This window comes from Brassica napus, chromosome A5, assembly GCF_020379485.1.
Source record: "Brassica napus cultivar Da-Ae chromosome A5, Da-Ae, whole genome shotgun sequence".
NCBI lineage: Eukaryota > Viridiplantae > Streptophyta > Magnoliopsida > Brassicales > Brassicaceae > Brassica > Brassica napus.
In genome coordinates, this window is record NC_063438.1 from 17,364,324 (window position 1) to 17,436,412 (window position 72,089).

A 72,089-nucleotide genomic window follows, 5' to 3' on the forward strand; every position below is an offset into this window, starting at 1 on the left:
TCGACTTCATTTATCTGTTCTTCTTGCAATGGTGGTTCTTCTCCACTGATGATTCGTCCTCGAGGTGTAACTTTGATCACTGCTAACCAATTTATACCCGAATCTCTCATCCGAGGGTATGGAAGGAAGCTAACTTGGTCTGCTTGTGAAGCTAAGATGAAAGGCTCGAATTTGTTGTACCGACGTCCACCGTTGACATCAACTACACCAAATTTGTTAGACCGAACACCTCTGTTGACGACGGGGTCGAACCATTCACATTTGAAGATGACGCATTTCAGCTTCAGTATCCCTGGAAATTCGACTTCAATAATCTCCGTCAAGATCCCGTAGAAATCTGTTTCCCCTTTCACACATATTCCATAGTTACTGGTCGCCCGCTGTCTACCATACTCATATGTGTGAAAAGTGTAGCCTCGTGTGAAATACATCTGTGATGTGGTGACCTTTACAAGTGGAGATTGAATTACTTCGTGTAACCACTTAGGATAATCTGCATCGTCGTCATAATCAACCTGCAAAAATAAAGAGAACATTAAAATACAAATCATGTATGAAAAAATAGTTTGAGTTATAATACCTGATTCCGCAACCACTTAATGAAGTGCTGATCTTTCCTTTTGTCTACGTCACTTGTGGATATACCAGGAAATGTTTCTTCGACTTGAGAAACAAATAGGCTGTAAAATTAATCACATTTCATAGGAATGAATCTCTTGCAATTATATAATTAATTATATGTGTTTTGAAGTGTCCATATATGTTACCTTTCAAAATAACGCATCAATGGATCCTCGCAATTGAGTAGAATATAGGTGTGTGCACTATGAGCGTCTTGTTCACTCGACCACCAAACCTCTTTAGACTTCCCACCGAGTCGTCCAATCTGGCTAAAGATGTCTGGAACACCAGCAACTGCATATGTTGGCGCAACTCCACCATCATCATATCTTCTTGGAGCTCTTCTACGGGTACGTACTTTTGACGCAAAGTAGTACGATGTGAAGTGAGAAACTTCTTCCGTCAAACTTCCAGCAATTATAGAACCTTCAACTTTGGCGAGGTTCTTTGCTTTTCCCTTCAAATATTTCATGGCTCGCTCATACTGATACATCCATCCGTAATGTACAGGTCCACGAAGCAATGCTTCATATGGGAGGTGGACAGCTAGATGCTCCATGACGTCAAAAAATCCAGGAGGAAATATCTTCTCCAAGTTGCACAATAAGATGGGAATGTTCTCCTGAAGCTGTTCTACAACTTCTTCTTTAAGAGTGCGTGTGCTCAGATCCCTGAAAAATGCTCCAATGCCTTTTATATTCCAAAAACAATTAAACACATTGTTAGTCGTATATTATTTTGCAAACTAGACCGTTATAAAATTATTGTGATATAAAACACTACGAACCTGCAAGTGCTTCATGTACGTTTGTTGGAAGTAGCTCCGCAAATGCAAAGGGCAGTAGTCGTTGCATAAAGACATGACAATCATGACTCTTCATCCCAGAGAACTTTTGACCCTTTTCAACACATCTAGAGAGATTTGAAACATACCCATCGGGGAACTTCACTTCTGATGCCACCCAGTTGAACAACACCGACTTTTTTTCTGAAGACAGTCTGAATATCGGAACGGGAACTTGTCCATTGCTTTTAATATGTAACTCGCTTCTTGAGCAAATATCCGGCAAGTCCAACCTCGATTTTATGTTGTCTTTTGTCTTCCCTGGGACATTCAATATTGTATTCATGATGTTCTCAAAGAAATTCTTCTCTATATGCATCACATCGAGGTTGTGGCGCAGAAGAAGATCCTTCCAATATGGCAACTCCCAAAATATACTCTTCTTGTGCCAGTTGTGATGAACACCGTAAGAATCAGGCATATTACGAGGGACATGCCAATTACCACCCCAACGAACTGTTTCGTTAGCTCCGTAGTAGTCGATTTGTGCTTCAATTTGTTCTCCAGTTAGATATGGTGGAGGAGTGTCTCTCACAACCCTTTTGTGCCTAAACAAATTCTTGTTTCTTCGGTAAGGATGGCCAATGGGAAGAAATCGACGATGACAATCAAACCAACTTGTCTTCCTACCATTCTTCAGTTGAAACGCATCTGTCGTTCCATTACAATATGGACAAGCTAATCTCCCATGTGTAGTCCATCCAGACAACATCCCATATGCAGGAAAGTCACTTATGGTCCACAAAAGCATAGCTCGCATCGTAAAATTCGTCTTCGTTGAACAGTCATACGTCCTCACCCCTGTTGACCACAAATCCTTCAACTCTTTTATCAGTGGTTGTAGGAAAACATCCAGGGACCTTTTTGGATGGTTCGGACCAGGTATCAATATCGTCAAGAATAGCAACTCCCGTTGCATGCACATCTCCGGTGGCAGGTTGTATGGCGTAAGAAAGACTGGCCACAATGAATATTGTCTCCCTGACATTCCGAACGGACTAAATCCATCTGTGCATAATCCGAGATACACATTCCGGCTATTGCTAGCAAAATCCGGATGTACTTTGTTGAAATGTTTCCAGGCTCTTGCATCTGATGGATGAGTCATCTCACCATCCGTCTGAGTATGCTCGGCATGCCATCTCATCTTTGCAGCAGTCTGCTCTGATTGATACAATCTTTTCAATCTGTCTGTAATTGGTAGGTACCACATCCTTTGGTACGGTACCCTATTACGTCCCCGTCCTTGCGGCTTGAATCGTGGCTTCTTGCAGAATCGACATACTTCTAGCTTCTCATCATCTCCCCAATAGATCATGCAGTTGTCGATGCAGACATCTATCATCTCCGAAGGCAACCCAAGACTATAAACTAATTTCTGAATCTCATAATAAGAATCAGCAGACACATTGTCTTCCGGCAAATACTCTTTAAACAAGTCCGCCCATTCGTTCATGCAACTTTCAGGTAGATTGTGATCAGTTTTAATATTCATCATTCTAGCAGCCAACGACAATTTAGAGAGACCTTCTCTACAACCACTGTAAAGTGGTTGATTCGCCGCGTTTAACATTCCGTAAAACTTTTTTGCATCTATATTAGGTTCTTCATCTTCATCATGAGCTACGAATGCATCAGCTACCATATCATGAACCCTATCATAATCTACCATCTCCTCCTGATGGTAACTATGTTCATTATGCAAATGATGATTAACCGGTTCTTCCTGAAAATTGCTATTACTACTACTAGCTTCATTCTGATCATAATTATAACCTTCCCCATGTTGAAACCAGATATAGTAATTTGGCGTGAAACCTCTATTTATTAAATGCTTCCAAACATTTTCACGGTTTGCCAATTTCGAATTGTTGCATTTCCGACAAGGACAGAACATCTTACCACTTTCTTGGGCGAGCGGTGTTGAATCTGCTTGGTGCATAAATGTCTCCAGCCCCGCAAGGTATTCTTTCGTCACTCTCCCGTTAGCATCTCTATGCATATACATCCAATTCCGCAACTCGTAAATAGTCCCAGAGCCAGCCATTTTTTTTTCTTTCACGTTTTTTGTTGTTGGTGTGTTTAAAATGATGTTCCAACATCCATATTTATAGAAAATTTCGAATCTGGTAGTTGTAATTTTACTATGAAATTACGACGAAAATTAATTGTATGGCCAAAAAAAAAACGTGAGCCACCTACCAAGTTGGTGGATTCAAAATTTCCTCGTTAAGTACACGTAAAATATTTCGTCGTAAAGCACTCGCGAAATTTACGTGGCTTTTACGAGGAAAAACTATTTCCTCGTAAAAGCCACGTCAATTTACATCGTCTTTACGACGAATATGTTTTGTCGTTACCTTACGACGAAATAACGATGCTTTTCTTTCTCCACGTACTTTCCTCGCAAAATCAACGTTTTTTTACGAGGATTATTTTTCCTCGTTAAACTTCCTCGTTAAAGTTACGTTTTATTGTAGTGGTTAGATTACGTAGGTATAATTGGTTTTTTCTAACAGTAGTTAACTAATTGATTACATCATCATACAATATCTATTTTATTACATATGATGAATATTGCATTACATGCGGACATGATGAACAGTAGCTCTACCTAAAGAACTTTAAAACTTCTGAAAAGCTTGCAACTTATAATCTTCAAAAAAATTGCACTCCCTACCCATACCTAGTGTAAAAACTTTTAACTTTGACCATTAAAAACGGTGCTTCCATAGGGTATAATTTCTTCTAAAATTACTATTATTTATATATACCAACGTAAAGACATTTCTTTTAAAATTTGTTTCACAACCCAATAGTAGTTTTCAAAATAATAGTATGTAGTATAAATTCCATATGTCAACTGAATAGATCAAATATTAAATCATGTTAACATATCTAACTAAATATATAAATATACTGTATAATAGTATGAAATATAATATGTTTATCAATTCAAAATGCTTTATATATTATTTTATAAATATAGTATATAAAATATATTATGTGTTATGCATAAAATACATTTTTATATCATTTGACGAAATATATTATAAATATATTTATTGTTTTTCTCTACGAGTTTCATATGATAGTCAAACACTATATAAAATATATGCTACAAAATATTGGACATTTTGCAAATATAACTCAAAACTCAAAGTAAAACACAAAACTAATCCATGATTTTTTTTGAAACTTTCATTTGCCCTATTCACTCCGAAAGTTTAGATTATTTACGAAAATATCATTATTATTATAATTATTATTCAAAAATAAGTTTTTTACTCTCTCTCATCCTCATCTTCTTCAAGTATTTAAAATATTGCCATTGCCATCAATACACCAACTACTATGAACAACCAATTTGAAGCTTTTAATGTACCTAAAAAATCGATTTTGACTCATATCTCATTTCTTATGAACTAAAAACAACATCTCTTTCACTTTATCTCTATATTCATCCAAAAAACCCAAGATTTTGATTCGAAATTTTTTAAGGTTTATAGAATCATTCAAGCTCATGATTTGTGGTCATTAACAAGTAGGTTGCTTCTGTGGTGAAGTATTGTGTGGTTGGAGAAGCTAAACACGTTATCTCACTGGTTAAAGCTATAAAATCAATCTTTTTCTAGATCTGTCCGTTAGAAGACTTTCGTGTAAGTATTCTCCGACGAGAAGACTTACACAGAAGTCTTTGGTCAATCCATAGGTTAGTTTCGCAATTGACTTTATGTGTGTCTTTTAGAGACGACTTCTTTGGAAGTCCTCCGGTTTTCTTTGTTTAAAAAAAAAATAGAGAAGACAACCTGGTATCGTATAGGATAAACAGGTTAGTTTTGCATTTGAGCGGATTGTGTCAGAAATTTGACTTTTCCAAGACGATTTATTAGACGACTTCCAAATAAGTAGTTTCAAGCTACTTTTGCAATTAAAAAATAAAACTTTAATATATAATTTCCTCCGGACGACTTCCATGTAAGTCTTATGGTAGACGACTTACACATAAGTTTTCTAGGATTTTATTCCGAGATTCAAGTCAAATCTTGGTTATTACAGAAGAAGACTTATGTGTAAGTCGTCTGCCGGAAGACTTACATGGAAGTCGTCCGGATAAATAAAATATTGAAGTTTTATTTTTCAATTGCAAAAGTAACTTGAAACGACTTAAGTGGAAGTCGTCTAAAAATATATATTTTATTTTATTTTTCTGTTGGACAACTTTCGTGTAAGTCGTCTAAGAAAAATCAAATTTCTGACAAAATCCGGTCAAATGCAAAAATAACATACTTATCCTAGACGATTTCCATGTAAGTCATCTAGGAAAAGTAAAATTCCTGACACATAAAGTCAATTGCAAAACTAATCTATGCATTGACCAGAATAAGTCTTCCGAACGACTTCCGTGTAAGTCTTCCGGACGACTTCCGTGTAAGTCTTCCGGACGACTTCCGTGTAAGTCTTCCGGACGACTTCCGTGGAAGTCTTCCGGACGGACTTCCGTGGAAGTCCTCAACGTTTAATAAAATTTCATTTTCTTTAAAACTATAAATACTTTTTAACATTTTCTTGTTAACTCATGTATACTAGTCAATATTGGGGCTCTTGAATGGAATTCATAAATTAATTGGTGATAATTATGAGGTTAACAACATGCATGCTTATTAATGTTTCTAGCTAATGAGAGAATACATTAGTTTTTGTAAAACTTGTATTTTCAACTCTAAGATATATTTTTTTTAACTTTCAAAAGTGTTAAGTAACTTCAAAAATATCAAGTTATATGGTTTAATGTGTCTTTTTAGATCATAAGATATACTTTTTAACTTTAATGAAATTTGAAATTTTTATTTTCATTTAAAATTTGAGTTTTCCGCTTAAATTTTAATTTCCCCGCTTAAATTTCCCCCTTATATTTAAATTTCTCGCTTGAAATTTAAGTCTTCCAGAAGACTTCTATTGAATCTGTTATAGGTTTGAAATAATGTAATGTTTGATCTTTTGTGATTTTGACTTATTTTTTCTTGAGAAATTTTCTCCATTAGTAAAATTTGACTAATCTTTTGTATTATTGTGGTTTGCTTTTGAAATTGTATCAATAACTTCAATAATGTCAAGTACTTTTGGCAAGATAATATTGTAGAGATGAACATATTTACCAATATTATTAATATCTTTTCAATGTACAAAATAATTCACAACTAAAAGAGTACAAATACAAATTACAAAACAGACCATAAACAAAACAATTATTGCTCATTCCTCCACAAAGACAAGCTTAGACTCCACTTGACATGAGAGAAGACTTTGTCAGAAGACTTCCAGGAAGTCGTCTAGTGCATTAAATGTTAGAAGACATCTGAGAAGAAAAACTTCATATCCAAAGCATTCAAATGGTTTGTCTCAGATATAAAAAAACCTTCATATCCAAAGCATTCAAATGGTTTTAAAACAAAGAAAAACTTCAAAAATAAGGGAAGAGCTTAAAACAACCAAAAGAATTTTCAAAAAGTAAGAGATTTAAGCAACAAGAAGTTACCAAATAACAAAATATGATTTATAGATCTATCTTTAAAGGAGTGGAAGATGAGAACCATGTACTGAAAAACCTACAAAACAAGATGAATTAGTGAGAATGACATGAGACAAAAAAAATGATAAATTGATATAAAGTTTTGGTGTTTACAAAAAAATGATAAATTATGAAAAAGATAAGAGCTTTAAGCAACTAGAGCTACCAAAGGAAAAAAAAAGACATATAAACTTAACAAAACACTCAGATCTGAAATGAAAGAGGATACATAGGAGAAGACTACGCCATAAGTCTTCTCCAGCGACTTTAGTCTTCTAGCGCATTAAATATTAGAAGACTTCTGAGAAGAGAATACTTCCTTGGAAGTCTTCCACGTCTGTCTCAGAATTGAAAAACCTGCATATCCAAAAGCATTCAAATGACTTCAAACCATAGAAAAACTTTAAAAATAAGGTACGAGCTTAGAACAACCAAAAGAGTTTTCAAAAAGTAAGAGCTTTAAGAAACAATAAGTTACCAAATAAGAAAATATGATTTATAGATCTACCTTTAAGAGAGTAGAAGATGAGAACCATATAATAAAAACCTGCAAAAACAAAATAAATTAGTGAGAAGACATGAAATAACTATTAATTGATATAAAGTTTCGTGTTTAAAGATTAAATAGATTAGAGAGAGGTTGACGAGTTTTAGAATGAGAAACATTACATTTTTTGCAGTTATTTGAGAGGAATAGAGCAAATGTGTAAATTTTCTTTATAAAGGGAGACAAAAATTTCAATAAGGTTATATTTTTTCGATTCAGAAGACTTTCAAGTAAGTCTTCTAATAGAAGACTTCCTATAAGACTTATTTGAAAGTGTTTAATATACAAAACTAAACATATATATGTCAAAAAAAAAAAATTTAAAAATGTTAAGCTTCCAAAATCTAACCCTAAGAATACATATAATAATACAACATATGTTGTCAAACCTTAAACCAAAGAATATTATGATTCACTACTTTCACTTATCTATGTTGAAAATAATTCAATTTTATTATATTTTAATTTATATCACTTGCAACTTTTTATAATTACATGATTTCAATTTTTTTCCTAACAAAATATTTTTTTTTACAAAATTTATAAATTATTTTCACAACAAGAAAACACAATTTTAATGACGAAAAATAACAAGGAAAAAAAGTCCTTGTAAAATTAATTCTTCTTTACGAGTATCTTAAGAGGAAAAAATAAATCTACATAATTTCGTCGTAAAGTAACGACAATAAAGTTTCATCGTAAAAACGACGCAATTTAACATGGTTTTTACGAGGAAACAAGGTTTCGTCGTAAAGTAGACGTAAATATAACGAGCACTTTACGACGAAATATTTTACGTTTATTTAGAGTCGATATCTTGAGTGCACCAACTTTTTAGTTGAACACGTTTTTGTTTCGGCTAGCTAACTATATTTTCTTCCATACCCTCGGTTGAGAGAATTAGAAATAAATTGGTTAGCCGTTATCAAAGTTACACCTAGTGGACGAACAATCGGTGGAGAAGAACAACCTTTTCAAGAAGAACACATCAATGAAGTCAAGGAACCTGAACAACAAACTGATGACATCCTTCTCATTGATCCGCATAATCATGAGTACGAAAATCTTCCCGACGATACCACTGACGAAGTTGTTGAAGACGAGTTTAATGGAAATGATGATGTTTCTAGTGATGACGAGAATGTCAATGATGTATCCGAATGATGATGTAATTTTTTTTAAATGATTTACTGTCAGACTTAATGCATGTGTTTGGTTTGTTTAATCATGAAAATTAAATTATATAATTTGATTTTGTGTAAGGCAATTGGGGGTTTGGGATTTGGGAAGAAGAGATTGAGATTATAAGTTAAGGAACTTGGGGTTTGGGGTTTCGGGTTATAAGGATTTACATATCTTTCTCGTAAAATCCTCATAAAAAAAACATGGGCCTTGTTATTTCCTCATAAAATAACGAGGTCTTTTCGACGAAATTTAAAAACACTTCGTCGTAAACTACTCATAAAAAGAAAACGTGGGCCTTGTTATTTCTTCGTAAGTTTACGTGGACTTTACAACGAAAATTAAAAATGCATGTGTTTAGTTTGTTTAATCATGAAAATTAAATTATATAATTTGATTTTGCGTAAAGAAATTGGGGGTTTTGGGTTTTAGGGATTTACATATATTCCTCGTAAAGTCCTCGTAAAAGAAAAAACACGGACCTTGCTACTTCCTCGTAAAAAGAAAAAAAATAGGCCTTGTTATTTTTTCGTAAATTAGCGAGGTGTTTACGATAAAATTTAAAAACACTTCGTCGTAAACTACTCGTAAAAAAACACGGGCCTTGTTATATCCTCGTAAATTTACGACGAAAATTAAAAATGAAAAGGCGGACCTTGTTACTTCCTCGTAATTTCACGAGGATTTTATGACAAAATATAAAACTCTATATATACTCGAACCATCTAACTTCTCATTTCGTAGTCACTTCCTCTCCTCCGCATAGCAAGGTACTCCTGTCTACTTCCTCTCTAGTTTAGCTTAGGTGGTTAGTTTAGTGTAATTAGGTTGGTTAGGTGGTTAGTGTAGGGAATTTGTAGATATGTTTATGGAATTTGTTGATAATATATGATGATGAGTTTTAAATGTTAATTATCGATTTATATGTTTTCTTTTTAGATGGTTAATAATGAAATTTTTTTTTCCAGATGGTTAGACAGAACAAGCTTACAGGAGATGCGGAGACAAAATCCCGTTCCAGAGCCACCCCGCACACAAGAATGAGGAAGAAGTAGAGAGAGGAGGAGTCAAGACCTCTTCAAGGAGATGTAGAACAACAACCCTTAGTTTTTTTTCTCTTTTTATCTATACTATTAAAGCAAAATCTCTTATAGGATTCTACCCTTAGTTTTTCCCTATAATTACAGTACCATGCCACTGGCTTTTTCTTAAAAAAAAATACAAAAAGGAAAATACTACAAAAAAATATATCAAGCATATTTCCAAAACAATCGACACATGCAATTCGGGTTTCATATAGAAGATTCAAAGCACCAGAAACATTTAACTTTTCCATAACCTACATATATAAAAAAAACGAGTATGTTACTGAGTTTGACCATAAACTCAAAAGTGATTCAAAGCACCCGAAACATTTCCCTTTCGTTTTCAGAGAGTACAAATGTGTGTCATTCATATTTTTATATCATATAACAAAACTGTAAATACTAATGCATATACTCATTTCAAAATATTATTTAGAACTACTCTCACGTCATAAATCCCTTTCTTATTAAAAGGGAATTACTCTTAAAAACCTCAAAAAGTTAGGAGAGAATTACTCTTAACAACCTCAAAAGGTTAATGAGAAATTGAGAACTATTAAATCACAATGATCAACATTTTTCACAAGTTGCTAAGCTCTATAGTTAGTATAACCGTTGGTTTGTCTAATAAGTTTGCTACAATAAATATTTGTCATATAAAGGGCCGCTCAAACATCTTATAGGTCCTAGGGCAAAAAAGAAACAAAGACCCTTTAACATATAAATTACAAAAATACAATTCATAATATTACTGCTACAAATCAAAATATTCACATTTTTAATCAACAAACAAACACTAAAGAGTAGTTTTTGTTTTTAAACGTAAACATAACCAAAAACATAGCCAAAAAAAAGAAAGAATATGTGATCTTTCTAGAAGATCAAGTGTATAGAAAAAAAAAACAGAAAACATGACAGCAAACGTAAATTCATAATGAAATTCTTAGAAAATAATTTATTTAATCCAATTTTCAGTTGAAGTTAGAATCTTTGAAGAATAAACTATTTTACTAAACTATGGCATTTAAAATTAAATTATGCCTCGCATAGAAAAAGTTTGTAGAAAGAATTATTTTATGTAAAAAAGAAAGAAGTAGTCGACTTAATAAATAAATTTATTCCAAAAATACTTAACGGCTAACTACAATTAATGCTAATTTCATTATATTTATTACTAAATTATTAATTTAGGTGAAAATTTATACTATAAGTTAGCATAATGAGATTTGGTTTCCGTAAAATCAGATTGTTATTGAACAATATTTCTAAATTATGTTTGTTTAGAAATATCAGATTAACTATTTTTTGAAAAAACAAATTGTAGGCCAGGAGCCGGGGCACTGCTCGCCCTACTACTTCAGCCGGCCCTGGTCATACATGTAGAAGCAAACCTTTCAAATATGACATCTCTGCTTATATTAAATCCCCTACAATTACTGAATAGTTATTCTCATTGTTCTCCACCACATACTTATCAAGCCTTTGACCTAGGAGAGAATCCATCTTGACTAACTCGAAAATTTCAATTTGAACCAAGAACCAGTGATTAACATTTTTCTAGATATGAAAAATTATATTTCACTCATGTTATATAAAATTCACAATGCAGAAGTAGTCTCATCCCGTGCAAGACACATCCCGTGCAAGATACAGATCTTAATCTAGTTATATAAAGTGTTTGAAATACTTACCGAAACGTGTGATATCAGCTGTGTGTAGTTATATAAAGTGTTTAATTTAGGCACTACAAATGTGTCTATGTTTTCTTATTACATGTTTTCTTATTATATACCAAAACTATATATTTAAATGCATGTAGTCATTTAACAATATCATTTTTAAGTCTTGCAAATGTGTACTATAATTTGAGCAACATATACTAAAATGTCTCAACTTACGTGCTATTCTATATGTTTAAAAAAATTATATTTAAATGATAATTTCAAATTTTAACAGAATTACAGTTTGACGGTTTGCAAATTACAAGAGAATCTCATATTTTAATTTGACCTTAATTTTAGTAAGGATTTGTTCGTTGTATAACTGCTTTGATAGATTTTGCAAATTATCCTATAAAACCAAATATACTCTAAATGTTAATTATGTTTGACAATAGATTATTAATCAATCTAATCTAACCTATACTAAAAGGCAAATTTAGAAGGATTCTAACATGTCTACGTTGACATATATGTTTGGCCAATCAAAACATTTAATTAATACATGTTGGATCTACTAAACTAAACTATTGATTTCATATGGGCTTCGATGTGCTTCCGCTGGGCTTCGTCGGTTAACACTGGGCTTTGCTATCCTATCGCTACAATCTATCGGTACAATTTTTTTTTTTAAGAAGAACCCTAGACGGTGAACACGAGGATCTACGCCTCAAACTCTTCGTCTTCACAGTGTGTTCTCCATCGTTTCAGTTCTCTCGATCCACATCTCCACAATCAATACTCCACTACATCTGGATCCATCAATTTCTTCTTTATGATTTCGTCTCCGTTTACTCTTTTCCTTCTACTTTATATACTGATTTTCTCTCCTGAGTGCAAATCAAACCCTAGAACTTCTCTAACCTCAATCCATGGCAATGAAACCGAATGGAAAATCCCCTATCACCTCCGATTATGATGAAAAAGTCATGTTCTTCCGAGATGTCTCACCGGGTCCCAACGAAACCCAGCTGCGTTTCGGCTTGATTCATTTCTGGGAGGCTTGGAACCCTCTAAAGAAGACGCTTATTGGCCTTGAGATGCTTCTAATCGACGAACAGGTACTTGATTTCACCAAACATAGTTATTTAGATTCGTTGTTATTTAGATTGCTATTTAGATCCCACTTATATTTAGTACAATAGGAAGAAAACTAATCGTTGAAATGTCAAATCTTCAAATTTTATTATCTCTCTACAAAATTAAAAACAACAATTTGATTGTTAGTGTATTTTCTCGCAGGGAACTGTTATCCAAGGATTCATTTCGCCAGGACGTATTGAGAGATATTTGCCTAAAATGAAGCCTGGATCGGTTTACAAACTCAACAATTTCTATGGATCAAGCAACAAATCGGTGTATCGGGTTTCTGATCATGCCGTGACGGTGTCGTTCTCATGGAACTCTGAACTGTCTGTTCTTGAAGACAGTCCCACCCCTTTTGATGAAGACAGATTCCGATTTCATTCCATTGAGGATTTTCAAGCTAACTGCGATCGCAAAGGAGACCTCTACGGTAATCTCTGTTATCCCCCACACAATCTTTTTGTTACAGTGCTTGCTGATTAGATGTGGTATTTAGTCTTTCTTGCTGCTCAGATATATAAATCTCGAATTTTGCTTAAAATGTGTTTTAGGTTTGTCATAATCATTCTCTGAAATATAGTTCGTCTTTGTCAGTCTCTGAAATCACTCTTTCAGAACAGAACATGACAAAAGAAATTCACTAATTCTGTTTGTAACATTAGGAAGGATTTTTTACTACACTCGGGTCTTGGAATTTTTTTGAGGGTTCTATCGTAGCATAGTATGATTAGGATCTGTTAGCTGCTTCATTACTATGTGTGTTTCGGTTTTGTGTGGTCATGAAATAGTAGATTACTTATTTCGTACTCTTCTTACTTACACACTTGATGAACAAAGGGATAGATGTTGTTGGCCACATGAAGCTGGTTAATGGACAGAGTCTCATTGGGACCCCAGTCCTTGACGAAGTGGAGATAGAAAGGGCGAGGCATCTTCTGGTTCATGTGCAGTCACACGAGTATGTTTTTTATTATTTCTTAAACACCCTTTCTCTCTACTTCTATTAACCATTCAGTGAAAATATTTTGCAGTGGACCTGTGATGAAGCTCTACCTTTGGGACCAGGCTGCAAGAGACTTCTGCAAAAAATTCAAATCATACGAAAATACCCCCACTGTGTTATTAGTTACGACCTTTAACACTAAGAGTCTCGGAGGTTACGATTTCTATCTTTAATAAAGCTTTCTTACAGTTAGATATCTACTCTTTATGTTGTTTAAATGGGTTTTTCTTAATACAACAGGTACTCTTGCCCTGACTTCAATGTCCTCCTCACGTGTTTTATGGACTACGATGTCCAACCTACGATCGACTACTTCGGCTGGTAAATATATATTTGTGTGTTTACATGTACGCTTTCGCTACATAACCCCATATCAATGACTGACTGGATCAATGCTTACTACTCTGTCTCAGGTTGGGCTCTAATCCACAGAGTGCTGATCGGGTTAATGCAGAAGTGCTTACTAAACGTGAGACACTGACCATAGGAGAAATATTCTCCTACATCAAGCAGGGATCTACTAAGGTACAACTAGGTCTAAATATTTCTTAGTCATTGATCCAAAGCTTTGAGGCTTATATAGCTTTGCGGTGCAGGAGGCTTTTTTGAGTGCACGGCTACGATTGATGATGTGGTCCATCGCTCAACCTGGTATTACATATCATGCAGTGGGTGCCATACTAAGGCTAGGAAAGGCCCAACTTCGTTGATGTGTTCGAAATGTGGGAAAGTCAACATATCTGGAGTAACACAGTATTTACTCTATACTCAGTACTCAGTAACGCTTTGAATGGTATTAGCTTCTAATTTTTTTTATGACAGGTACCGTGCACAGATATCTGTCTATAACAACAGTGAGCAAGCTGTTTTTGTACTGTTTTTCATGACAGGTACCGTGCACAGATATATGTCTATGACAACAGTGAGCAACCAATTTGATGCTCTTAATGCACATCAAATCGATTTACACTTCTTATTTCTCAATTCTTATGAACTAAAAACAACATCTCTTTCTATTTCTCTCCATATTCATCCAAAAAAAACTCAAGATTTTGATTCTAAATTTTTTATGGTTTATAGAGCCATTGAGGCTTACGATTCTTGGTGGGTCACTTTTTTTTTGAGATTTTGGGTGCTTGAGAATATTTATATGTGCTAAACAAGTTATCTCACGCGTTGAAACTATGAAATCAGTATTTTTTCAGATATGCTCGCCCAGGCGACTTCCGGGTAAGTTCTGGTTGTAGACGATTTACATGGAAATCTTCTGGTCAATGCAGAGGTTAGTTTTGCAATTGACTTTTAAATGTGTTTTTAGAGACGACTTACATGGAAATCGTCCATCTTTGTTCGTTAAAAAAAAAATATGAGACGTCATCTAGGTAAACGGGTTAGTTTTTCAATTGACCGGATTGTGTCAAAAATTTGACTTTTCCTAGACGGCTTATCCATAAATTGTCCAATAGAAAATTTTAAAAAAATCAATATTTTGTTATATCTAGATGACTTCCATGTAAGTCATCTAAGGTTAGTTTTGCAATACAAAATAAAACATAAAAATTTATTTTTTTCTAGACGACTTATACGAAAGTCGTCCATGATTTTATTCCAAGATTCTGGTCAAACCTTGCTTATCTTGGACGACTTCCATGTAAGTCAACGGACGGATGACTTCCGTGTAAGTTGTCTATAATTTTTTTTTTGTATTTTTCAATTGCAAAACTAACCTGAGACGACTACATGGAAGTCATCGAGGTATAACAAAATATTGATTTTTTAATTTTTTACTAGACGGCTTATGTGTAAGTCATCCAGAAAAAGTCAAATTTCTGATACAATCCAGTCAAATGAAAAACTAACTTGTTTACCTTAGAAGACTTACATGGAAGTTGTCTCAAAAAAGTTTTTTAACAAACAAAGATGGACGACTTCCATGTAAGTCGTCTAGGTTAAAAATCAATTGCAAAACTAATCCAAATGGACGGCTTCCTAGAAGTCTACCAAACGACCTACGTGGAAGTTGTATGCGTCAATGTTTAATAAACTTTCATTTTCTCTAAAACTATAAAGACTTTTTAATATTTTCTTGTTAATTCATGTATATTAGTCGATATTTGAGCTCCTGAATGAAATTCACAACTTAATTGGTTTTAATTATGAGTTTACCGACATTCATGTGTATTAATGTTTTCAGAAGACTTTCATAGAAGTCTTCTACGTTAGTTTTTGTAAATTTGTTAAATAACTTTAAGATATGTTTATTTGATTTTCAAAAGTGTTAGGTAAATTCAAGAATATCAAGTATTAAAATGTGTCTTCATAGATCATAAGATATACTTTTTAAATTCAAAAAAATTGAAATTTCAATTTTCACTTAAAATTTTGAGTTTCCTGCTTAAATTATAATTTTCCGCTTATATTTCAATTTTTCGCTTTAAATTTAAGTCTTCGAAGAAGACTTCCGAGAAGACTTTTAATGAAAGTGTTCTATCTTTGAACTTATGTAATAGTTTATCTTTTGTAAATTTGACTAATTTTTCTTGAGAATTCTTCTCCCTTAGTTGAAATAAATTTGATTAATTTTTTTGTATTATTGTGTTTTGCTGTTAAGGTTATATCAATATACTTATATAAAACACAAAACATACATATCCAAGTGGAAAATGAGAACCATCTGGTTAAGAACCTGCAACAAAAAGATAGATTAGTGAGAAAGATACGAGACAAAAATGAAAAATTCATATAAAGTTTGGTGTTTTCAAGTCAAAGAGATTAGAGTGGGTTTGGAGAGCTTTAGTTTGGAAAAAAAGTAAGAACTTTATGCAACAAGAGATTACCAAATGAAGAAAAAACAGACATAAAAATTTACTAAAACGCTCAGATCTGTTATGAAAGGGAAACATGTGAGAAGACTCTGTCAGAAGACTTCCAGGAAATCTTCTTGGAAGTCTTCTAACACATTATATATTAGAAGACTTTGAAAGAAAGACTTCCAAGAAGACTTCCCATAAGTCTTCCAAAGTCTGCTCCAGAAAAACATGTATATCAAACCCAGATCTGAAAAACATGCATATCAAAAAATGTTCAAATGACTAAAAAAACAGAAAAAATGAGTGGAATATTAGATAGATCTACCTCTATAGAACACACAAAAATACATATCTAAAATTAATAGATCTACCTTTAAATGAGTGGAAGATAAGAACCATGCGATGAAAAACCTGTAAAACAAGATAAACTAGAGAGAAAGACATGAGACAAAAAAACAATAAATTGATAGAAAGTTTAGTGTTTATAAGTTCAAAGAGATTAGAGAGAAGTTGGAGAGTTTAAGAATGAGGAACATAACATTTTTTGTTTCAACCATTTGAGAGGAGGAGAGAGAATGTATAAATATTTCTTTATATATGGAGACAAAAATTCCAATAGGTTTAAATATTTTCGATTCAGAAGACTTTCAAGTAAGTCTTCTAATAGAAGAATTCCTAGACTAATTACTTGTAAGTCGCCCAGAAGCAGTGTTTTGAAACCTGACCCGGACCCGCGGTTGAACTGGTAAACGCGGAGACCGAGAAAAATCCGGTTTGAGTTTTGCAAAAAACCCAATCTTTAGAAACCCACAAAAACCCACTAAAACCCAGAACCCGATACCGGTTGAACCAATAAATAACTTTTACTTCTTTTTTTAATTTTTAGATTATGTTTAATATTCTAAGTTTCCAATAAATAAGTTAGGTGCTGACAAAAAAAAAGAAGGTTTTTTTTCCCTTTGCAGTTATATATTTATGATTTTTTTTTATTTTGATGAAGATTTCACTATGCCACCGAAGAAAATAAAGTGAACGATGGTAGAGAGAACCAAAATTAGTTCACATTAGAAATTTAAATATTTATGAATTTTATATCTTGTTTTTTTAGATGTCATAACTCTTACTTGTTACAGAAAATTTAAAATTGTCTAAACTATTTTTTGATATTTTTATGTCAAATGAAAATAAAAATATAAAAACTAAAGTTAAGTATTTTCTAAATACTTTTTAAACATAAAATATATACATATCCAAACTATTATTTTATGTTTTAAAAAACATTTAGAAAATATTAAACTTTAGTTTTTATATATTTATTTCATAATTAATATATTATTATATAATAGAATTAATTCATTTATTAACCCGTTGTTTATCCGCGGTCAACCAAGTGACCCAGCGATCCGGTAAGTCATCCGGTTCAGTGTCCGGATCGGATTTAAAAACATTGCCCCGAAGACTTCAATATTTTTAGCGGAAAGCTAAAATATTTTTAGCGGGAGTTAGAAGACTTTCAAAGAAGTCTTCTAATCGCCAGACGACTTACTTGTTAGTCGTCTATAACCTAAACATAACCCCTAAACTAAATTAACTAACAAAACATTTCATAAAATCAAATTAAACTTAAAAGTGTTTACTATACACAAAAATAAACACATATAGGTAAAGTTTATTTTTTCAAAAAATTATTTAGGCTTTCCAAAATCTAACCCTAAGAATATATACAATACTACAACATACGTTGTCAAACCCTAAGCCAAAGTAGGAGAATTTGCCAAAACTAACCCACAACTTGATTTTAACCCCAAACCTGTACCCAAACTTGAATCAAATACAAAACTAACCTAAAAGCCTTGTGAAATTACAGCTCAGCCCCTTGTGACCAACCAAATAAACTGAAGCCATTTTTACGAGTATAGCCCCAGTAAGTCGTCTCAGATGTTGCAAAGTAAGTCTTCTGGTGTAGCTGATCTAAAAATAATTTTTAAATTTTTAAAAAATATTTTGATAAGCGTAAAATTAAAATCATGTAATTATAAACAGTTTTAAGTGATATAAATTAAAATATAACAAAATTGAATTGTTTTGAACATAGATGAGTGTAGGTAGTGAATCATGGTATTTTTTTGTCCAGGGTTTGGCAACAAATGTTGTAGTATTGTATGTATTCTTAGGGTTAGATTTTGGAAAGCTTGAATGTTTTTTGAAAAATTAATTTTTTACCTATACGTGTTTATTTTTGTGTATAGTAAACACTTATGAAGTTTAATTTGATTTTATGAAGTGTTTAGTTATTTAATTAAGTTTAGGGGTTATGTTTAGGGTCTAGACGACTGATATTTCAGTCGTCTGGTGAAGAAATTAAAACAGACGACTTACATGTAATGTCTACAACAGAAACTTTATATGAAGTAATGTTGTACAGTACAAATGCAATTATTAAATTGTTGTGGTTAGAAATGTCTATATATCTATTGTAACGCAAATATATGTTTAGAAATGTCTATATATCTATTGTGAAATCTCTCTCTCTCTCTCTCTCTCTCTCTCTCTCTCTCTCTCTCTCTCTCTCTCTCTCTCTCTCTCTCTCTCTCTCTCTCTCTCTCTCTCTCTCTCTCTCTCTCTCATATGAAGAACATATCTGTTAAGAAACAGACTGAAGCAGACCTCTGGAAGCAAACCTATTTTCTCCAGAAGCAGTGTTTTGAAACCTGACCCGGACCCGCGGTTGAACCGGTAAACGCGGTGACCGAGAAAAATCTGGTTTGGGTTTTGCAAAAAAACCAATCTTTAGAAACCCACTAAAACCCAGAACCCGATACCGGTTGAACCAATAAATAACTTTTACTTCTTGTTTAATTTTTAGATTATGTTTAATATTCTAAGTTTTCAATTAATAAGTTAGGTGCTGACAAAAAAAAAAGTTCGTTTTTCCCTTTTCAGTTATATATTTATGATTTTTTTTATTTTGATGAAGATTTCACTATGCCACCGAAGAAAATAAAGTGAACGATGGTAGAGAGAACCAAAATTAGTTCACATTAGACATTTAAATATTTATGAATTTTATATCTTGTTTTTTTAGATGTCATAGCTCTTACTTGTTACAGAAAATTTAAAATTGTCTAAACTATTTTTTGATATTTTTATGTCAAATGAAAATAAAAATATAAAAACTAAAGTTAAGTATTTTCTAAATACTTTTTAAACATAAAATATATACATATCCAAACTATTATTTTATGTTTAAAAAAACATTTAGAAAATATTAAACTTTAGTTTTTATATATTTATTTTCATAATTAATATATTATTATATAATAGAATTAATTCATTTATTAACCTGCTGTTTATCCGCGGTCAACCAAGTGACCCAGCGATCCGGTAAGTCATCCGGTTCAGTGTCCGGATCGGGTTTAAAAACATTGCCCCGAAGACTTCAATATTTTTAGCGGGAAGCTAAAATATTTTTAGCGGGAGTTAGAAGACTTTCAAAGAAGTCTTCTAATCGCCAGACGACTTACTTGTTAGTCGTCTAGAACCTAAACATAACCCCTAAACTAAATTAACTAACAAAACATTTCATAAAATCAAATTAAACTTAAAAGTGTTTACTATACACAAAAATAAACACATATAGGTAAAGTTTATTTTTTCAAAAAATTATTTAAGCTTTCCAAAATCTAACCCTAAGAATATATACAATACTACAACATACGTTGTCAAACCCTAAGCCAAAGTAGGAGAATTTGCCAAAACTAACCCACAACTTGATTTTAAACCCAAACCCAAACCTATACCCAAACTTGAATCAAATACAAAACTAACCTAAAAGCCTTGTGAAATTACAGCTCAGCCCCTTGTGACCAAACAAATAAACTGAAGCCATTTTTACGAGTATAGCCCCAGTAAGTCGTCTGAGATGTTGCAAGTTGTCTGGACGACTTCAAAGTAATTCTTCTGGTATAGCTGATCTTGAAATAATTTTTAAATTTTTTAAAAAATATTTTGATAAGCGTAAAATTAAAATCAGGTAATTATAAACAGTTTTAAGTGATATAAATTAAAATATAACAAAATTGAATTGTTTTGGACATAGATGAGTGTAGGTAGTGAATCATGGTCTTTTTTTGTCTAGGGTTTGGCAACAAATGTTGTAGTATTGTATGTATTCTTATGGTTAGATTTTGGAAAGCTTGAATGTTTTTTTGAAAAATTAAAATTTTACCTATACGTGTTTATTTTTGTGTATATTAAACACTTATGAAGTTTAATTTGATTTTATGAAGTGTTTAGTTATTTAATTAGGTTTAAGGGTTATGTTTAGGGTCTAGACGACTGATATTTCAGTCGTCTGGTGAAGAAATTAAAACAGACGACTTACATGTAAGTCGTCCAAATATTCTCGCCTAAATTTTTTAAAAAAAAAAACCATTTTCCTGCTTAAATAATTTAAACCAAGTCGTCTGGGAAGTCTTCTATTTTAGTTTTCTGCTAAAAATATCTTAATTTTCCGCTGAAAATATTAAAGTTTGCTGGACGACTTACAAGTAAGTCGTTTGAATCAAAAATATTTAACCTAATTGTATTTTTTGTCTCCCTATATAAAGAAAAATTTATACATTTTCTTCCCTCCTCTCAAATGGTTGCAACAAGAATGTAATGTTCATCATTCTAAAACTCTTCAACCTCTCTCTAATCTCTTTGACTTGAAAACAACAAACTTTATATAAATTTTTCATTTTTGTCTCATGTCTTTCTTACTAATCTATATTTTTTGCAGGTTTTTAATTAGATGATACTCATCTTCCATTTCTTTAATGGTATATCTATTAATTTTAGATATGTATTTTTGCGTGTTCTATAAAGGTAGATTTTTCTAATCTTCCACTCATTTTCTCTGTTTTAAGTCATTTGAACGTTTTTGGATATACAGGTTTTTAAGATCTGGATTTGATATGCAGGTTTTTCATATCTGGAAGACTTCTGAGACGACTTACTTGTTAGTCGTCTAAAATATAATGCACTAGACGATTTCCAGGAAATCTTCCAGACGACTTCCATTTCAGTCGTCTGGACTTCCTGGAAGTCGTCTGGAATTCCTGGAAGTTGTCTGGAATTCCTGGAAGTCTTCTGACAAAGTCTCCCTTTCATAATAGATCTGATCGTTTTGGTAAGTTTTTATGTCTAATTTTTTTTTCATTTGGTAACTTCTTGTTGTATAAAGTTCTTACTTTTTTTCCAAACCAAAACTCTCCAAACCCACTCCAATCTCTTTGACTTAAAAACACCAAACTTTATATGAATTTTTCAATTTTGTCTCATGTCTTTCTTACTAATCTATCTTTTTCAGGTTTTTAATCTGATGGTACTCATCTTCCACTCATTTAAAGGTAAATATATTAATTTTAGATATTTTGTGTGTTCTATAAAGGTAGATTTATCTAATCTTCCACTCATTTTTTTCTGTTTTTAAGCCATTTGAACGTTTTTGGATATGCCGGTTTTTCATATCTGGATTTGATATGCAGGTTTTCAGATCTGGAAGACTTCTGGGATGACTTACATGTTAGTCTTCTAAAATCTAATGCACTAGATGACTTCTATTTCAGTCGTATGGACTTCCTGGAAGTCGTCTAGCCTTCCATTTCAGTCGTCTGGACTTCCTGGAAGTCATCTGGACTTCCTGGAAGTCGTCTGGACTTCCTGCAAGTCGTCTGGACTTTTTGGAAGTCGTCTCGACTTCCTGGAAGTCTTCTGACGAAGTCTTCTTCCATATCAAGTGGAGTCTAAGCTTGTCTTTGTAGAGGAATGATCTATAATAGTTTTGTTTGTGGTATGTTTTGTGATTTGCATGTCTACTCTTTTAGTTGTGATTTTTTTGTAAAATTAGTAATAATGTTTCCCAAGATGTAATACATCTGCTAACAATGTGTTTACACATTTACAAATCAATGAAATAATAGACTTCAATAGCCTTTTTCTTATCTTTGGATCTCTCATATGCAATAATAAACTCCAATGGCCTTTTTCTCATCTTAATAAACAAGAATGTTGATAGCTTCATATTGATACAACATTTTAAGAAGCATTTTAACCCTTCTTCCAACTCATAACAATAATCATCATTAGTGTCTATAACAATAATACTTAAGAGATGGAAACAAACAATAGTAACTAGTCAAAGCATATCATATTTTTCATAAGTTTGTGTTGAAAAAATTAGTCAAATTTAGTAAAACTAAGGGAGAAAACATATTTTGAAAATATGAGTTTTACATATCTTGAAGTTACTTATCACTCTTAAAAATACAAGTTATTCAAAAACTAGCGTAGAAGACTTAAAAACTAGCGTAGAAGACTTCCACGGAAGTCTTCTCAGATCAGTTAGATACTTTAATTAACGTGAATGTTGGTAACCTCATAAATATCACCAATTAAGTTATAAATTTCATTCAGTAACCCACATATTCATTAATAAACATGAATTAACAAGAAAATGTGAAAAAGTCTTTATAGGTTTAGAGAAAATGCAAGTTTATTAAACATTGACGCATACATCATCCACGAAGGTCGTCTAGTAGACTTCCAGAGAAGTCGTCCATGTAGGTCGACGCAGAAGACTTCAATCTAAGTCTTCCAGACGACTTCAATCTAAGTCGTCTGGTCAACGCAGAGGTTATTTTTGCAATTGACTTTGAAATCTGTTATCTAAGACGATTGAAAAATAAGTCGTCTACTTTTGTTTGGTTAAAAAAAACTTCAAAAAAAGCTAGACGACTTACATTTCAGTCTTTATAGTTTAGTTTTGCATTTAACTAGATTATTTCACAAGTTTGACTTACCTGGACGACTTACATTTCAGTCGTCTGGTGAAAAATTGAAATATCAATAATTTATTAGAACTCGACGACCTACAATTAAGTCGTCATAAATAAGACTTCAATATTTTATTATATATAGATAACTTACAATTCAGTCGTCCGCCCGACGACTTACATGTAAGTCGTCCAGGATTTACGAGGTTTGACCAAAATCTAGGAATAAAATCCTGGATGACTTACATGTAAGTCGTCGGGCGGACTACTGAATTGTAAATTGTCTGGGTATAATTAAATATTGAAATTTTTTTTTTCAATTGCAAAACTAACATTCGACGACTTACATGTAAGTCGTCGGGTTTTAATAAAATATTGATATTTCAATTTTTCACCAGACGACTGAAATGTAAGTCGTCCAGGAAAGTCAAACTTGTGAAATAATCCAGTCTAATGTAAAACTAAACTCTAGGTTCGTTGGAGATTTTTTTCTAACCAAACAAAAGCATACGACTTATATTTCAGTCGTCTCAGAAAACAGATTTCAAAGTCAATTGCAAAAATAACCTCTGCATTGACTAGATGACTTAACGACTTACAGGTAAGTCGTCTGGACGAACAGATCTGGAAAAAACTCGATTTCATACCTTAAATTGGTGAGATAACTTCCTTAGCACACATAAGACTTCTGCAAAAACACATAATCTCAAACGAAAGTGACCCACCCAGAATTGTTAGCTTCTATGACTCTATGAACCATAAAAAATGTAGAATCAAAATTTTGGGTTTTTTTAGCTTAATGTGGAGAGAAAGTGAGAGAGATGTTGTGTTTAGTTCATAAGAATGGAGAAATAAGAAGGGTAAATTGATTTTGGGAGCATTAAGAGCTTCAAATTGGTTGTTCATGGTGGTTAGGGTATTGATGACAATGGCAATCTTGTAATTATTTGAAGATGATGAGGGTGAGAGAGTAAAAATGTCATTTTCGAAAAGAAAAAAAAAATGATGGTATTTTCGTAAATTATATGAACTTGTGGGGTGAATATGGCAAAACTAATTTCCAAAAAAAATGAGGTTAGTTTTGTGTTTGACTTTGAGTTGTAGGTCAATTTTGCGAAAAGCCCGCCAAAGAATATCATGATTAACTACTTTCACTCATCTATGTTGAAAATTATTCAATTTTATTATATTTTAATTTATATCACTTAAAACTGTTTATAATTATATGATTTTAATGTTTTACTTGTCAAAAGATTTTTTAAATAGTTTATAAATTATTTGTAAGATCAACTATACCAGAATAATTCCATGGATATCGTCTAGACGACGTACATAGTTCAGAAGACTCAGAAAACTTTTCGGAGCTATATTCGTAAAAATAAATTCTGTTTTTTGTTTGGTTACAAAGGGCTGGCTGTAATTTTACAAGACTTTTGGATTAGTTTTGTATTTGATTCAAGTTTGGATATACTTTTGCAATCAAAATCAAGTTCCAAGTCATATTTAGCAAATTCCCCACCGTATATATCTAGAAATCAATATATCGATATCTTTATGAAAATTTTGTCTAAGATTTTGTACATATTAGGTTGCAAGTGAAAACAAAATAGTAATAGAAGTAGAAACATATTAAAAAAACGAAGTAAACGTTGTATTTAGATAATTATCTAAATATGTATTTTTATCTTCGTTAATGAGAATGTATGTCTTGTTAACATTTTGTCCCAGACATTAGTAAAAAACTATTCTTTGAATACGAATTCGGAATTCGGTTGACTCATAACGCATTAGGATACCATCACCAGTAACCACTATTGACGGACCCAAGCAGTCCTGATTGCCTTAATCCTCTATTTAACTTGCCTGCCACGCCCCCAGTCACTATCATACTCTTGAGTAGCCGAGCACACTACCTTACCTCCGCCCCTGATACTCCTTGTCTTTGACTTGAACTCTTACTCGGATTGGCAGGAGGCCAAAACCAGTGTGTCACACCCAACCGGAGGTGGCTGGTTTTGTTTCGTTTTTTGCATCTTCTTCACGCATAATGTGTTAAAGACAGAAAGATCACGTCTCGAGGTGCCAGAGATAAAGTGAGGATATGAAACCACTGGTTTATTTTTGTTTCTATTATTAACTGGTTGTTCCTCTCTGTTTCATAATTAGATGCCTACAATTCAACGGTTAAACAAGAACAGATCCTAATAATAATAACTTGCGTTGAAGCAAAATGAAATATATCTACATGAAATGCGGTCTTCTTATCTTCAAATATTATTTGTATTTCTCGCCTGCACACTATTATACATTCCTCTAAAGATAATACACAAATTGCAAATAATAATATGTGGTATCCTCTTACAGAAGAGGGAGTTTGTACAAATTTGATCTGACCTAAGAGGGGTTTTAGGCGACCTTACAAGCTCATCATTGGCTTTGGATCTCGGCATAAGTGATTGCAAGCGCACGCTGAAGTTTCCATAGAGACAAAACCTCAACCTCGGCCAAGAACGTGGCTGTGACAGGCCGGTGATCCGATAGCTTAATCTCATTCCTTCTGTAACTAAGAAGCTTCATTCCCTTCCCTTTCCAAATGACGCGGTCACACCTGAACCACACACATTCACTTTTCTTTTACCTTTCTATGCGTTACACAAAAATACGTTGTAACATAGTGTGTGAAAAGAGTACCAGGCCGGTCTACGTTTTCCTGATTCCGGGTCATCTCCGATGTAGTTTTCTGAGTCAATTTCGTATTTGTATGTCGGTGGAAAACATAAAACCCCCTCCGACCATCCCTCGAATACGTTGCCTTTTCTCATTTCGTTTGAAAGCTACCATATAAATAAGACATATCAAAGGTTTGATACAATACGTAACCTTCACAAAACATAAACATTAGGACTATGTGATTTAAAATTAATGTAAACAAATGCAATAAACGTACCTGGTCATTCTCAAGCAACCTCTGCCATTCCTTTCTTGCAATAAGCTCGTGTGTCTTCTCATACGACAAGTTAATCCGATAGTTAAGATCTCCCAGCCAGATTACTCTTCTACAAAAGCTCAGCTGGTTATGTTCATAAACTAAGAGAGAGAGATTGTATCAACCGAGAAATAAAACGTACTCATGATCACGGATGCTTCTTGGAAGAACACTGGCACTTGAAGAATGGGGATGAAACAGCGTTCTTCTGTGAATTTCACGTACATCATCGTTTCTTTTCTGGTGATCTGTATCTTTTTCCCCTGATGACAGATGTGAGCACAGGAAACAAAACGGTGTTTGATAGATTGACATGCTCACAGATACAGATCCCTGTAAGTAACACCACAAGAAACCGTTAAGTTATTGCTATCTTAGGAATAAATTATTATTAAGAGAAATCAAGACCTTGTTACCAATGTATCCCATAATACCAACACCGACAGTGGACACACTAAGGTTACTTATGTGCTTGCGCAAGCTCCTCCGAACCCAGACGGTGAGAAACACTCCCACCATCTGTTTGCTCACGATCCTTACATACGCTGGTTTTCTTAGATTCATGATACTCAGATTCAGTGACTTGAAGGCACCACCACGTCTTTCCAAGACATATTGATTGAGCAGCTTTAAGGGAGGTTCTGGCCAGCTCAGACCAACTCTTTCATTGTAACTTAACCTTTCTTCCCTTTGGGAATCACTATTAATTTGCATTGATGGTGATGCGTTGTCATTGGTGGAATCCAAAACTTCTATGTTAGTAAGTGAATCTTCACTTACGATTGGTCTTTCACAAGAGAAAAATGTATCACAAACACCATGTCTTGTTTCAAGAAACATATCTTGTACGTTGTGAGAGACCTCTTTGTATGGCTTAAACATTGAGGGAGAGGGAGGATCACTGTGACATAGAGACTTGGGATTTCTAAGTCGAACTCGGTTTAAAGCATCACGTATGATGTTCTCCCATTCAGAAGCAGGCTGGTCATCCTCAATACCAAAAATGTTTCCAGCATTTAAGGGAACGATTTCCTGAAGACTGAAAATGAAAGTGAGTACATAACTGACTCACCATTTGTGATTAAAGTGAAAGACATGAGAGCAAAAAGAAAAAAGAAAAAAACAATACCCAAGAACATAAATATCGGCAGGTTCAAGAGTGTCAAGCCAACCATCGATATCCAAGTCAGCAGGTGGAACTCTGCCTCCAACATTCCATGTCCCGGCACAGATTCTGGCTACATCAAAACCACAACACACCAGTGGACTCACTAAGCAACAAAAGAAGCACAGATGAAAAAGCAGAGAAATAAAAAAAAAGACCTGACTGCTTGTGTGTCAATATACTGAACCCTGAAAGTTTCTGAATTGCGCCTTCTAAGTTTAGGACAATCTGAGATTAAGTTTCAATCATAAGAACAAGGAATCTGAATATACAATTGAGAGTTATCAACATTACCATCATCATTGGTGGCACCAGAGCTACGTGGATCAAAATCTGTTACACCAGGTCCAGTTTCAGTCACATTCAATTAAATTAAATTAAAAAAGAAAGAATTAATTGATAGATATGAGGTTTGACCTTGGCTGCCGGAAAGGGAGAGTCTGTCGTCGTCAGTATCGGCGCTATAATCGGAATCAAAGGAAGAAACGTTGAACCATTTGCGGATGACAAGACGTGCCCAGTAGAGCTGGAGACAGGAGAAGGCTGAGCAGCATATCGTAGCCCAATTCATCTGCAATTATCATTTCACCGAAAATAGCAACCCCTATTCTAGCGAAACGAAAGAAGGGAGAAGGTGGATGAGATCAGCATACCTCTGTTCGCCGCGACTGTGATCCTACTACCGCCATATATTCTGGTCTGGTCGCGTCTGTATAATCACAAACCCAAATGAGAGAGAAGAAGAAGAGGTCGCAGGAAGAAAAAAAGACTTAACGACCTTTGGTGGGAGTCAGATTGACATCTTCACATTTTGTTATCTTATGTTAGAACCGGCCAAATTGATTATAACTCCGGTTTACAATTCTTTCAGAAAACGTCCGTTACGATTTGATTGGTTTTGTTTTTAGCAACATCTACGTTATCTATACTATTATTTGCGAAATAACTTTTAGCAACAGATGTCTCAGATTGAAAGTTAGAGCGGTTAATATCTATAATTCATTTAATAAATTTTATATATAATTAATTATATAAACAAAATCGAACTTTTATTAATAATATTAACTTTTCTTAAAATAAGATAATTCTTATATATTGTGTTGTTATCTTAAAACATATTTTTTAATTATAAAATTTAAAAATAAAATATAAAACAATTATAATAAATTAAGTGGTTAAAGTCAATGTTATCTTTAATAAATTTTAATTAAACATATATATTTAATTAGAATTTTGTCATATATATATATATATATATATATATATATATATATATATATATATATATATATATATATATATATTTGATTTAATTTCTTTGAAAACATAAATAATAAGTTATTATGCTGGTTTTTAAATTAATAAAAATAAACTAATAAATATTTGTAAAACGATTAAGCCTGTATAAGCGGGCAAGACACCTAGTTAAAACTGAATTACCTTTAAAAATAACCATTCATTCACTATAATAATTACAATTTGTACCATTAATTTAATAATTATTAATTAGTTAAAATAAATCATTTATTTTGTTAGATTATTCTCTAATTAAACTTACCATCATTATTCCTTAACCGAAATATTCTATAATCAAGGTTTACAATAAAATTAAACAGATTTTTTTTTTAAATATGATATCAAAAATTTAAATACTATATTTTCTTGTATACTGTTATTTCATCTCACATACAAAATATAACTATAAATGTTTTATTAAAACATATAGTCATTTTATAAATATATGTTAAATAGTTTGATTACTAATATAACTGACGCATATATATATATATATATATATTTGAATGATAAGATATATAGATATTTATAATTTGATGATTAATATTATTCACACATATATATTTGAATTATAAGAATACAATAATTAATTTTTAATCAGATTATTCTCTTACCAAACTTAATATTATCTTCTAACCAGATTATTCTCTAACCAATTTTTACATATCTATACTATTAAAGCAGGATCCTATTGTCATAATTACCTTAGGGGCATGTTTCCTTCACTAACATTGCATGTTTCATTAAGGGCAATTAAGTAATATTAATAACAAATCTATATTGGGTCATTATTTTTGGATCCAGCCCAAATCAAATCTCTCTTGGGCCATTTGGGCCTATTAAAAAATCAGATTCAATTCTCACTTTTTTTTTTCCTTTGGGCCATTGAGTCCAAGTTCAAATAAATTTTTTTCAACTATTCTTAATTATTATTTTTTTCTTTTCTTAATATAATTTAAGCATTCATAAAAATAATTGAAATTTTATATTGAAAAGTATAAATCTTTATTAAAAGTATATAATTTTTTAATTAAAATATTAACCCCATAATAAAATTAATTTATCAAAGTTATACCAACTTAATTCATTAAAAAATAAAGTTTAATTTTTTTAACATAAATAGTCATTTAAAATGAAATACGATAAGTAAAGATAAATTTTTTAAGTCTTTTATAAAATAAAACACAAATATATGAAAATGTGACATTTACTAAATATTTGTCAATTGAAAAAAAAAAACAAAAATAAACCCGCGCTTTGAAAGCGCGGGTCAAAATCTAGTCTATCTTATTAAAACTGAAGTACAAAATGAGATTGTTTGGAAACTTGATTAGTAATCTTAATGAAATGTGTTTGGACACATGTTTAATTAGAGCCACTTTAGTAATTTTTAAAAATAACCCTTTGCAATCGAATTTCAAACATACGATGGCCCATTTAAAAATTCTGATACGTAAGCCCATTTTCAAAAAAATCGAATCTTGCTTCATGTTTTGAACATTCTTTCTCTCCACGTAAGTCTATGTGATCATCTTTACGAAAATATCTTGCTTAACCACCAAATAATTCAGTTACCAAAAATTTGGGAGGAAGGGAATATATTATTCCATCTAACAGATCGAGGAAGGGAATATATTATTCCATCTAACAGATCGAATACTACCTTCCTGTTTTGATCATTCATTCTCTAAATATTCTGTACTAATTTGTTACCATGTTTTGCGCAAACAAGTTTAATAGTATCTAATATTGAATAAGATATATTTTCATATATACGATTTCGTTGAAAACAGAAATGAGCAAATCTCGGTTCTGTATCTATCCTAACCATAAATTAGGCTTAAATTAAATTTCTACACCCATATATATATACCTCTACTATAATATAACACCACCCATCGAAATCTCATAGCAAAATATGTCAAACGATCGAAAAATGTGTCTTATTAAGGATTTAACTGTAAGATAAATGGCGTCTAACCCTCAAACCCTCAAACTTCTTCATTCGTGGAAACAAAGCACCAGTTTTTCTGGTGATACTCTTGAATGCGTCCTGGTAGATCAAACTGTAAGATATGTTTCCTTTGACTTTATATATATATATATTCATTCTCAACTAATACTGAATCATATTCTACTCTGTTTTTTGAAAAGGGAGCTAAAATCCAAGCATCATGCAAGAGATCTCAAATGAATCGTGTACAGCGTTACCTACCTGTTGGTGAATGGAAGGTCGTTGACACCGTTAAAATAACTGGGGCAGGAGGTCAATATCGACCTACAAAGCAACAGTACAAGATGACGATCTTAGGAGACACATCAATAACCCCTTCTGATTATCGTAATGATAATCAATTCCTTGATCTGGCTAACTACCAGGAGATTGTTAATGGAAAGCTAAAACCCAATTTCCTTATTGGTATGTATACTCCTAGATTATTACTTTTTCTATGCGGTAAAGAAACTATGTCATTGTACATTTATAAGGTTTGTTATTGAATCAGATATCATGGGACAAGTAACTGATCTTGGAGCAGTAGCTACCGTCCAAGCTAAGGGGAATGACACAAAAAGAGTTCATTTCCGTTTACGTGATTTAAGGTAGTTTTGTTGATATCTGTTATTTACTTTATTATGGACTAAACAATATCTTACATTTTCTATTCAATTATAAATGTTCTTTCAGTGGTCAAGAGGTGGCGTGTTGCTTATGGGGAAAATATGCCGAGCAGATTGAAACACATATGGAAGAAACTAATGATGAAACTCTTATATGCTTGATAAGATTTGCAAAAATCAGCGAGTTCAGAGGTACTTACTTAAGAGTATTATATTATCGTATATATCTTATACATACTATTTTACAAAGGTATACATGATCTATAGTTCAATTTCAAAATATGCATTAACACTTATATTTACAATATAGGAGAAGTGCAAATCACCAACGCGTTTGATGCTTCACTTGTGTGTCTGAACCCAACAATGGAGGAAGCTATTGATTTTAGACAGAAGTAAGTATAAAAAATATATTACTTGGAGGGTCATCGTTTGTAATTTAACAAATTTTGTTAAGCGCACCTCGGTTTTGTTTTTATCAGATGTCGAGTGATCCTCTTGCCTTAGCTATTTTTGATCAAAGTAATGAAAAGAAGATAATCACCAAGGTTGCGGCTAATTGGGATGATGTAGACGTGAGATGTATTTCTGAGATTTTGCAAAGCTTTGAGGTAATAATACAATCTGGTAAAGAAATGTAAATTTGGTTTCTTATTATAAGAGTTCTAACGCCTGGTTCGTATAACCATATAGGTTGACAGTTGCAAGATTATTTGTTGAATCCATTGACACGGATTGGGGTTGGTTCTATTTTGGGTGTACTAGACACAATCGACGTCTTACTAAGATTGGAAGGAAATCTTCTGGTAAGATGATTCAGTCTGAAAAGCCACAATTTTATTGTGATGTGTGTCGTGGTCCGTGTAACAATTACGAACCGAAGTAAGCAACAAACACTGACATTGTCTATAACAAATTAAACGTGTCTAACTTCTGATATGTTCATTTGACAGGTTCAAGCTTCATTTGATCGTCAAAGATGACACTGAGACATGCAGATTATTGCTTCTTGATACTGTTGGGAGAACGATTATTGGTAGCAAAGCTGTTGAACTTTGGGATGGTTCATTTGACGAGGTTATTTTTTTAGCAGTTTAATTTATTGGTTAATAGCATTGGCATATTACATGGTTTGAAATTGCTTTGTATGTGTAACAGATTGAAGACCCAGAAATACTGCCTCAGCCTATTCGAGATTTGGTTGGGAAATCATTTTGTTTTGGTCTAGCCATAACCAGTGACAATGTAACAAACGGTTCAGACACATTTAAGGTCTCTGAGGTCTGGTCTGGAGATTATATTCAAAGAATCGAGTCACTCTCAGAACCAGTTTCATTAATTGAAACCGTTTCGTCAACTCTATCTGGCGGAGAGGTAAGTGGTCTTATCATATTTAACTACTTTATCATGTTCTTCTCACGTGAATTTGAAAAACTTCAAAGTAGACAAAATCGTTTTTTCTTTGTTTTTTAGCTTCCTGGGATTGATCATATCAATGAGAACTCATCTGAAGATTTTTCCACCCCAAGTAACAAACGTAAGGAAGATGAGTGTGATCAAATGGACATGACATCTACTTCTAAGAAGTTATGCACTAAGATCGTAAAGAAGGAGAAAGCCAAGGACTGATTAGTGATGAGTGCTTAACCTAATAAAATGTTATTTTGCTTTGATTTTTATTTAGGTGTTTTATGACTTTGGTGTTTTGTTTTTTTTTCCGTATGTGTTTTGTTACATTTGAAATTTCCTCATCAATTTATTTAATAAAGTTTGCTTCTCTACTTATTCAATCACGTGAAGATTATGGCTACACTTATTTTGTTGCAAAATTTTTTGATCTGGTCTTTCCACAAGCAACCTAATATTATTTATTATTCACTTATTCTAACAAACAACTTAACAACAAGTGAAGAAGTGTTCCAAGAGCATAACGTTTTTAACTTAAGAGATTCATAAGAAGAACTATATTACTATAAGAGTTGTGAATGTACCTTCAATGAATCGAGAGTGCAGCCACCATTGGTATATTTTATGACCTATATCTGCAAGTTATAGATTCCCGAATTGTAAGCTTTAAATCAATATACGAAAGTTAAAAAATCAGTATCTATTTAAGAAGTAAATGGTTATGATATTCTGTTTCCATAAAGTAATATAGAATTTAATGAAAATTTCATTAAATTTACTGAGCAGAAAATTACACTTTAATAGTACCATTAAAATCGAATCCTGGATACTGTTAGGTTAGATTTTTCTTTCCACCCATTTGTTTCTCTATCGACATTACAGAGTATTGCCAACAGATCAAGACAATTTATTTGTTCTCCTATATGAGAAGACAGTATGAAACGAAAAAGAGATCTTTCCAGTTCTAACAAGGAGAATGATAGATCATCTTTGCGTGAAGAGAATAACATCAGTAATCAGAATGAATGCCAGTCAAGTCTATCAAACTCAAGAATGGAGAACTTAGCCCGGGATGATGTTCATTCTACTGTTGATATCAAGGCTGTTTTTAAAAGGTTATTTGGTGGTTTTGAGAAAACTCAGTTGAACATCAAAAATGCTGTAAAAGCTCAGAGTACAATCACACCAAAAACACCAAGTAACAGACGCAGATGTGTTCTCGGTAATAATTCTGAAAATACCTTATATTTCATAAAATAAACTTATTTCGATGTGATTGTACTAATTTTGTCGAGTGAATGTATTAATTTAGGTGTTTCCTTGGATCAAGACCAATGTAATAAGACTCCTGACCAGAGAAGTTGTTTAACATCACTGAAGTGTAAGTTTATCTTAATACATTTTTACTTCATAACATAATCCAAACCAATAAACTATTTTACAGATTTATCGTAAACATTGCGTTTGTTATGTAGCTCAAGTTAGCAACTCAGCAGACTTATATACTACCCAGAGACCAAACCAGAAAAAGTATAAACGTATTGCTCTTACTGATATTACCAATATTGCGAGAGATGAAGGTCTGAATACAAGCACACCAAAAACTATGCGTAACAAACGCAGATGTGTTCAAAGTAAGAGTTCTAATTTGACTCTTATGTGATTGTAATTGATAGCATGCCTACTTGATTCTGTTCTCATTTTGTCGTCTTATAAAAATTGTCTCAGGTGTTTCCTTGGATTCAAACCAAGATAATAACACTCCATACCAGAGTAGTTGTTTCACCTCATTGAAGTGTAAGTAAAAAAAATCGAGTATTTAAGATAAACATTATCTGAGAACTAATTTTAGTTAATTTTGTATGTTAACATTTTTTAATGACTTCTATATAGCTAAAGTTACCAAGGATTCTGAAACAAAAACTACTCAGAGACCAATCGAAAAGAAGCAGCGAAAAACTAAATGTGGACTTCTTGATGATATTACCAATATAGCTAATTCAAGTGTAAATGAAATTGAAGATACACCTTCGAATACTATCAATGAGAGAGAAGAAGAAGTGGTTCCTGATGATGACGAAGCAATTGATGATTGTGATGATGATTTTGGAGGTTTGACTGCATAATATCTATCTTAAAATGCTACTTTCATCTGATGCAATTTGTCCTAAGTTGGAATATTATTTTTTATAGGAATAATTGAAGAACTCGATGGTAATTTAGAGTTTGACTGTTCCTCCCAAGAAAGTTCTGATTCTGAGAATAATGAAGAGAGTGTAGATTATTCTGTTGGGGAAAAAACACATTGTAAGACTCCAAGAAGCAAGAGAAAGGCAACCTTTGCCAAAAAGACTGTATGTGAGAACTCTTTTACAAAGAGTAGGGGAGCAAAAGCTCTAGGTATATTAATAAGAATTGGTTACTTTGAACCTATGTCAACTATTTTTATTTAAACTATTTTCTTAAAGTAAATTGATTAAATTTGTTAACATTGACAGTGTATATTGACGAGGGTGATCCAACATACTCATGTATCCACTGTGGCGCTATTATGTGGTACGGAAAACGGATTAACAAACGCAGGAATGCACGAACTCCTACTTTCACTCTGTGCTGTATGCAAGGTCAAGTAAAATTGCCACTATTAAAGGATCCTCCAGATGTGCTGAAAAGATTGCTGGAAGGGGATGATAAACTAAGCAAACATTTCCAAAAAAATATGAGACCTTACAATATGGTTTTCTCATTTACTTCTCTTGGTGGCAAAGTTGAGAGATCAGTGAGAAAAGGATTAGGTCCGGATATGTTTCAGTTGCATGGAGAAAACTACCATCTAGCAGGAAGTTTGAGACCAAAAGATGGTACTAATGCCAAATTTGGACAGCTCTATATTGCGGACACAGAAAATGAGGTGGAAAACAGGGCCAAATGTCATAGGTAACGAGAAGTTTATAAAGTATCTTTTGAAATTTATGTCAACTGCGTCCTAAGTTAGCCAGATGGTTTGTACATGTTTAATATGGACCCAGATCTCGTGATTAAAGGTAACACTATCTAACATTTATTACTGATCTGTTTGTGAATTTGACAGCAATGGTAGCACGAGGGGGAAAGTAAAAGCAAAAGATACTTTGAAGAAAGAAATCATCCAGGCTTTGATGAAGATGTTAGATGATGTGAATCCGTATGTTCAACAATTTAGATCAGCAAAATATCGATTTGATACTAATCCAGAAGATGCATTTCATATAAGGATTATTAGTGATCGACTCAAAGACGGAAGGACTTACAACACACCCACAGCTTCTGAGGTTGCTGCATTAATTCCTGGAGATTTTAATCTTGATATGGATAAAAGGGATATAGTGCTTCAGCAGCATTCAGGAAAACATATGAGGATTAATGAAATACATGCTGCTTATCTAGCACTACAGTATCCTCTATTATTCCCTTATGGAGAAGATGGTTTCAGACTTGTAATTAAGAAAGGTGTTACTGAAGCTACGAAAAAGCAGAAGAAAGCTACAATTAGTATGAGGCAGTTCTATGTATTTCGTCTGTTCGAACGTAAGAATGAGTCACGACATCTCCTACATTCTAGGCGACTATTTCAGCAATTTTTGGTGGATTCCTATACCACTATAGAGTCTAATCGTTTGCGCTATCTGAAGTTCAATCAGTCTACTTTGCGTTCTGATAGTTATGACTCTATTAAAGAATCAGAGACTGCTGGCAAGATCGATATGCATGAACAAGGAACAGAATTTGTGCTGCCTGCTTCTTTCACTGGTGGTCCTAGATACATGAAGAACAATTATTTGGATGCTATGGCCATTTGTAAGCATTTTGGATTTCCAGATCTTTTCATCACTTTTACATGTAATCCTAGGTGGCCAGAGATCACCAGATATATTAAAGAGAGAAAACTGAGCGCAAACGATAGACCAGAGATTCTTTGTAGGATATTTAAGATGAAGCTCGAGTCACTGATGGATGATTTAACCAAAAAGAGTCTTCTGGGCAAGACTGTATCATGTGAATTGTTACAAAATCTGTTTTTTTATAAGAATATGTTTTTCACTTATTAAGATAGATGATTCATACTAATTTATTTTGACCGTGGTTTTCAGCAATGTATACAATAGAGTTTCAGAAACGTGGTCTACCTCATGCGCATATTCTTTTATTCATGCATCCCAGTAACAAGTTTCCCACAACAGACGACATAGACAAGATTATTTGCGCGGAAGTTCCTAATAAATCCTCAGAGCCTGAACTTTACGATGTAGTTAAAGATATGATGATGCATGGACCATGTGGAGCTGCAAATATGAATTCTCCATGTATGGAGAATGGATTGTGCTCGAAATTATATCCTAAACCATATTCTGCGTCTACTACAATTAGTAAAGATGGATTTCCAGTTTATAGAAGACGCGAGCAATCACAATGTTATGTTGAGAAGAATGGGATGAGATGTGATAACCAGTGGGTCATTCCATACAACAAGAAACTATCTCTTCGCTACAGAGCTCACATTAATGTCGAATGGTGCAACCAAGCTGGGTCAATTAAATACTTATTTAAGTATATTAATAAAGGACAAGATCGTGTGACTGTGGCCGTGGAACCTCCTGAACATGTGGTCGCAAAACAGCTGGAAAACGTTGAGGGAACTGTGGAGAAGAAGAAAATTAATGAGTTCAAAGATTTCTTCGATTGTAGGTAATAAAAAGTTTTCGATTTTTTAATTATTTTGAAAAAACAATCGCTTGGTTGTATACGTGAAGCATTTGCAATTTTATTTACTTTTTGTTCGTTTTATTGTAGATATGTTTCTTCATGTGAGGCATCATGGCGAACCTTTATGTTCTCAATTCACTATCGATCTACATCAGTTGAGAAGCTTACTTTCCATCTACCTGGAAAACAACATGTTATTTTCAGAGGTAAAGATAAGATGGAAGCGGTGGTGAGTCGTAAGCTCATTGAGAATACTATGTTCTTGGCATGGTTTGAGTTGTGCAAAGTTGATTCACTTGCAAAAACCATCACGTATGCTCAGATACCCAATTTTTTTACTTTCGATAAAAGTAAGAAGAAATTCAAAAGAAGAAAAAAGGGATTCAGCATTGGTAGGATTAATTATGCTCCCCGTAAACAACAAGATTCTTATTATCTTCGCGTGTTGTTGAACGTTGTGAAAGGTGCTACCAGTTACATGGACATACAAATATTTGAAGGCGTTGTTCATGATGGCTACAAAAAAGCATGTTCTGCTCGTGGGTTGTTAGATGATGATCACGAGTATATTGATGACCTGTTGCGGAGAAGTTATGATTGCTTAGCGAGTGATCTACGTCAGGTGTTTTCTATGATGCTTCTTAATGACAGCTTAGAAGCGCCAGAGAATGTATGGGAACATACTTGGGAGTGTTTGTCTGAAGATATTGAGCATAACCGGAGAAAATATTTCAATAGACCAGGTTTGTCTTAACTCAATATACTATTATAGAATCAATCTTTTTGATACATATGTAGTCTCTTACGCGAGATATTATTTGTACTCATGTCATGATTATGTACGTGAGGTGTCTATCCTTAACCTGCTGTTTGTTTTTGTAGGACTTGTGTTAAGTGATGAAGAGAAAAAGAAGTATGCTTTACAAGAGATTGAAAAACTTTTGAGGAGGAATGGAGATTCGCTAGAGAGATTTACCAAGATGCCGCAGGTCTCAGAATCAAGTGAAAATGATTCAAATGTCCTTATATTAGATGAGCGCAGTTATCCTCGTGAAGCATTGTTAGAAACTCTTGAAAGAGATTCTCCAAAGATGACCGATGAGCAAAGGAAAATATTTGATGAGATTATTGATGCTGTCACAGAAGGAAGAGGAGGGACTTTTTTGTCTATGGTTTTGGTGGGACTGGTAAAACTTTCCTTTGGAAATTACTATCAGCAGCTATTAGATCTAGAGGCGATCTTGTTCTTAATGTTGCATCAAGTGGAATTGCATCTTTATTGTTACAAGGGGGTAGAACTGCTCATTCAAGATTCGGTATACCTCTTAGTCCTGATGAGTTCTCAACATGTACTATGGCTCACGGAACATATCAAGCTAATTTAGTAAAAGCGGCATCACTCATTATATGGGATGAAGCACCCATGATGAACAAGCATTGTTTTGAAGCTTTGGATAGAAGCTTATCTGATATTGTGGGGAAGCACAGGAACAAACCCTTTGGAGGAAAAGTTGTTGTTTTTGGAGGCGATTTTAGGCAGGTTCTACCTGTGATTAATGGAGCTGGAAGAGCAGAGATTGTATTGGCAGCATTGAATTCTTCGTATCTTTGGGAGCACTGTAAAGTTTTGAAACTCACAAAGAACATGAGGTTGTTGTCAGGCTGTTTAACAGCTGAAGAGGCAAAAGATCTTAAGGACTTCTCAGAATGGATATTAAAAGTTGGTGAAGGTAAACTTGCAGAGCCTAACGACGGTGAGGCTGAGATCGAAATACCTTCTGAGTTTTTGATTACTAATTTTGAAGATCCAATAGAAGCTATCTGCAAAGCAGTGTATGGTGATTTCGTGTCTTTACAAGAGAACAAGGAGCCAAAATTCTTCCAAGAAAGAGCTATTTTGTGTCCTACTAATGAGGATGTCAATACAATTAATGAGTATATGTTGGATCAGCTTGAGGGTAATTTTATATATTTAATCATTGATTTAAATCTCTTAGATGATTAATTATTGTACTAACGAAATGTTTTGGTGTGCTTTTAGGTGAAGAAAAGATTTATACAAGTGCAGACAGTATTGATCCAATTGATAAATTGTCAATGAATGATGAAGCACTTGGACCTGACTTTCTCAACAAAATAAAGGTGTCTGATTTGCCAAACCATAGCTTTAGACTCAAGATTGGTTGTCCTGTTATGGTTCTAAGAAACATCAATCCTACTGTTGGGTTAATGAATGGAACAAGAGTACAGATCACTCAACTGATGGATTTTATGGTTCAAGCTAGGATTATTACTGGAGAAAAGGTTGGGAGTATTGTATATATTCCTAGGTTGTTAATCACACCATCAGACACAAGATTGCCTTTTAAGATGCGCAGGAGGCAATTGCCTTTGGCTGTTGCTTTTGCAATAACTATTAACAAAAGTCAAGGGCAATCACTATCTGAAGTTGGTCTCTTTCTACCAAGGCCTGTGTTTTCCCATGGACAACTATATGTGGCTGTGTCTAGGGTCACTTGTAAGAAAGGATTGAAAGTTCTGATTGTAGACAAAGATGGTAAACCTAAAAAAAAACTATGAATGTAGTTTTCAAAGAAATTTTCAACAATCTTGAAGAGCATGAGTGATAAGGTACTATTCTGAATGATAGACTTAACAGTATACACGTTTTGTAAGTGACAGAAATTAAAAATTGATTCTGTTATTGAATGCAGGTTTTAGACGTCTGCGTAATTGGTTTTATGTGATGGTTCAGGAAGAGATTTGGTGTTGCTGTCATCCTATATCGTAGATGCTGCGCAGGTTCTTCTTATGAGATCTGGGTTACCTAAAGTTTTAGACAAGACAAAGTCTATTTATTTTGTTATTTTCAAACACTTCAGTGTTAATTATTTTTCTACAATTTCTTACACAATCATTCACAATAACAAATATATTCTTCAATCAAACAACTTAAAAGCTACCAACAACAATCAGTGAAACCAACAGAATAACTTGTCCGATATCCTAGATGTTGCTAAGTTGCTTTCGTCTAATTAAAAAAGCCATGGCATAATTCATTCACCTAATAGCTAACATCAGAAGTGGGATTTACTAACCGTGTTCTGTAATGCAGAGTCTGGTCTACAAAGGTGTTGTCTAGATTTTTAATCGGGAGTTTATTCTTTCTTTCCCAAAACTCTTGAAATCATGCAAATCAAAAAAACCATAAATTATTCCCAAGCCTTATATAGAACAACACCAAACACAATGAATTGACAAGTGAAGGATAATACATGACACCATATTTCTTACCTCCTATGCGTACATACCATAATAACATTTGAGAACTTTATCTCTTTGTATCATTTGCCTAATGAAAATATTCATCCTTTCCTCCTTTGATCTCTGCAAGGTTATTTAATTTGCAAAATTTGATTAATTTTGTAAACCTATCTAATTTAAGCAGAAAAGTATTGTTAATCATTTTATAAGTAAATACTTACCTGACAGATCCTCAATTCTGATTCACTTGCATCATCACGTGATTTCACTCATCATCACTTATTCATCATCCTCTGCTTTCATTGCTGGTCGCAAGTTTAAAGCTACCCATTAGTCTCCAATCTACACGATCTCTCATATTTAGTATATATAAATATGAAACAGACAAAAAAAAATATATCTTAGAAACCAAATCGCATAACCGGAAGGGAAATATATGTAGAGTCTAACCTTTGAATCACTCGCGCATTAGAAGGTTAGCTGAGACACAGAAAATCAATGATTGAATCTTCCTTTTCCTCACAAACATCGCTCCAGGGATTTGATCACTGGGCTAAGACATGACGCTGGCAGAGAGATGAACAAAAAAGATGAACAGTCTTTTTTTTGATTCACCGACAGAAAGGAAGTGAAGTCAAGAAAAAAAATTGGTTAGGTTTGTTTGTTAATTTGTTTCCCGGACTAATCAGTTTTAACATTATAATTGGGCTTAGTCTTTAGTATATTTTAAAATGTTTACATCTACGGCCCAATTATGTGACTTATACATTACACATTTCTGTTTATAACATTTTATATGTAATTCAATATATATATATATATATATATATATAAACCAACCATATAACACTCGACAATCAATATATTTTCATAACACATGGGATGAAAGATATCCAGCCAAAACACATCTTCACAATCTTTCTGACAAAAAAATTATCTAATTGTACTCAATGTACAAAAATCCTAAAAGTTTGGTAATTTAGTATATTGAATGTCTAATTATTAAAATACATTTGTTCTTTTGTTCAAGTTTTTATATCCGAATAAGCTGTTAAACTAATTATATTGCCAACTACATTTAGAATATTGCAAAGTATCATTTTTAAAATCGTGTAAGTTTCTTTTATCCTATTTAATTATGAACACATTTATAGAGCAAATGTGTTAGCAAACACAATATTATTAGGAACCGAGTTTGGTAGAGCAAACTAAGAGCACGAGATGTGTTTTCAGAGAAATCAACACTTATACTTACAAAAAACACTTAACATTACACAAATAACCAAGAAAAAGATTGCAAGACATGCAAAGTAGCAAATTAAAATTTAGGACATAAGGATAAATAAACATGAAAAATCATGTTTATTTTTACATGCATGCACAGACACGCCTTTTTTTAGTTATTAAACAGAGCAAACTCAACAAACTGTTTAAGCCTTTTGGAGTAGTAACATTTCTTGCATACTTTAGCCATGTTATTGGGATCACACTTTCTCCCTGGCTTAAGGTTGACCATGTTTACATAGTACCGGTCTTGGAAAATTATATCCGGAATTGAACTTAGTGAGATCTTGACTCTTTCCCAGCAATGATCGGAGGTTGATAGATTTTCTTTCCATTGGAGTTTATCCAAATATTTTTTACCTTTTGGATAGTGACCTAAGGCAAGCATTAACAAACCGTAAAGATACATACCATTTGTATTGTTTAGAGTGGCTGATTGGCATATATGAAAGAGTCCTTTATGTTTTTCTTTGTGTACGAAGTATTGAAGTAAGCCCTCGATATAGTGTGCCTCAGGATTGCCATTCTCCAAGCACAGATTCTTGAACTCAGCATGCTTAGTGAGCATTTCATTTGGTTGCGCAACAAAATATTCTAGGCTGATGTTTCTGAAATAGCTGGTGGGATCTGAGTTCGGGTAGTCGTCGGTGTCAGAGGAATCACTAATTGAAATGTAATTGTTGACAGAATTTTTGGAACCCATCTTCACTTGACGAAAAGTTGGATGCTCTGTTTTTTTTTATCTGGTTTTTACTCTCAATCTATGCTAACTCAGCTATGAAGGTAATGTTGGAAGTTTGAGGATGGGATTTATAAAGCGAGAACTTGGAAAATGGTCTGATAGTAATCGATTATTGAGGTCACATGCAAAGCAAAAAAAGGCTGTGGTTCAAAGGTGTTGTCATTTCAAAACAGAACTTGGAAAATGGTCTGATAGTAATCGTTTATTCTTTGCTTTTTTGCATGCTTCTTGATATGTGCAAAATTAGTTATTGTTTGTTTTATTCATTTGAATATTTTGATTCGTGCATGTGTCGAAATGATATGTTTTAAAACTACTAAACGAGTATGAATGTTGATTTATATATTGATGTTAGCAGTAATATATCTTTTAGAAAATCTTAATCAGAAAGTGTCAAATTTGGATGCGCGGAATAGTATTGATTTATTCGAAGCCTGTGTTTGTCTTGTGCATTTTAATAGTATTGATGCGTGCATAGATACATTTCTACGTAATTGTGGAATATTATTAAAGTGGGGGAGGTTCTACCTTATTTGATTCTGAGTAAAATCTTTTGTTTTTTATTTCATAATTTAACCGTGTTAAATTGTACACCGTCTTAAATCTTACTACAGCCAATTTAACACTTTACCTAAGATCTCTCAACTAAAATAAATATTCGATACTCTTCGAATATCCTAAGTCGATCTAACAAAAAGAATGAATAATTATTGAGAATATACTATTATCTAACAGAAAAAATCCAAATGACTTCCTCTACAAGTCTATTAGATACGGTCATAGGCGTGAATTTACCTGTAATCTCTCACCTAAAATAACTAAGCGATTGGAAAATAAATATTCCTCCAAGATTTTCGGTAACTTGCATACTTACAAAATTTGATCTTAACCTACATCGTCATTCCTAGCCAAATGTTATTTATACAGACATCCTCTCAACCCTTTCACCATACACTATCGAATTGAAACTCACCACAAAAACAAACAGCTTAACGATTTCTAAAATAATGGTTAACAATATGCAAATCACCTTCTTGAAAGATGTCAAACCGAAAAAGACTGCTTGGCGTGTACAAGTCAAGGTTCTCCACTCATGGAGACAATGGAATAAAATTGCTGGTCATTCATTGGAATTAATTCTTTCGGATACACATGTAATTGTAGTGTTGTTTATATATTTGTGGTTATGTTTAATTTTTTTATTCCATTGTTTAAAGTATATTAAATTTTGGCTTGGTTATATTATTTTAGGGTACTAAAATACAAGCATCGTGTAAAAAGGCTTACATGGATGAATTGGCTAGCAAGGTTCCTGTTGGAGAGTGGATCAACATTGACAACTTCAGTTTGACTGGTGTTGGACGTACCTATCCACAACAAACAATCCTTTGAAGATGAATTTTATTCACAAGACAGAAATCTTCGAGTCAACTCTACGGATTGAGAATAATTTTCTTGATTTGGTTGATTTCGAAACCATACTTAGTGGCAAACCTGATGAGAACATCCTTATTGGTAAGAGTTGGTTCATATATCTTCAGTTATTAAATTATTTACAAGATATTGTATTAAGGATTGAATCAAATAAACATATAAATTATTCTCAAACATTTTACAGAACAAACAAACACAATGAATTGAGAAAGAAGGATAATAAATGAGATTTTACAGAACAAACAAACATAAAAAATTTGTACTTATCTGCTTATTGTCTGAATCAGTTACATGGCGGAGATGAATCATGGTGGAGATGATGTCTCAAAGAAAGCTCCATTTTATATGTTGCATCAACCTGTAAAAGTTTTCATGTTAAAGCTTTCGTTACAGTTCCATTACAATTCTAAATTGTAACCATCCGACCATAGAAACGAAGACTGTTCTACAGAAAACAAACAATTTTAAAAAGAAACTAATTTAACAATCTAAAACCTTTTGATGTTTTGTCGGAGACCTCATTCCAAATACAATAGATCAAACAAATTAAAAAACACGAAACCCATAATACAATAGATCGATGGTATTTAACAATATAAAATCTGGCAAACCCTTGCAATAAAATTAGAGCAAACAAATTTTAAAAGTCTAACCTGTAATACAATAGATCGATTGTATTTAATCCGGATTGAGAGTGAACATGAAATCAAAGTAGTTCAGATTCTGTTTTGAGTTGGGTGTTTGAAGGATTGAAGAACACGAAGAGTTAAGAAAGAGAGAGAGAGAGGCAGCGACAGATCGAGATAAGAAGAAGCAAAAAAAAAATTGTTTTAGTTTTTTATTAGCACGTTACATAACAAACCCTTTCCCGGAATAATTAGCTGGGCTAATGGACATTGATTACAATTTTTATATGGGCCAGATTTAATGTAATGTGTAAATAATTTAGGAAGTTTATGTGTATGGCCCAATTTTGCAAATAATTGACATTTACATTTTTTATATAAAGAAAGTTAATGAATACTATATTTTATATAGCATCTTATGGTTGTTGTTTTTTTGTGAAAAAAATTAAAACTCCGTAACTGAAATTTTAAATATTAAAAAAACACTATTTTGTATATATATTATTATCTTAATTAGTTTAGTCCCATATAAATAGTTAGAGAAAATAATTATCAGAAAACAAAGTTATTATTAATAACATTTCATATAATTTATTTTTGAATTAAAATTTTCAATATGTTTTAAAATTTAGAAAAAAATCATAACAAAACAAGTGGTACATATATTATTAGTCCAAATTCATATAAAACAAAAATTGCACAAGTTATACAATTTTGAAAACAAACTGCACAAGTTATAAAAAGTAATAAGAATAATCTAATAATAATGTTTCATTTGTGCCAAAAAAAAATATTTTGCTTACAAAATCAGATCGACAAGTACATCAGAATACCCGTTACAATACGATCCGTCTTTTTGGATATTATGTTTTTAGGGCTTTAGTACTATTAAGATATTATAAATTTCTAGAATGGGAAAGAGTCAGACTATCCTATGTCCGTCAAAGATTGTAAAAACCCAAAACATGTAAATAAATTATACTTCTAAAAATATCGTTAAATAGTTTAAAAATATATTTAAAAAAAATAAAAACCCGCGCGGGCGCGCGGGTCAAAATCTAGTATTCTATTAAAATTGAAGTACAAACTTTAAATTTTATATATTCATGTATGTTATTATTTCATTTCACATACAAAATATATATTTTTTGAAAAAATATAAATTCATTTTTTCAAATATATGTTAAATAGTTTGATGACTAATATAACCCACACATATATATATATTTGAATGATAAGATATATAGACATTTCTAATTTGATGATTAATATTTCTCACACATATATATTTGAATTATAAGAATACAATAATTAATTTTTAATCAGATTATTCTGTTTCCAAACTTACTATTATCTTCTAACCAGATTATTCTCTAACCAATTTTTACATATCTATCTTATTAAAATAGAAGTACCTTTAGTATTTGTTTGAAAACATAGATAGTAGTAAAAAAATAAATATAATAATTTTTGGAAACATGGATAGCAGTAAGTTAGAAAAAAAAGTAATGAGCTTATGCTATTAAAAAAATTGAAAGTACATTATATTTAAAAGTAATAGGCTTATGTTACTTGATATACATATTCAAATCAAAATAATAATTTAAAACTAATTTATATCAAAAATTCATTCAAAAATATACATATACTCAAAAATTGATTCTTACTAACATATTTTCCATTAACCATTATAAAAATGTTTTCAATATATATAAGAAAAATACAATACAAACCTCAATTTCAAACACCAATTTAAATTATGCTTTTTATATTTCATATTGAAATTTAAAAATATAATATATGTGATTATTTATATGATTGTACGTATACAATATTTTTAATTATAAGATTACTTATTTGATGGTACGTATAAAATATGATTAATTATATGATGACACATATTTTTGTAACCTATGATGACACATATAGGATATATAATAGTGATTAGGGGTGGGAGTTCGGATTCGTTTTCGGGTATGTTTGAGATTTCGTATTTGGTTCAGATCTTTGAGGATTCGGTTTGGATTTAGATAACCAATTTAAATTATTTTTAAAAATTAAAATTTATTATATGCTTTAATTTTTAAAAAATCTATAAACAATAGAATATATTACATATAAATTTGAATAACATATGTCAAGAGTACCTAACTTAACATATAAATTGGTTTGGTTTAAATATTTGGATAGAAAATTAATAATTATTTAAGTATTTTCGGAGTTTTGAGTATATTTTAACTATTTTAGATATTTACCTTTGATTATTTGTATATATTTTAAGTATTTAAACGAACTTAAAAGTATCATATATATTCTGAATGTTTTTATATATATTATATCTAAAAAATTAATATATATAAGTATATAAATATATTTTGGATATCCAAAATACTTTGGTTCGGATCGGATTAGGTTTTAGTTCTTTAAATACTAAAATTCTGAATAATTCGGATATTTATCAATTTCGGTTCGGATTTGGTACTACTTATTAGGATTTGGATCAGTTCGGTTCTTCAAATTCGAGTTTTTTGTCCAACCCTAAATAGTGACACAAAAAACAAATAGCATCATATTTTTTAAAAATATATATCTGCGCGGGCGCGCAGATCAAAATTTAGTATTCTATTAAAATTGAAGTACAAATTTTAAATGTTATATATTCATGTATATTATTATTTCATTTCACATACAAAATATAAATATTTTTTGAAAAAAATATAAAGTTGTTTTTTTCAAATATATGTTAAATAGTTTGATGACTAATATAACTCACGCATATATATATATTTGAATGATAAGATATATAGAAATTTCTAAACACAACAATTTAATAGTCGTACTATATAACATGATCCAGTAATGTTATACAGTACAAATGCAACTATTAAATTGTTGTGTTTAGAAATGTCTATATATCTATCATAACGCAAATATATGTTTACAAATGTCTATATATCTATTGTGAAATGTCTATATATCTATTGTGAAAGAGACTCTCTCGGCTCTCTAGAGTCTCGTTCTCTTCGCGGTCTCTCTCTCTCTCTTCTATCTCATCTCTCTCTATCTCTATCTCTCTCTCTCCTCTCTCTATCTCTCTCTCTCTCTATCTCTCTCTCTCTCTTCTCTCTCCTCTATCTCTCTCTCTCTCTCTCATATGAAGAACATATCTGTTAAGAAACAGACTGAAGCAGATCTCTGGAAGCAAACCTATTTTCAGGTACTACTCTCTTGCTCTGTCTCTCTGTATATTGCTTATTTGCTTGTGATAATGTTGGAGAGACTGATTAATTTCCTAAACTGAATCAATGATGTACAATAGTTAATATACTACTTCATTATAGGTGACTAAATCTTCCTATATTACATGAGACTGTCTCCGATAGTTACAAACAAAATAAAAAATATGTGAGCATATTCTTTTACCTTCCCTCAATTTGATTGACGGAGTTTCAAGCGGTTACACTGTTTCAAAAGAAATCGAATATCGATGATGAGAGCTCTTTAGTGAAAATTTATGCGTACTAATAAGCCACCAGTACGTAAAAACTTTAACATGTCCAACCGCAACTATTTCACGGAAGAAGTGCAAGTCAAGCTCGACATGCCTTGTTTTCTGGTGCCCAACTAGATTGGAGGCGCGGTTAACATAACTACCATTGTCACATAAGGCGAGAGTCACCTTAGATATTGGGAGATGAAATTCAAACAACAACTTTTGAATCCATCACACTTCTGCCACAATGTTGGTAACTCCTCTGTGCTTTTCTGCAGCAATGGAATGAGAGACAATCTGCTGGCTTCTGAGTACCAAGAAATCAAGTTTTCTTCGACATACACTCATTAACCCAATGTAGACCATATTCTTGTTAGGGTAGCCAGCCCAATTATCATCCAAATATGATGTAATTGTATTATATAGCTGTAGATCATGATATTTTGTTCCTGAAGTGTAACAAATTATTCTCTTCAGTGCATTATAATGTTGTACACTTGGATTACGCATGAATAAACATACTTGTTGCATTGCGTAAGAGATGTTTGGTCTTGTAAATGTGAGATACGTAGTGCCCCTGCCACCTTTTTTATTGTGTTAGATTTTTGATTTGATCTCCTCCTTTTCTCGATAGTTTAGAGTTCACATCCAAAAATTGAAACCGGATTGTACTCTATCATACAGGCTTGTTTGATTATCTCAGTTGCATAATATTTCTGAGAGCATTGTTCCGGAGGCACTGTAATCCACACTGCCTCCAAAGAAGTATTGTAGCCTTCCTATGTTTCACACTGGAAACTTCCACTTGAGTTTTTCTGTTATTTGGTGAAGGAGAGCTTGAAAGGAACTAGTTAAGATGACATAATCTATGTAGAGTAGAGAAGAAGGTAAGAAAAGTTCATGCTTTTTTTATACACAAACAAAGACGCGTTAAATTTGCTAGTAAAAAAGTTCATTCCTTTAAGATAGCGACTAAAGTGAACATTACACGCCCTGGGTTTTTTTAAGGCCATAAAGAGCCTTATCCAATTTCTAAAACATAGTGAGAATTGGTTTTTTTCGTCAAAACTTGGAGGGGGGGGGGGGCTGATACTTATAAATCGTTTTAGAGATTGATCCATACAAGAAAGCATTCTTAACGCCAAACATTTAAATTTCAGATCCTCTGCTCAATGTACGTTCAACACCGTTCAACACCGTTCGAACAGATGCTCGTCTCACCACCGAAGAGGATGTCTCATTGAAATCAATCTCAACTTCTTGAATTTTTTCCATTTGCTACAAAACTCGCTTTATATCGTGTCAAAATTGCATCTGAATAATGTTTATGCTTAAAAAAACCACGGTGAGTTAATAATGTTAGCACCATGAGGCCGATATACTAGCCTCTTAAGTCTTATTTTTAATCTATACACCATACTCATCAAACATGGACGGATTCCGATTCGGATAATCTAAAGCTTTTTGTTTTGTTTTTGGGGTCCTAGACACAGAAGACGCCAAAAGAGTAAACATTTTCTTAGGTTTTAATATTCCTAACTATCCTCAAAGTCACTTTAGCATGTTGCAGATTGACATTTCGAGTAGTTCGGTTTGGCGATGAAGGTGAAGCACGAATGAGAGGAGAAAGTACTCGGTGGAAGAGTAGCATTGTTTTCGAGTACATGATTTTCAGAAATATACATGAAGATATGTGGTTGATCATCGAAACTATCCAAGAAATAATAAGGATTGTTGTCTTTGGATTGTTTTTGAGCTGCATGAAAGGTGTGTTTTCGTCAAAGATCACATGACTGGAAATGATTATGTGATTGTCTTCAGGTCGAGGAACTGGTAGCCTCTATAATGAAGATGATAACCAAGGGATTCATGGACTTGAGCAAGAAGAAAGTTGTGGGCTGTGGAATGATTAACAATTGAGGAAGCAAAGTGAGTCAAGCATGCGGACGTGATCATTAGTTAGAGATCGAACAAAGAGAAAAATGAAAAGAGTTTGGGTCTCTATGGACGATGATGGCAAGATGTTCAGAACATGAGTTACAATGTGAAGTTCTTCAACCCAATATGACGGGGTCATTTGAGCTTGAAAGAGGAGCGACCTGATTGCATTGTTTATGGTTCTTATCATCCTGTCAGATTTTTCATTTTGTTGAGAGGTACGAGGGCATGCAAATCTGACGAAATGCCATGCTTTCAAGGTGTTGCAGGAATTGAGAGGTGTTGTATCTCCATCATTGTTGCATTGGAAACTTTTGATGTTGTTGTTGAAATGCTTTTTCACAAAAGAAGAAAAGTGTAAAAAATTTTAATAAACATCACATTTTTTTAATAGGGTATACCAAAAGATAGGATGAAAAACCATCAATTAAAACAACATATATTTCATGCTGCTCAAACTCAAAAATGGATAAGTGTAAATATCTAAATGGATTAGATCAAAAGACTTATAACTTTTAATAATAGGCTTTTGGAAAGGAAGTTTAATCACTACAAGGCAAGCCTACATTCCTTGTTAATTCGTAGTAATAGGGAGTTACGACGAATTAACAAGGAATAGCGTTTCGTTGTAAAATGTTCGTCGTAATGGAGGTTTCGTCGTAACTTCCGCGTAAACATTACGAAAATATTATTCGTCGTAAAAGACAAGGAAAAGATCGTCATAATGCACATGTTAAGTTTCGTCGTACTAATTCCTTGTAATGTCCTTGTAACATTTACGAATACTTTACAAATCTTGCCTTGTAAGCACCTCGTAACTATTACGAGGATTTAACAAGTCATTCCTTGTAAATTCATTGTAACAATTACGAGGACTTTACAAATCTTGCCTTGTAAACACCTAGTAACTATTACGAGGATATAACAAGGAATATTTATTGTTGTTTAGATAATATATATTATTATTATTTATAATATTACGAAATATTTGAAATTAAAAATATTTTAATTATAAAACAAAAAATTAAAATTTTATATTTTTTAAAAAATCTATATAAAATTCATAATACAAATCGAAACAAAATATTTAAATTTATAATAAAAAACGAAAGAAAATAAAAAAGCTACGGGATAACGTTCTCGAAGTAGTTGGGTGGGTGCTCGGTTTCAGAGGGTCTCGATCCGTGGATTCGAGAGGAGATCATTGCATCCAGAGAGTCGCTCGTCTGGCGTTCAATGTTTTCTTCATAAGCGGGTTTCCCACCGCCATAAAGTCGAGCAGATCCTCAAGGGAGTCCAAGCGAACCTGTTGGGCATCCATTCGAGCATGCATCTAAGAAGTCTCCTCATCCGGCCTCAAAAAGTATGACGAAGTCTATTCCCACCGTCTGTCCCTTCTTTTTAGGAACCACCTTAAAAACATATTAATATAATTATATAAAAACAATCAAATAAACGAAAATATATTTTAACATTTTACCTCTTCGAAGATCCTGTCGATATCTTTTTTTGTAAATTTGACGGGTAATCCATTGGGAGACTGATCGGTTAGTTTCGTCTCCCGCCTCTTCGACCCGAGCAGCCACTTCGTGAGAGGTTCTCAGATGCATGATCTACAAAAATATGTTTGATGTGGCGTGAGTCATCTTGAATAGAGATCTGACAGAGATTGTAACACTCCCGTCTTCTCAGCCTACAAACAGAAAGAATAAATTAAATTAAATATTAAAATTAAAATTAAAATGAATTAATAAATATAAGATTAAAGGAATAGAATTAAATATTTAAAATAAAACTTACAACTTCTAGACGAATCCTGGATTGTGATTTTTGCCCAGTTCTACGAACCATGGGCAAATGACTATCCTTATCATTCGTTCTTCAGAAAAGGGAGCACAAGTTGGCCTTACGGATCGAGGAGGGTAGCTTCCAATAGGCCATCCCATACATCCTTCGTTATCTCGGTGGGCTTCCATAGATCTTCCATTTGTCCTTCCAAAGCTGACATGCTTGGAAAATCAACTTTGTGTATTGATGCTACTCTTCTGTATTGAACTCCCAGTTTTTTGATCAAATGTTGTTGTTCAGAAGAAGAAAAATCATATGAATCCAAAAACGGTTGTTAGTTCATAAGTTAATTCAGTGACAAAAAAAAAAAGTTCCTACATAACACAATCGATCAATACAGAAAACTGTCATCGACCACTTTAAACATGTATGTAACCATCAGAATTATTCCTTATAACACTTAAGTGATCAATGCAAGAAATTACCATCGGCCACTTTGAACATATAGAAACAATTACTTAATTTTAACATCATAGAAAAGATTGTGCTTGTCTATTTCAGTGGCAAAGGAGCATCGCGACTGTAATTTTGCTTATGTTTGATTTCAAGAACTTTGGACCTTAGTGAATTCTTTGATTTGTGTGTTTTATTCCCGCATTGTATATAATTTCATAAATAAACTTTCAAGTTTTTCTTAATCTTTCATAACCTTGAAACAAATAATTTTCTGGATACTTCTTACCCTAAAAAAAGATAGATGGTTTAGTAGTAATAAAATATGTGTGTGACATAAGGAAAACAGGTAGGTTAGCTCGAGCAGCCATTTATTCAGCGGCCGGGTTAAAGCAATTGCTTTTGGAGCGTGCATGAAGACAAATTAATTACACTTATCATAAGCTTATTTGATTATCAGTAGCCCTCTTAGTGTGTTCACTGAAGTCTCTTATCGCCGCTAAGAACATCTTCAATGTAAAACTCCATTTTTCCCTCCAAAATAAAGTAAAAGTAAGTATGAAATAAAAATGTTTCAACCCTATTCCATTTCCTACTCCATAAGGAGTAATAAACAAACAAAAAATAAATTACTCCATTTATGGAATAAATCTCATTATGAAGTAAATCTCATTATGAAGTGAGAAATAAACTAGAGTTGGAGTACTTCTTGCTCCATACTTACATTTACTCTATTTTAAAAGAAAAAATGGTGTTGGATTAGATGTCCTTACGAAATGGTTTCGAATTCGATCATAGTACCTTAGTAATTTTATTGAATTTCCAATTAAATATAAATTGACAATAATAGACACATTCGTTAATTATTCTGTAGTAATAATTTATGTCTCATCTCAATTTTTGAGAGAGATGGACACAAAATAAGTGGGAAATGACCAATTTCGACTTCAACAATTTCAGTCGTGCTAAATATGACATAAACAATTGGTCAGTGCCAAATACGACTTCAACTCAATTATCAATCAAAAATACTATCGGAACTTCTTAAAATGTGCATAAATCTATATTGACTTTAACATAAGTTCGTCAACCGTTAACAAGATCACCGTTTTGATCTTTAAAAAAATATTCATTCCGTGACTCGAACCCATGCCATAATACCCTTTAAAAGGGACACATTAACCACTAGAATAAAGTAACTTTTGAAATATTATTACAAATTTGAAATTATATTAATTACTATAAATTTTTATCTTAACCAGTTTAAACTTTGGTGATGATCGTTTCTGATATATATAAATACTATAACACGTGTTTTACTTATCATATCTTTAATAAACTTATATCTTACTAAAATATAAATAATAAAATATTTATAATTATACAAAATTATATAGACACTTAAAACTTTGAAGCTATTTATAAAACTTTATTATATAAATTATTTTCAATTTTTAAACTCATGTGGGAATTTTTTTATTTTTCAAATTTAATAATATTTATTTTGATATTTTGTTCAAAATTTTAAGACACCTCTTACCTTTCTTTCACTAAGATTTTTTTTTTTCAAAATATTAGACATATTAAACAATAACTAAAATATATAAAAACATAAATATATAGTATATTATATTAATTTTGAAGAAAAAAATTACCATTCAAGGTTTAAAAATCTAAAATAATTTATATAAAAAACTTATAAGTAGTTTCAAAGTTTAAGTTTTTTTTTAATTTCGTATAATTCATAAACCATTTTATCTTATTAACGGTTGACTAATTTATGTTAGAGTCAATGTTGATTTAAGTACGTTTTAAGAAGTCCGGATAGTATTTTTGAATTATGATTGAGATGAAGTCGTATTTGGCACTGACTATTTGTTGAAGTCGTATTTGGCACAACTGAAATTGTTGGGGTCGAAATTGGCATTTTTCCCCAAAATAAGTATTTGCTATTTGGTTTACCTTGTACATGTAATAAAATTTTGGATTTGTATTTGATTAATCAAAAATGAGTATTTACTCTAAAATGATTTATTTGTTTCACCATGCTAGTTGTTATTTTCAAGTACTTATCTGTAAGATATTTAAAATATTTAAAATTAATTTATTATATTATTATATACTTTATCCTTTTTTGATGGCAAAACAAATATATGTATACACACACACACATATATATATATATATATATATATATATACTTTATATGTTTTAAAAAGATACGTGTTTGAAAATTTTCACATATATTAATAAAATATATTAACATTTAGTAGTTAATGCATTATTTTGTGATTAAATAATTCTCATAACTTTTAGCTAAAAAATTCAATAAACACGGTAAATTTTGTTAAATTTTACAGTTTAAAATGATTATTTAATCAAAAGTGCATTAAAATGTAAAGAAGTGTATCTTTTAGAAACAAATTTCTTTTTCTTAAACGTAGATTTTTGTATAACAGATGAAGTAATATTTTATACTTTAACATATGAGTTTGTTTTTTTATTCTACTAGGAAAAAAAACATGAGAGTTATCTAAACCACTTGTGTCTATTATAAAGAAAAATGAGCAAAATACACGAACTTCTCGATATGAGATCTTATTGTTCACTTCTCAAAATAACAAACTATTTTCTATGTACTTCTCAAAAATACATTTTCTTCTTAATGTCTAATTGTATTTTTCTAACTACAACTTAAACAATAAAATCTATCAAAATTTATATATTTATAAATATTTAGTATTTGTTACTTGGTTTGTATTTACAAATATCAAAATCTACTCTTTTATATATGATGTAATATCAACGATATATGAAAAAATCAAATGGATAAAAATGAAACTAGTATATATCGAGTAATGTGTATTCATGTCGAGTCCCAATTTCTGATATAGGTTCTTAACAAAAGCTCTGAATAGTAAAAGCGGATTGAACGGTGCGAAACAAACGAATTAGATACAACAATACGAGTTAATTTGTATTTATATAAAAGAAACGCATATTGTAGAACAATTTGGTTTCATCTAAAATAAGCGATTCAAAACAATATATGAAAGAATGACATGGATAATGAAGAGTGTAATTAAGTGATACATATATTTTATATTTATAAACAAAAAATTCAGTGATACTAATATAATTTATATTTGATAATTGTATATATGCTATTTCATATTTAATAATTTAATATCTATAAATAACTTTTAATATTTTGTTTTCTATAATTATCTGACCTCAACGTTTATTTTTTCCTTTGTTTTCAACTGCGGTACTATAATAAATTGTCCAGCCCTCTCTTTTAATTTTAGTTTTTTTATTTATTTTTTTTTAAAATGACTGCAAATATAAATTAGTTTATCAAATGACGAGTTTAACAACCCTGTATTTTTAAAGATATCATATCTGAACAATTTTGGATTTGTCACTTTAATGCAAATTACTTCAAATCCCGAGTACACTGTTTAGACTAAAACTGTAAAAATAAAACAAAGATTAAATTGAAAATTTATCCTAAACATATGGAAATTTTGTTTTTAATTTATGTATAAACTAAATCTAAACATAAAATAAGTGAGATTTTAGAGCTAGTTAAAAAGAATAGAATTTAAAATATGGTGGAAAAAGGAGATTCAAACGAAGGTTAAAGGGATTATGAGACAAGTTTTTTACCAATTTGAGTAGCTAAATTTACAATTTCTACACGATCTCTTCTCTTTTTTTTCTTTAATCTCTTTTTATGAAAAGTTACGGTTTTCTTCTGATCTCGGCCCCTTCGGCTTCTAGTGCTCTCTGGCAACAGTGTCGTGAGAGACCCACTCTTTTTTGTCTTGGTTAGACTGGTGCTTCATCTTCGGGTCAAGTGGTATTTTTCTCTGTTTATTGTGGCGGTGCTCTTGTATCTTGGTGTCTCTGGTGGTGTCCTAGTAGTGGTTTCGGAGATGCGATCATGCATGCACAGATCTTTAGAGGAAGGGGTCCGATGTGTGCTTCCTCTTGGCTGTGCAGCTCCTTTTCCTTCTCGGTGATCTCTTATATATCTGAGGAGTTGTGTTCCGGTGGAGAGAGAAGGCGGTGATTTGTTATGGTGGTGGCTGTGGCGAGATTTTTGGTGGTGCTTGAACTGCAGGGTTCATCGAGTAAGCTTGCAATTTTGGAGGACGATAACAGATCTTGAGAGGGGTATCCGACATTTGACTATGGTGACGGTTGATTTCGACAGGATGTTAAAGCTAAAACTCGTCACCAATAGTTTGAATCAACGTTCATGAAACGAAGAATCAAAGTTCACATGTAGAAGATCTCGAAAGAGAAGGATCTTTCGCAGCAAAGAACGATTGTATTCAAAGAGATAAATCCAGATCTAGAAAAGTGTTTACAAGATTTCTGAATAACTTCTACAACTCTCTGATTCAGTATTTAAACAACTCGTAACAGAATCTACAGCTTAAGCTCCTACGAACTCGCCACGTGTTTATTCGTCTTCTTCAAAAGTTCATTGTAACAACCTCCAACGTCCAGTCTCACTCAATCATCCTCCTCCATGTGTCTTCTAATCTCCTCTTCATTATTCCTATAACAAATCTCCCCTCTCTAAAGAACCTTGACCACAAGGTTGAAACTCAGGAAACTTTTTTTGCACGTCATAAAGAAACTCCCAAGTAGCTTCATCCTCAGCCTGATTCTTCCACTTCACCAATACTTTCGTAGCTGATATATCGTGACGCTTAACCATCTTACGAGCCAGAGAGTACTCAGGTTCCTTTGAAATTGCTTCATAAATCGCCTGAGGGAGCTGATTTGCAACTTGAACATTTCCCACCAACTGCTTCAATTGAGATACATGGAACACAGGATGAATCTGTGTTGTGGCTGGTAACTCCAGTTTATTAGCGACTTCCCCCATCTTGTCCACAATCTTATAAGGGCCATAGTACTTAGGAGAAATCTTCTGAGCAGACCTAACAACTACCGAACGTTGCCGATACGGTTGAAGCTTCAAAAATACCCAATCACCCACTTCAAATTTCCGCTCATTTCTTCTTTTATCCGCCATCTTCTTCATTCTATGCTGAGCTCTAAGCAAATGAAACTTCAATATCAACAGCATATCTTCCCTCTCTTGCAAACACTTGGCCACCACTTGGACTTTAGTTTCTCCGGGCAAGTAGGGAAGGTGCACCGGCGGTTGTTAACCATATACAATCTCAAATGGTGTAGTCAAAGCCGCCGAGTGATACGTTGTATTGTACCAGTATTCTGCAAGAGGCAACCATTTAGACCACTTATACGGCCTGTCAATGGTCATACACCTCAAATAAGTCTCCAAACACTTATTGACAATCTCGGTTTGACCATCACTTTAAGGATGGTAAGCGGCACAAAGGTTCAGTTTACACCCCTGTAGTTGAAATAGTTCTTGCCAAAAGTCACTCACAAACACTGCATCTCGGTCACTAACAATAGATCTTGGAAACCCATGAAGCTTAAAGAAGTTATCCAAAAAAATATGAGCCACTGAAGAAGCCATATACGGATGACTTAAGGCCAAGAAATGAGCCGTTTTCCTGAATCTATCAACTATCACCAAAATGACAGACTTGCCAAATGATGAAGGGAGCCCCTCAATAAAGTCCATAGAAATCTCAGTCCATACTGCCTCTGGTACTGGTAATGGCTGTAAAAGTCCCGGTGAAGCCACTGTCTCATACTTACATTACTGACACACCACACAACTTCTCAAGAATGCTTGTATATCCTTCGCCATACCTTTCCAATAAAAGATTCCCTTCACCCTCTGCACTATTTTATCACGCTTTGAATGTCCTCCTTGACTGGACCCGTGCAACCATTCTAAAAATAGTGGTCCTTACCTCCATATCATTTGGAACCACTATCTTAGACTTCCTTCGTAAGACTCCTAAGTCCCAAGCAAAATGTTTCTTTGCGCCTAGATCTTTCTGTAGCACTTCAATGATTGTCTTAATACTCACATCTGTTTCATAAGCCTCTTGAATCTTCTTCATTAAGTCATACTCCAGAAATGTCATTGCCATGTGTAACACCTCGGTACCATCAAGTCGAGACAACACATCAGCAACTAAGTTTTCCTTCCTCTTCTTGTATTGAATCTCGTAATCAAATTCAAGGAGCTTAGGAAGCCATTGTTGTTGGATTGGTGTGTTCAACCGTTGTTCCAACAAATATTTCAAGCTCCTCTGATCAATTCTGATCATGAAATGTTGTGTCAAGAGGTAATTGTCTCCACTTTTGTACCGCAAATAGAACTGCTAACAACTCATTCTCATATATAGACAATGCAAGTTGTTTGCCCTTCAAGTGGCGACTAATGTACGCCAATGGCTGTCCATCTTGCATGAGAAATGCCCCTATACATTTCCCACTCGCATCAGTCTCTACCACAAACTTCTTGTCAAAGTGAGGTAACACTAACACAGGTGCTTCACATAAGGTTTTCTTCAATGTTTCGAATGAATTCTCCGCTTCCTCGTGCCAAACAAATGCATTTTTTTTTCGTCAATGCTGTCAAGGGACATGCTATCAAGCCAAAGTCTTTGACAAAACGTCGATAGTACCCTGCCAAACCAAGAAACCCTCTCAACGCCTTTAAGTTCTTAGGTATTGGCCACTCTTGTACTGCTTTCACCTTGTTTGGATCCGTTGATACCCCTTTCGCTTCAATGAAGTGGCCAAGATATTATACGCGTGATGTTGCGAAAGCACATTTGCTTCTCTTAGCATACAATTGATTACCCCTCATGAGCTCGAAAAACCACTCGCAGATGCTCCATATGTTCACTGAATGTTGAGAAGTAAATCAAAATATCATCAAAGAAGATGAGAACAAACTTCCAAAGATAGTCTTTGAACACTCCATTCATCAATCCTTGAAAGGTAGCTGGTGCATTTGTCAACCCAAAGTGCATCACTCTGTACTCATAATGACCACTGTGTGTTCGAAATGCTGTCTTATGAACATCATTTGGGTCCATTCGCACTTGATGATAGCCAGCCCTCAAATCAATCTTAGAATACACCTTGGAGCCTCCCAATTCATCCATTAAATCCTCTATCAATAGAATTGGAAACTTGTTCTTGATAGTCATGGTATTAAGTTTCCTATAATCCACACATAGCCTCCATGTATTATCTTTCTTCTTCACCAATACCATTGGTGAAGTATAAGCACTTGAACTCGGTTGTACAGTTCCTGCATCCAACAATTCTTTGACCATTTTGCCGATCTCATCCTTTTGATAGACTGCATATCTGTAAGGTTTTTGATTCACCGGATCCGAGCTTTCCACCAAGGTAATTTTGTGATCATGATTAAGCCTGAAAGGAGGTAGCGATGACGGTTCTTGAAATATATCAACAAACTCCTCTGTTAACTCTGTAATTCTCTGTTCTTCTTCAGCTGATTTTTTCTCTACTTCAACTGCATTCAAGCTCCACTGATCTCCTTCATCTTTTTCATAGGCATATATCATCTGTAATTGTATCTCCTTCTCCTTAATTTGCTCAATCCTTTTGGTTTTTACTTCACGGACTGATCGCGGTTTGATGCCATGTAACAAAACCTTCTTTCCTCCCCATTTAAACTGCATCTGCAACTCCTGAAAATCTCATGTTATTGGTCCCAATGTATGTAACCTTTGAACGCCAAGAACAATATCATGACATCCCAATGCTATCACCATAAAATCAGCTTGAAAGTGGTGACCTTGAAACTGCCATTTAAACTTCTCAATCTTCCCACAAACTCCTATCTTGCTTCCATCAGCCACAGATACCTTCGTTCTTCCTGTTGGTTGTAGCTTACAACCTAACAAATCCACAATCCTCTTATCCATGAAATTATGTGTTGAACATGAATCTATCAACACATATAAATTCTTCTTCTCATGAACTCCTCTGACTCTCATAGTTGTATAATCAGAGACACCTGAAACTGCATTCAGAGATATATGTGCTAAGTCACAAACTTCATTTTCATTCACGCCTGCATCAGACTTCCCTTCCTCTTCAATCCTCTCTTCCTCCTCATCATACTCTAATAGAAACAACTGCGCCTTCTTGTGTTTCAGGTAATAATCAGGAGTGTACTTCTCATCACAATAGTAACATAACCCTTTAGCTCTCCTCTCACTCATCTCCGCACTAGTCAAGAACTTTCGCAATGGAGGGTTGAAATCCATTGGCTTCAGCACTTCGTCTTTCTTCTAAGGTAACAATCCTTTAGATTGATTACTACCATTAAAGTTTGACTTGTTATGACTCCATTTATTACCCCTAGTCTTCCTTGGATGAGCTTTCTCATACAAACGTCCCAATACTAAGCATTTGCGAGTGTTCTGAGGTGTAAACATGTGCACATGCATCTGTGTTTCAAGCCTCAGTCCTGCCAAATAAGCGCTCAGTAAGTACTCTTCAGAAAGCTTCAATCTTGTTCTGATTAACTCAAACTTAGCATGATATTCATCTATCCCCTCTGTCTCTTTCAACTCCTTTAACTCTACCATTGGATCGTCTAACACCTCCTCAAATCTCTCTTGCAACAATTCTTTATAGCCTGGCCAATCTCGCAATAATCTTCTACCATCATCTTCCTGCATTAGAGCTTGATGCCAAGTTGCTGCAAGATCTTCAAAGTGTAACGAAGCAATGCCAACCTTTGATTCCTCCGGTGTAAAATCGATATCGAAGAACTGCTCCGCTTTACCAAGCCACTCCTTCAACTTTTCTCCCTTGAATCTCGGAAAATCAAGTCTAGTCATTCGAGTCCTTCCGTTATAGTTCGTATGCATACCTTGCCTTCCACTGTGTTGATGCTCGTGCTGAATATCCGGTGTACCGGAATTTCTGAACGAAACACCATCGACATTCTGATTCTCACTCGTCGACGCGCCTTGAGGATTTAGATTGCTTGACATCAAACGGAATGCTTATATCATCTCTGATATGTTGCGATCCGTCTTCTCATTCTGAATCGCCATTTTCTCGTTCTGTAACGCGATCGCCTTCTCCAAAGCTTCAAATCGACTTCCAATCGCCTCCTCTGCCTCTCGCGCCACCGTTTCCTTCAAAAGAGCTTTTGCTCGTGTCTCCGCCATCGTTTCCGAGGATGCGATGGCTCTGATACCACTGTTAAAGGTAAAACTCGTCACCAATAGCTCGAATCAACGTTAATGAAACGAACAATCGAAGTTCACCTGTAGAAGATCTCGAAAGAGAAGGATCTTCCGCAACAATGAATGATTGTATTCAAAGAGATAAGTCCAGATCTAGAAAAGTGTTTACAAGATTTCTGAATAACTTCTACAACTTTCTGATTCAGTATTTAAACAACTCGTAACAGAATCTACAGCTTAAGCCCCTACGAACTCGCCACGTGTTTAATCTTCTTCTTCAAAAGTTCATTGTAACAACCTCCAACGTCCACTCTCACTCAATCATCCTCCTCCACGTGTCTTCTAATCTCCTCTTCATTATTCATGTAACACATGACCGGTACAAATATTTCTTTATCCTCCTCTTTCTCATGAGCTTTCTCTCTCATTGTCCTCCACTGCATGGCTATGGTGGTGGTTTTGGCAAGATTTTGGCGGTGCTTGAACTGCAGCATTCGACGAGTAAGCTTGCAATTTTGGAGGATGATGATAGATCTTGATAGAGGTTTCTGATATCGGTTGACTACGGTGACGGTTGATTTCGACCGGATCGGTACCAATATCTCTTTATCCCCCTCTTTCTCGTGAGCTTTCTCTTTCATTGTCCTCCAGTGCCATTTAGCTCTTTGGTTCTCTTAGGTTGTGGTTTACCAGTGAGATCTTATTTAAGTCTGTTGAGCTCTTTACTTTTCTCTTGGTCATTTCACGGTGGTTTTGGCGGCACGTTTCCGGTAAGTATATGTTTTTCTAAGTGAGGTTAGGATATTCAAATAATTGGACCATTTTTTGGTCTCTCAGCTTTTGAATTCTTTTCTTTCGGTTCATTTGAGTTTGGTTGGGCTTTTTATTTTAATTTTATACTTAAATTTAATTTTTTGTTCTCTTTAAAAAAAAATCATATGTGAAGCCTGTTAGAAAAAAGTTTCTTACAATTTTAACTTATACTTTTAATTATATTCTCTCTATTTTTTTAAAAAAATATATATTTTTTGTGGTGTTACGCATATCAAAAACACATTAAATTTTAAAAATAAGTATACAAAAATTTTATTTTTTAAACTAACAGTAATACAGTAAATACAATTATTTTATAAAACAGTTTACAATTTGTTATTATTAACTCACATAAATTGCAGTGAAAACATAAAATTTCTATTTTCTAGAAATGAACTTTCTATAAATAAATATTTATTTAGAACAGGATGGAATACTTCTAAAAATGTTTGAACTGTCAAAGCTCATGAAGCAACAACAGGTTTGTTTTTGTCAGCAAGCAACAACAGGTTTATGTGTCAAATGCATGAGTTTAGTGAAATAATTTTTTATGTAATGGGTTATGGAAGAATTTTTTTTGTTTTTATACTTTAGACGCCTAAATACATATAACCGGACTGTTAGTTTGACCCTCTTCTCACTAGTTGCATTTTATGTCAAATGTAATGTAATACTATAACTTTATAGTTTAAACTTTGAGAAATTGTTAGTATTGCCTTATTTTTCGTAGTTTTTTGTTTGCCAAATTATGGGCATGAACAGATCATAAAATGTGTGAGTTGATATTCCCCAGTCACTTTTTCTGCCATTGGTGATCGAATTTGTCACATTGAAAACACTTCCTTTCAGTTTCAGTTGATTTGCAAGGACATTTGAATGAACTACCGAGGCCATATATTGCAAACACATTTTTTAAAAGTAAAGGTACCAAACTGATGTACAAAACTTTAAATGGGGAGTAAAAAGAGGTCAAAATCTAAAATATATTTTACTCATTTATAGCTCTCCCCTTCATGTGAGTGTTTTTATATACAATATTTGATGCTGCTCACCTCCCAAAACGCACCCACCTCTTCTGTCTTGGTAATGTAATTTGATTTCTTACGTATCGTTTTAATTGATTATATAGTTTTTTAGGTTTACGGCAGTTTCTTTAATCAATTAAACCTATCTTATGACATTTTTTTTTTTGAAAAGCCATCACACATAATCAAAGAAACACGACACGGCAAAAGGAGCTTCCCTCCAAACTCACTTTTAAGTGTTTACTTTCACCGTCTCCGATGCTGCGTCTTACAATCACTTAATGTGTTCCCTATTTATTGATTTAGATTCATTGTTTGTTGAGATTTATTCGATCCATGTCCAACTCAATATTATCCTATAAATACGATATTGTTTACTTTGGCTTTAGGTAAACTTGCATGATTTTATTTTTGGTTTCCTTCTCAAAAAGAATCTGATGTTGATGATACAAGAACCATAATGTGCTCAACCTTTTCAACGGAGTTGAAAGAAATATCAAGGCTGAAGAGTAAATTAGTAGATTTCTCTATTGTTTATCATTTTTATTCTGAAAACAAAATAACATATTCATTAGCTAAGATAACAAGAACTTATCATAAAGATTTTTAATATAGTGGTTGCTCTATTTCAATCTGATTTAATAGACCACTTCGAAATTGAGTAATAGATGAATCGTTTGAGGTTTTCAAAAATTGTTTTTGTATCAATCTCTAGTGCTTCCTTACTAGGAAGTTGGCTAAAAACCAACATTTAGTGTTGTAATGTTTACCCGAAAGTATCTTTACAATATAATCGAATTTTCATCTATGGTTATCAAGTATTTACACCAGTGAACATAGATCAGTTTAGCTACTTCGTAGAAAGACAAACAAAAGAGAGTGAGTAAGAAGATCCAACGGTCGGGAGCAGCCGACAAAGGGAGAAGAAAATGGGAGAAGAAGACAAGAGCAAATAACATGCATTGTTACTTTGTTAGCTACACTACTTCGTGGTTTCTTCTATATAAGATATGTGTGGACATAACATTATGCAAATGTAAATAACAACTCGGTTGCTTATACCATACAACTGAGATCCTTTTTTCTAAAATCCATTTTTGTAATCTTCAAGCATGAAAAGTTATAAGTTTTCTTCACTTTTAGCTTTGAAAATGTTGTATTCGTATATTATGTTAAAAGATCGAACGTTTGAGTAATGTGGACATTATCTTTGATACTAATCACTTTAATGAAAGTGTGTTTTTTTTCTTTAAAGTATAAAATATTGAATCAATGCTATATATTATTGGTTGGAAAATTCATCTTTGTGTTGGTTCAAATTAAAAAAAAAAACGGATAGCAGTTCAATGACAAAAACAAATTACACAGTTGCAATTCTACCCAAAAAAATCATTGGTTCGTGAATAATAACTTTATAAAAAGCAAAGCACAATAATTAACCTTGATTTTTGAAAGAAAGACTTATTTATATACCTTGGGTTTTGAAAAATTATCAGAGAAATGCAATTTGTTTATTATAGAAATATAGAGTGATGTTAAAAGTTCGAAAGTTTTCAGAAATAATATACGGATGCAAGATGTATATACAGATTTCACACACATCCACGAAAAAACGGAAGAGAATCCGGTGGCGCCCTAATCACTTCATTATTATAATTTAAAAACTTATATTAAAAGTAAAGCTTTGAGTATTTAATCTTATTACTAGTCTTCCCAAGACAACAGCAAACGAGAAGAAAGAGACAGAGAGAACAAAAGTGAGACTCAAAGTCCAACGTTGCCTTCATCAACCTCTAGCTCCTCTGCTGCCTAACTTACCACCACCGTTGCCGGTAAAGTTTTAATCTTCTTTCCCCCGGACAGAGAAGTTTCTCCATGGGAGAGAGTGTCAAGACCTCACTCTTAGCTCCACAGTTATTGTTCTTGGTGTTCTTGTTCTGCAGTGGTCTAGTGTAAATCCTAAGCAATCAGAAAGCAAAGCCTTTACACATGCTTCTTGTCTCCTCACGGTTCAACAGAAAAAGATAAGACAGCTTTGCTTTTCTTTCTCATCCTCCATTACACCACAGCCAACCAATTGACTTTCCAATCATTCCATTTCCAGAGATTCAATGGAGAAAGAACCAAACCATTTCATCCGTTTATTTCCTTTCAACCATTTTTACATCATAAAGCGGCCATCTTTCGATTGTTGCATCAAACAGTCGAACCTTCTCTTCTTGATCTTGTTCCTTTTTGGTTCATGGGTCTCCATGGCCCAACCCACTCTTTCTCTTTCATCAGAGGGCCAAGCTCTTCTCTCTTTGAAGAGACAATCATTATCCTCTTCTTCATCAATCTTGTCTTCATGGGACCCACAAGACAAAACACCATGTTCATGGTATGGCATAACATGCTCTGCAGACAACAGAGTGATCTCTGTCTCCATCCCCGACACTTTCCTTAACCTGTCTTCAATCCCACCAGACCTCTCTTCTCTTTCCTCTCTTCAGTTCCTAAACCTCTCCTCCACAAACCTCTCTGGCCTAATCCCTCCTTCTTTTGGAAAACTCACCCACCTCAGGCTTCTTGACCTTTCTTCAAACGCTCTCTCTGGTCCAGTCCCATCAGAGCTTGGCCGCCTCTCTTCTCTCCAGTTCCTTATCTTGAATGCCAACAAGCTCTCTGGCTCAATACCTTCACAGATTTCAAATCTATTTTCTTTGCAAGTTCTTTGTCTTCAGGATAATCTACTAAATGGTTCGATTCCTTCAAGTTTGGGTTCTCTGGTCTCTCTTCAGGAGTTCAGGCTTGGTGGTAACCCTAATCTAGGAGGCCCTATCCCTGCCCAGATAGGGCTCCTGAAAAACTTGACAACTCTAGGGTTAGCAGCCAGTGGTTTGACAGGTTCAATCCCTTCCACATTTGGGAACTTGGTAAATTTGCAAACTCTGGCTCTGTATGACACTGACGTCTCTGGTACTATCCCACCTCAACTGGGTTTGTGCTCAGAGCTCAGGAACTTGTATTTGCACATGAACAAGCTCACTGGATCCATCCCAAAGGAGTTGGGTAAGCTCCAGAAGATCACCAGCTTGCTTCTATGGGGTAATTCTTTATCTGGGGCTATCCCACCTGAGATTTCCAACTCTTCTTCCCTCGTGGTGTTTGATGTTTCCGCCAACGATCTGTCCGGTGAGATTCCTGGAGATTTGGGGAAGCTTGTTTGGTTGGAGCAGCTTCAGTTGTCTGATAATATGTTCACTGGTCATATTCCTTGGGAAATAAGCAACTGCTCTAGCCTCATTGCTCTTCAGCTGGACAAGAACAAGTTATCAGGCTCTATACCCTCCCAAATCGGAAACCTCAAGTCTCTCCAGAGCTTTTTCTTGTGGGAGAACTCGGTTTCAGGAACAATCCCGTCTTCTTTCGGCAACTGTACGGACCTAGTGGCCCTCGACCTCTCTAGGAACAAGCTAACAGGGCGAATACCAGAAGAGCTCTTCAGCTTAAAGAGGCTCAGCAAGCTTCTCCTTCTAGGAAACTCCTTGTCCGGTGGACTACCAAAGAGCGTAGCAAAATGCCAGTCGCTTGTGAGGCTAAGACTGGGAGAGAACCAACTCTCAGGCCAGGTCCCTAAAGAGATAGGCGAGTTACAGAACCTGGTGTTTCTTGATCTCTACATGAACCATTTCTCTGGTGGGCTTCCTTACGAGATCTCCAACATCACTGTCCTTGAGCTCTTAGATGTGCACAACAACTACATCACCGGAGATATCCCCGCTCAGCTAGGAAACCTTGTGAATCTAGAGCAGCTTGACCTGAGCAGAAACAGCTTCACCGGATACATACCCCTGAGTTTCGGCAACTTCAGTTACCTAAACAAGCTGATCCTCAACAACAATCTCCTCACTGGTCAAATCCCTAAATCCATCAAGAATCTACAGAAGCTTACACTGCTTGATCTGAGCTTCAACAGCTTATCCGGTGAAATCCCACTAGAGCTCGGCCAAGTCACGACCTTGACTATAAACCTCGACTTGAGCTACAATGCCTTCACTGGAGACATCCCGGGAACCTTCTCAGGCCTCACACAGTTGCAATCCCTCGACCTCTCACACAATACGCTTCACGGTGACATCAAAGTCCTCGGCTCCCTCACAAGCCTAGCTTCTCTCAACATCTCCTTCAACAACTTCTCAGGTCCAATCCCAGCTACACCCTTCTTCAAAACAATCTCAGCAACTTCTTACCTCCAAAACAAAAATCTCTGCCATACAATCGACGGCATCACGTGCTCATCACGCACAGGACGAAGCAAATCCCCAAAGATGGTAGCTTTAGTCACCGTGATCCTGGCTTCCACCACCATCGCCCTTCTCGCAGCGTGGCTTCTCGTCTTGCGCAACAACCACCGCTACAAAACTCAGAAACAAACAACAACGACGACGACGTCATCAACAGCAGAAGACTTGTCATACCCATGGACATTCATCCCGTTTCAGAAACTCGGCATCAGCGTCAACAACATCGTGAGCTCCTTAACGGACGAGAACGTGATCGGAAAAGGCTGTTCGGGAGTCGTTTACAGAGCGGAGATGCCCAACGGAGAGACCATAGCGGTGAAGAAGCTCTGGCGAACTAAAGACAACGACGACGAACCCACCACAAAGATGGAGATACAGATTCTGGGGAGCATCAGACACAGGAACATCGTGAAGCTGCTAGGTTACTGTTCGAACAAATCAGTGAAGCTGCTTCTGTACAACTACTTCCCCAACGGGAATCTCCAGCAGCTGCTTCAAGGGAACAGAAGCTTGGACTGGGAAACGCGTTACAAGATCGCCATTGGAACCGCTCAGGGTCTTGCTTATCTTCACCACGATTGCCTTCCCGCCATCCTGCACCGAGACGTCAAGTGCAATAACATCCTTCTTGATTCCAAGTTCGAAGCCATTCTCGCCGATTTCGGACTCGCCAAGGTGATGAATCACACCGCCATGTCTCAGGTCGCTGGCTCCTACGGCTACATCGCTCCAGGTATAAGGGGTCTCTATTTACAAAAGATATGGCGGGGGGTTGTTTGATAGTTTTGTTAAAGCTTAGGGGTTTTTGTGTAATATTATTGTGCAGAATATGGATACACGATGAACATAACAGAGAAGAGTGACGTGTATAGTTACGGCGTCGTTTTGCTTGAGATTCTGAGTGGACGGAGCGCCGTGGAGCCGCAGATTGGCGATGGGCTTCACATAGTGGAATGGGTGAAGAAGAAAATGGGAAGCTTCGAACCGGCGTTATCTGTACTTGACGTGAAGCTGCAAGGTTTACCGGATCAGATTGTTCAGGAAATGCTTCAGACATTGGGGGTTGCCATGTTCTGTGTGAACTCGTCGCCTGTGGAGAGACCCACGATGAAGGAAGTTGTGGCTTTGTTGACGGAGGTTAAGTGTAGTCCCGAGGAGTGGGGGAAAACATCTCAGCCTCTTATAAAACCTTCTTCCTCTTTGTAACCAAACGGTCATTTGTTTCCTTTCTTGTTTTTTATTTATTTTATTTAGGTCAAACTGGTTGAGAGTATGTTGGCGGGATTTGGTTTCTTGTACATGTTTAGAAGTATCAATGTACTAGTTTAAACTCGTGTTGTATGGATAATTGTTGGAGTTTGGAAACATTCAGCATGTTTATTTATTTCAGAGATGGAGAGGCTTGGTTTCAATAGAGTTAATATAAAAGTCTAAATGATATATTAATTTTGATATTCTAAAGGGTTTAATCAATATTCATAAGAGACCTCAAAATAAAGAATATCCTCCTATACAGTAAAACAGAAGTCACTTTAGTGATTTCTGCTGACATGACATTAATATAGAGCTTCTCAGAAAAATTGTTATAATTCTATTGGTCGATTTTTTTGAATTTTATTTTTCATTTATTTTAATCAATCGCTTATGTAGACAAGCCCAAAACTATTGTCGATTTCGTTAAGCCCATATATAGCTAGGGGATAATAATAATTATCGATTTAGTTTAGCCTTGAGTAAGATTTAGAACTAAGACAAATATTAAAAATTTTACTTATTATTCAAACAGTAAACTTGCGCATGTTGATATCATATTAATTACATTTGCTTAGAAAATATTTTAATGTTTTAATTAGTAGGGGTGGGCGTTCGGGTTCGGATCGGGTATTTTGGATTTTCGAGTATTTTGGTATAGAGGTGTAGAACCCGTTCGGGTATTTCTGTACTTCGGATCGGGTTCAGGTATTTTTAGTTCCGATTCGGTTATTTCAGATCGGGTTCGGATACTTAGATTTTGAAAAAAAAATTAAAATTTTCATTTCTCAAGTTTCTTATATTTAAAAATATAACTTTCACTTAACTAATTTTTTTTATTTTTAATAGATTGAATGGTTAATAGATTTGGACATAAAAAATTAAAACTAAAAAGGCATTAATTTAGTTATTTTTTAAAAAAAAAATTAGATGTAACTTTTTGTTAATTTTTTAAATAAAAAACTTGACATGCATTTTCGGATCGGGTTCGGGTGCCACTTCGGATATCGGGTAAAGTGCCCACCCCTACTAATTAGGTTGTTTGTTTTTAATAACTTACCTTTCTAATATGGATTACTTGCACAAGTTGAAATCATTAAATATGCAAATAACTTATTGACAAAATTTGTTTTTAATAACTTACCTTTCTAATATGGATTACTTGCGCAAGTTGAAATCATTAAATATTATCGATTTAGTTTACCATTGGGCAAGATTTAGAATTAAGATAAATATTAAAAACTTTCCTTATTATTCAAACAGTAAACTTTCCTTATTATTCAAAATATTATTCAAACGGTCTTAAAATACAAACATTCTCTTTTCATTCTTTAAAGTATTATTCACAAATCTCTCCTCTCATACTATTAAGGTATTACGACGATGCTGCTTGTGTGCTAAGAAAAATGTGTTTAGACGCAAAGGCTCCTCATCTTTCATCGACTCTGCCACCCACTTTGCCTTGGAAGTTCAATAAACATGTACAGCCTAATAAAGGACTAACCCGCCAAGGCAATGGGAACTCAGAAGAGCTACGTTGTGTCATTGCTGTTATTCGATAGTATGTTTTCTTAGCATATAAATCACCTTTATCTCCTCTATACTTCTATCTGTTAAAATTTTGTTATTACATGACAGTGGCGATCGAACTCCAAAACAGAAGGTGAAACTAAATGTTACAGAGGAGAAACTGTTGGAAAGCCAAGAGCTGAGGTGTGAGAGGCTCCAGCTTTTCTGTCATCCATCTTTTATCAGAGCCTTGATTCATTTTATATATTTTTTTTCTTTTTGTAGACAAAACTAAAAAGTGCAGTCCAGTTGCAAGACCTCTTAGATGCAACAAGAATGTTAGTTCCCCGTATAAGGTAGAACCATGAACTCAACTCTTTGTGTCTTGTCTCCAAAAAGCATGTCTGATCTATCCTTTCCATGTGTTGAATACTGGTAACGACAATATGGTCTTCCTTTTTTTATATGTAGACCAGGTCGTTAGAGTGATAGTGATCCAGAAGACCTTGAACATGTTGAGAAGCTTCGCCAAGTTAAAGCAGTTATTGAAGAGGTTATTTAGTACTTTATCTTTTTTTTTTTGTTGAATATAGTCCGAGGAAAGTATTACATAGTATCATTTAGTAATACTATCTTATATCATTTTTTGTTGTTGAATATACTATCTTATAAGTAACCTAGCATTATGCATTTTTTATTTAATTCATGAGGTCATTTTCAAAGCAGTAAAAAAACCTAGAAAATTAATAATCGAACCAGCTATCTTTTTTTATTAGACCGGATATTAGTTCCACCAATAATCGTGGCCAACTTACCAACATGGTGCATATATGTCAAATTGACAAATCTACGTTTAAGTAACCCAACCTGTAAGGGATTTAGATTTTTTTTTGTGAATCTCGTGGACTGATCTATCACAGATTGGGGTTCATAGGTGAAGTTTCAAGAAATTGTTATAATTTGATTGGTCGATTGTTTTTAATTTTTATTTATTTAATTTAGATCTAAAAATTTAAGATAAGTCTAAAATCATTTAACATCACTTGCCATATAATCTAACAAATATTACAAATAACAATTTATGGAAACTAATTCTCGAAATTATAGAAAAATTAATAATGTTTAATTTATTACTTTTAATATTTATAAACTATAAAATACAATGAACTAAATTTTATATAAGATAATTATAATAGTTTTATACTCTACTTGATTAATTGTGTTCGAATATAATTATATAATAACTATTTTAAATATTACAAAATCCAAATTTTTTTATTAATATTATTTTTAAATTATTTATCGTTGTTTAAAAAATAAATTTATCATAATTTTAAAATAATTTATAAAATGCTTACAAAATGCAAGGCAAAGTTGCACTTTCAAGAGTTAAGTCGAGATCTGGATTAAAAATCTTAATAACTGGTAAAGAAGGGAAGCCGGAGACAAAAATATTGAATGTTGTCTACAAACAAGTTTTTCAGAATATTTCGTAGTCACGGTACGTAATTTTAATCTACTTTTTTTTTCAA

The 72,089-nt window shown here is 33.5% G+C and overlaps 3 protein-coding genes and 2 long non-coding RNA genes across 7 annotated transcripts; 2 read left to right on the plus strand and 3 right to left on the minus strand.

Annotated features, from left to right (window-relative positions):
* Positions 1–25,528: 25,528 nt before the first annotated feature.
* LOC111215645 (type I inositol polyphosphate 5-phosphatase 1-like) lies at positions 25,529–28,160 on the minus strand. 3 transcript variants are annotated; one of them, XM_048780353.1, is made up of 10 exons: positions 28,091–28,160; positions 27,855–28,008; positions 27,732–27,770; positions 27,596–27,649; positions 27,402–27,510; positions 26,681–27,311; positions 26,415–26,605; positions 26,234–26,342; positions 25,978–26,120; positions 25,529–25,894 (listed from the first exon to the last, which is right to left on the minus strand). In XM_048780353.1, the coding sequence occupies exons 1-10, from the start codon at positions 28,124–28,126 to the stop codon at positions 25,714–25,716; spliced, it is 1,647 nt and encodes a 548-aa protein (XP_048636310.1). In that variant the 5' UTR covers positions 28,127–28,160; the 3' UTR covers positions 25,529–25,713. The 3 variants fall into 3 exon arrangements, with proteins under 3 accessions (XP_048636310.1, XP_022575224.2, XP_022575225.2); XM_022719503.2 differs by having other exon boundaries at positions 27,402–27,506; positions 27,596–27,665; XM_022719504.2 differs by having other exon boundaries at positions 27,596–27,665; positions 28,091–28,146.
* Positions 28,161–30,702: 2,542 nt separating this feature from the next.
* On the plus strand, positions 30,703–32,515 carry LOC106448558 (replication protein A 70 kDa DNA-binding subunit A-like). Its single transcript, XM_048779058.1, has 7 exons — positions 30,703–30,801; positions 30,888–31,152; positions 31,238–31,334; positions 31,420–31,544; positions 31,663–31,747; positions 32,306–32,415; positions 32,511–32,515. The coding sequence occupies exons 1-7, from the start codon at positions 30,703–30,705 to the stop codon at positions 32,513–32,515; spliced, it is 786 nt and encodes a 261-aa protein (XP_048635015.1).
* Positions 32,516–32,829: 314 nt separating this feature from the next.
* LOC125609214 lies at positions 32,830–41,570 on the minus strand. Its single transcript, XR_007339633.1, has 5 exons — positions 41,217–41,570; positions 40,988–41,108; positions 40,797–40,889; positions 40,601–40,682; positions 32,830–33,394 (listed from the first exon to the last, which is right to left on the minus strand). It is a non-coding gene; the product is annotated as an uncharacterized LOC125609214 (long non-coding RNA).
* A 256-nt stretch (positions 41,571–41,826) lies between these two features.
* On the minus strand, positions 41,827–45,774 carry LOC111214239. Its single transcript, XR_007339632.1, has 3 exons — positions 44,880–45,774; positions 44,080–44,584; positions 41,827–42,425 (listed from the first exon to the last, which is right to left on the minus strand). It is a non-coding gene; the product is annotated as an uncharacterized LOC111214239 (long non-coding RNA).
* Positions 45,775–65,219: 19,445 nt separating this feature from the next.
* LOC106453660 (LRR receptor-like serine/threonine-protein kinase RGI5) lies at positions 65,220–69,186 on the plus strand. Its single transcript, XM_013895884.3, has 2 exons — positions 65,220–68,530; positions 68,624–69,186. Exons 1-2 carry the CDS (start codon positions 65,623–65,625, stop codon positions 69,001–69,003), a joined length of 3,288 nt encoding a protein of 1,095 aa, XP_013751338.3. The 5' UTR covers positions 65,220–65,622; the 3' UTR covers positions 69,004–69,186.
* Positions 69,187–72,089: the final 2,903 nt, after the last annotated feature.

What these genes read in the sequence shown, in the direction of transcription:
- LOC111215645 (XM_022719503.2), bottom strand. Translation starts at nt 28,126, where the DNA reads ATGGCGGTAGTAGGATCACAGTCGCGGCGAACAGAG. An exon ending in CTCCCTTTCCGGCAGCCAAG is followed by an intron (nt 27,771 to 27,854) that starts GTCAAACCTCAT and finishes CTGGTGTAACAG; the next exon opens with ATTTTGATCCACGTAGCTCT. An exon ending in TGGGATACATTGGTAACAAG is followed by an intron (nt 26,606 to 26,680) that starts GTCTTGATTTCT and finishes TGTTACTTACAG; the next exon opens with GGATCTGTATCTGTGAGCAT.
- LOC106448558 (XM_048779058.1), top strand. Translation starts at nt 30,703, where the DNA reads ATGGCGTCTAACCCTCAAACCCTCAAACTTCTTCATTCGTGGAAACAA. An exon ending in AAAAATCAGCGAGTTCAGAG is followed by an intron (nt 31,545 to 31,662) that starts GTACTTACTTAA and finishes TTTACAATATAG; the next exon opens with GAGAAGTGCAAATCACCAAC. An exon ending in GCTATTGATTTTAGACAGAA is followed by an intron (nt 31,748 to 32,305) that starts GTAAGTATAAAA and finishes TTCATTTGACAG; the next exon opens with GTTCAAGCTTCATTTGATCG.
- LOC106453660 (XM_013895884.3), top strand. Translation starts at nt 65,623, where the DNA reads ATGGAGAAAGAACCAAACCATTTCATCCGTTTATTTCCTTTCAACCAT. An exon ending in CTACGGCTACATCGCTCCAG is followed by an intron (nt 68,531 to 68,623) that starts GTATAAGGGGTC and finishes ATTATTGTGCAG; the next exon opens with AATATGGATACACGATGAAC.